This window comes from Oryctolagus cuniculus, chromosome 9 (genome assembly GCF_051225735.1).
Source record: "Oryctolagus cuniculus isolate XC-2025 breed Fujian yellow rabbit chromosome 9, ASM5122573v1, whole genome shotgun sequence".
NCBI lineage: Eukaryota > Metazoa > Chordata > Mammalia > Lagomorpha > Leporidae > Oryctolagus > Oryctolagus cuniculus.
The window spans coordinates 108140441-108212529 of record NC_142875.1 but is presented as its reverse complement, the minus strand read 5'-3'; the positions used below and the strand labels follow the sequence as shown (position 1 = coordinate 108212529).

At 38.3% G+C, this 72089-nt stretch overlaps 3 protein-coding genes across 3 annotated transcripts; all 3 read left to right on the top strand.

The window, feature by feature from the left end:
* The first annotated feature begins 10707 nt into the window (after positions 1-10707).
* Positions 10708-19519, top strand: LOC103345396 (killer cell lectin-like receptor subfamily G member 1). The gene is made up of 7 exons (XM_070048323.2): positions 10708-10845; positions 12046-12149; positions 13100-13174; positions 15613-15720; positions 16613-16764; positions 17461-17567; positions 18721-19519. Exons 2-7 carry the CDS (start codon positions 12062-12064, stop codon positions 18845-18847), a joined length of 657 nt encoding a protein of 218 aa, XP_069904424.1. The 5' UTR covers positions 10708-10845; positions 12046-12061; the 3' UTR covers positions 18848-19519.
* An 11650-nt stretch (positions 19520-31169) lies between these two features.
* Positions 31170-35075, top strand: LOC138843629 (killer cell lectin-like receptor subfamily G member 1). Its single transcript, XM_089304857.1, has 4 exons — positions 31170-31271; positions 32164-32315; positions 33018-33124; positions 34277-35075. The coding sequence occupies exons 1-4, from the start codon at positions 31190-31192 to the stop codon at positions 34401-34403; spliced, it is 468 nt and encodes a 155-aa protein (XP_089160983.1). The 5' UTR covers positions 31170-31189; the 3' UTR covers positions 34404-35075.
* Positions 35076-46722: 11647 nt separating this feature from the next.
* Positions 46723-71756, top strand: LOC138843628 (uncharacterized). Its single transcript, XM_070048322.2, has 8 exons — positions 46723-46824; positions 47717-47868; positions 48571-48677; positions 49831-49956; positions 61588-61699; positions 65263-65490; positions 67485-67591; positions 69972-71756. Exons 1-8 carry the CDS (start codon positions 46743-46745, stop codon positions 70099-70101), a joined length of 1044 nt encoding a protein of 347 aa, XP_069904423.2. The 5' UTR covers positions 46723-46742; the 3' UTR covers positions 70102-71756.
* Positions 71757-72089: the final 333 nt, after the last annotated feature.

Genomic DNA, 72089 nt, shown 5'->3' with positions numbered 1-72089 from the left:
TAGATAAATAAGTAGTTGAATAGAAGATAGAAATACTTTTAGAAAAGTAGGATTATACTAGATGCTTTAATTGTAAAAAGTATTAACTTTAATTTCAGTGGGATTTAGTAAAAAATGAAATATAGGATCTGAAACCAAATGAATATTTCAAATTGATGTTTGTTTTATATGACATTATTTCCTTGATTTTCTTTCTAGGGCTCAAATGACTTCATTTTTTTTTTTTTTTTTTTTTTTTTTTTATTTTTATTTTTTATTTTTGACAGGCAGAGTGGACAGTGAGAGAGAGAGAGAGAGAGAGAGAAAGGTCTTCCTTTGCCGTTGGTTCACCCTCCAATGGCCGCCGCTGCAGCCGGCGCACCGTGCTGATCCGATGGCAGGAGCCAGGATCCAGGTGCTTTTCCTGGTCTCCCATGGGGTGCAGGGCCCAAGCACCTGGGCCATCCTCCACTGCACTCCCTGGCCATAGCAGAGAGCTGGCCTGGAAGAGGGGCAACCGGGACAGAATCCGGCGCCCCGACCGGGACTAGAACCCGGTGTGCCGGCGCCGCAAGGTGGAGGATTAGCCTATTGAGCCACGGCGCCGGCTTCAAATGACTTCAAATGAAGTCATTAGAGCTTTATTATTTAAAATATAAAGGAGGCTCCACAAGTTCATAGGGAAAATGGAAAGAAAAAATACGCCTAGCACAGGTGTTTGTCCTAGCAGTTAAGATGCCTGCATCCCATAGTGGTCCAATACTCAGCTCCGGCTCCTGCATGCTGCTTCCTGCTAATGTGGACCCGGAAAGAAGCAGTGATGGCTCAAGTAATTAGATACCCGGCACCCACCAGGGAGACCTGGATTCAGTTCTTAGTTCCTGGCTGTGACCCTGACACAGCTCCAACCATTGCAGGCATTTGGGGAGCAAGCTAATGGGAGAGAGCTGTCTGTCTGTCATTCTGTCTGTTTCTTTGTTTCTCTCTGTGTGTATATGTGTGTGTGTTTGTGTTTCTCCCTGGCACTCAAATAAATTGAAATTTCAAAAAGACATACACATTTGAAATCACTGCTGTGTTTTAGTTTTAGTATGAAATGTTTCCCTGCATTAGCGATGTGATATTTTAATATTTTCATCCCTCCTCCCTAACTTTCAAATTTGTTAATTATTTCAATATTTTTCTTGTTATTATATCTATAAATTTCCTGTTGAGTTACATAATCACAATTTTATCCAGAAATGTTTTAAAAGAAATTAAGCAATTGAATTGAAAAAAAAAAAAAAACCTAAATCAGCTTCCATGGTCTTCTGTTTAGAAAATGAAGTCACATTAAATGTTGTTTTCACTCCAACAAGAAAAATCCAGATTATCTATAAAATCATAACTTTCAGTCACTAGAGCACTGAGGTCACAAAGCAAGCAAATCAACTGAATTCTGTTCCACTTTTGGCAGGACATGGGAGGAAGAGATACCGGCCATAAAAGTAAGATAAAAACAGATAATGTTAGCTAATTCTTTTGTTTTATGAGAGAGGGATGGAGAGACAGAGAACCTGTCTACTGATGTACTTGCCAAAAGCTTACAGTGGCAGGGACTGGGCTGGGCCAAAGCTGGGAGCTGGAACTCAATCCAGGTCTCTCATGTGGCAGCAACACCACTACATCTAAGCCCTCAGTGCTGCCTCACAGGGTGTGCATTCACAGGAACTGGAGTCAGCAGCGAGAGCTTTGGATGCAGGTGTCCTAACTGCTAGGCCACTCGCTGATCACTAACAGACTCTAAAGGCCAAGTGACTGCAAATCCTCGCTGCAAGGGGAGCCCACGCTCGTTCTCCAGGCCTTTTCAACAGGCCTCCGGTGGAGCTAATGAGAAAGACTGGGGCAGGGCAGAGCTCAAGGAGAGCCCTTCGTGACAGAGCTGTGAAAAACGTCACCATTTCCCAGATTCCTTTCTGACTTAGGAAGCCAAGGCTCTGCAATACTAAGGGGGTGGGGGTGGGGGGAGAAGGAGAGGGCCAAGAAACCTTGCTGTTCCCAGGGACCAGGTAAAGTTTGATGCCTGTGGGGTAGGAGTAGAGGCACCAATTGCCTTCTGACTTGGGAGGGGAGGATACCCCTCTGTCTTTCTTTAGGTCTTAGAGAAAATGAAGTGATGCTGACAGAGAGTTAGAAGAGTTCTCATCTTTGTAGATGAGAAAAGGGAAAGAAACCACCATTGCCCCCACCACAAGGCTTGCACCAAGTAGCAAACAGCAGCTCAGTCCTTGGGTATGGCAGGAAACTCCTGTCACTGGCCCTAGACAAATGTGCTGTTGTTGAAGGAAGAGTGGAAGAAAAGCCTGTGTCCCTGAGCTACAGGCAGTGAACTCTCTGGGGCAAGGCTCCCACACTGACACAAGACAGAGGTGTGCTGTGCCTGTGGAAGTCAAATTCTTTCCTGCCAGAGATCCCTACAGGTTCAAGGAGGGACGTGACTGCTGGGTGAGAGAAGCAAGGAATGCTGTGACAGCCACACTCCTCAGGCCGTGCTGGACTCTGAGGCTGGACTGAGAGACTGGGAATTCCTCTTGGCTCCCAACAATATCTCACTTCAGGCAATAAGACACAGGAAGCTATCATTGAGGGAAAGGGCAAGAGTTTAGAGAAATCTCTTTCAGGGTGCAGTGACCAGGGCTTGCTGAAGCAAAAGGGTGCATTAAATACTAAAAAAAAAAAAAAAAAAAAAAACCTCCTCAGCTCGCCAGACCTCACATGAAGTGCAAGGTAGCAGCTGCACATCACCAAAAGAATTTGAAGTCTGTGGTGTCCTGACCGCGACCACAGGAATGATGAAGCATAAACCAGATCATAGCCAACAGAAGGGGAGATGTGTTTATTTCTGGACTAACATGTAATGTTTGCTTACAGTAAAAATTATTAGATACAAACACAGATAAGGCAAGAAAATGTCCCTTGTCAAAACATAAAAAGTCTGGGGTAAAGTCAGGTGTATTCAAGATGCTGGAATTGTCAGCAAGAACCTTTTTTTGTATATCAAAAAAAGTGAGTGGAAAAAATTTGAAAGTGTGCATATAGGGCAGGTGGTGGTTGGCACAGGAGTGAAGATGGTGCTTGGGAGTCTGATCCCATACCAGAGTTTGTGAGCTAGATTTCTATGTTGGCTTCTGATTCCATGTCCTGCTGATGTCCACCCTGGAGGGCAAAAAGTAATGGCTCAGGTGCTTGGATCCCTGCCACTCACCAAGAGACCCAGACTGAGTTCCTGACTCCTGGTTTCTGCCTGGCCCAACCCCAGGTGTTGTGGGCATTTGGGGAGTGGCAAGTGGATGGGTGATCACTATCTTTCTTCCTTTTAAATAAATAAATATTAAAAATTTCATAAGCCATACAAATATGGTGGAATTTTCAGAAAGATGCAAATTGTATAAATAAAAATGATGAAACTATGATATCATAAATGAAAGAATTCCGTCTTGGGTTCGTCAGGAAAATGGATACAGAACAGAAAAGTAAGATGAAAAACAAATGACCTTGAACATAGACTAAGAGAAATCACTTCAACTAAACCACAAGTACACTTTTTGAATGTTTAACAATTTATTATTTTTTTCATAAATACAATTTTAGGAATATAGTAATTCTTCCCATTGTACCACCCCTCCCAACCCTCTTCCTCTTCTCCCTCTTATTCCCATTCTTAATTTTTACTAAGGTCTATTTGCAATTAACTTTATACACATATGATTAACTCTATACTAAGTAAAGATTTCCACAAATTGTATGAAAAAAAAAATGTTCCTCAACAGTTGAGACAAGGGCTGTTCAAAGTCATTGCATCTTGAAGTGTTAATTTCACTTCTATAGATTACCTTTTAGGTGCTCTATTAGTTATCACAGATCAGGGAAGACATATGATATTTGTCCTTTTGGGAGTGGCTTATTTCACTAAGTATGATGTTGTCAAATTTCATACATTTTTTTGTAATAGACATGATTTAATTTTTTTACTACTGTGTAGTATTCCATGGTGTACATATCCCATAATTTCTTTATCCAGTTTTCATCTGATGGGCACTTGGCTTGATTCCATATCTTAGCTATTGTGAATTGAGCTGCAGTAAGCAGTGGGGTATAGATAACTCTTTCATATGCTGATTTCTTTTCCCTTGGGTTGATTCCCAGGAGTGGGATGGCTGGGTCATGTGGTGGGTCTATATTTAGATTTCTGAGGTATCTCCATACTATCTTTCACAGTGGCTGTACCAGTTTACATTCTGACCAACAGTACATTAGGGTACTTTTTTCCCCACATCCTTGCCAGCATTTGTTGTTTGTTAGATTTCTGTTCAAAAGCCTTTCTAACAGAGGTAAAGTGAAACCTCATTGTGGTTTTGATCTGAATTTCCCTGATGGCTAGTGACCCTGGACTGTTGAAGACCTCTCGTACAAGCTGTACAAATATCTTGACAGATGTTCTCAGTTCTCCGAAGAGCAATAGTTAACCTATCCAGCTCTGTCACTAAATATTACTCTATTCCCGAGGCGGCCTGGAGCTCATTATATAGTCGATAGATATTAGTGCAAATTAATAACTTTCTTATTGTATTCCAATTCTTTTCTTTGTTTTACCCTATTCATTATATGTTTAGTTCTTTTTCTTTTTCATTGATCAGTGTAACCAGAAATTTTATTACTCTTGTGGAGGAATGAGTTTTGACCTCATATATACTATTTTATACTTACTTCCTGTTAATAAACTTCTGTTCATATCACTTGTCTCTCTTTCCTTTCTTAATCTGTAAAACATGTTTAACATAAAACTTTATTTTTTAATATAAATATATTTTTAAAATTTTATTTATTTGATTGGTAGTTACAAACAGAGAGATGGAGAGAGGATGAAAGGTTTTCCATCTGCTGGTTCACGCCACAAATGGCTGCAGTGGCCAGAGCTGGGCCAACCCGAAGCCAGGAGCCAGGAGCTTCATCCAGGTCTCCCATATAAGTTCAGGAGCTCAAGCACTTGGGCCATCTTCTAATACTTCCCCAGGCCATAGCAGAGAGCTGGATAGGAAGAGGAGCAGCTGGGGCACAAAGTGGTTCCTGGCTTCTTCCTGACCCAGCCCTGGATGTTGTGGCCATTAGGGAGTGAACAAGCAGATGGAGATCTCTCTGTGTGTTCCTCCCTCTCAGTGTGTAACTGTGTCTTTCAAATAAATAAATAAATCTTTTTAAAAAATGACCATTTCACCCATATACAGTAAATTTAAAAGTAATCACGAGTCATTAAAACTATAGTAGTACAACATTCTTAACCGTTGATTTAGCAAAGATATAAAACAAAGTTTAACAAAAGTATATTTACAATAATACTTAATACACGTAAAGAAAAGGATAGGGAGGGAGGAAGGTGTGGAGGGAAGAAGGAGGAGGGAATATCATTATATTGTTAGAATTTATCTTTTATTGCTTATGCTTTAACCTAAACCACTATCTTCTGGTGTTTCCCTTATGTTTTCCTCTAGTAGTTTGATAGTTTCAGGTCTTTGATTTTTGTATAGAGTGTAAGGTAGTGGTCTTGTTTCAAACTTCTGCATGTGGAAATCCAATTTTCTCATTGCCACTTACTGAAGATACTCTCTCCAGGGAATTTTTTTAGCTTATTTGTCAAAGATTAGTTGCTAATAGAAGCATGGATTTATTTTAGGTTTATATGCTGTTTCATTGATCTATATGTCTATTTTTATGCCAGTACCATGTTATTTTGGTTATAATAGCCTTATAGTATGTTTTGAAATCTGGTACTGTGATCTCTCTGGCTTTGTTTTTATCATTCAGGACTGCTTTCATTATTTGGGGCCCTTTTTGTTTCCATATGAATTTTCCAGTTCTGTGAAAGTTATCATTGGTATTATGACGGTAATTGCACTGAATCTGTAAATTGCTTTGGGTAGTATGGAAATTCAACAAGTATGAGACAGCAGCAGTCTCCTGATTACCAGCATCTATACTTCCGTTTCCTCATGTATAAAATGAAGATGATAACAATCTGAGACAGTTTCAGAGATGTTGCTGTGTCTAACTAATGTCATGTAAGTTACCCATTACCGTATGGCTGGGCATACTATTTTGGAGAGTACCATTAATTATCCCCATATTTTGACTTTTTCCAAGCCATACAGTTTTCTTTGTAGTTTGGAACATCAGGGTTATTCAACAGGACAACCACAACATGATCAGTTTCCTATTGGTTCCTGGATGAGTCACCCAACTAATTAACATTTACTGAGTATACACTTTGAGGCATTATGCAGAAGGAAGAACAGTCAGTAGACCTCTATGGAGGCCCAGACTCACCCAACAGAAACCTGGGCTTGAATGCGGAAAGGGAGACAGAAAATCAGGAATTACTTAGAGTTTCCACCTGAATTTTTTTTTTGAGGATTTTTCTAGAGCATATGATTTGATTTCTATTTTCGCTTTTCTACATTTCTTAAATATCTCCAAGTGCCACAATCAGAAATTTTTTCCTTAGCATTTGCATTGAATCTTTTGAATCTTGGTTGGTTCCGAACTGACTATACCAAACAGTACTTCCCAGATGTATACTTGTTTTTGAATACATTCTCTGTTCCTCCTTCCTTTTACTGCAGAGTGGCCTAGGAAGGGATCCTTAATAGTTCTCTCTCTGAGTTTTAAAATCAGAAGATTTTATCATTGTTAATTCTATTACTCCCCTCCTAAATATTAATATTCAGTAGTTCTAAATAAGGGAAACACCATGGATATTGCAAGTGGTTGTGAACAGAACAGATTGGTGATTTTAGAAAGTTACAGTTCTGGGGCCAGTGCTGTGGCTCAGTGGGTTAACACCCTGGCCTGAAGTGCTGGCATACCATATGGGTGCTGGTTCAAGTTTCGGCTGCTCCACTTCCAATTCAGCTCTCTTCTGTGGCCTTGGAAAGCAGTAGAAGACGGCCCAAGTCCTTGGGCCCCTGCACGCACTGGGAGACCTGGAAGAAGCTCCTGGCTCCTGGCTTCAGTTCGGCGCAGCTCTGGCCATTGCAGCCAGTTGGGGAGTGAACCATTGGATGGAAGACCTCTCTCTCTCTCTCTCTTGTCTGTCTCTCTCTCTGTCTCTCTCTCTGCCTCTCCTCTCTCTGTGTAACTCTTTCAAATAAATAAATAAATAAATAAATCTTTTTTAAAAAAGAAAGTTACAGTTCTTTCAAAAGAAATGGGAAAATTATACCCCGCTCCCTTCATCATGAAATAATCTTTAGGGCAGTAGTACTAACAGTTTCAAAATTAAGAGGCAAATATTTCTAATAGCTGATGATTTTTCTATAAACAAAATATTACACCTGAGTAGAATAGGTTATAATCTGCTCAAGGGCAATTATTCACTTCGTAGTTTCATTTTTAACATACTTTTTTGAGATAAAAATTCTCAAACAACAGCTCTTTAATACAGTTACAACACTTTTCTCTCTGTAATGACATATTCCATGTGGATCAGTGGTCTTCAGAGTTCCAGAAAATGAATGATGATGTTAGTATTATACTTATGTAAGAAGCAATTTTTAATTTGAGGAAATTTTAGATTTATAGAAAAGTGGCAATTTAGTACAGAGTTCTCATAGACACCTGAGCCAATTTATTTCCCTTCCTATTATCATCGTACGTTACATAAGTTGATAAATCTTATGTTTATCAAAATCAAGAGCCCCATGTTGGTCTGTGATCTTTAGTTCTGCTCTAGACTTGACTTAGGCCTCATTCATTTTCCATTGATACCCTTGGTTTCCAGGACCGCATCCAGGCTCCCACAGTGCCTTCCGCCTCCGTATCTCCTTCATTCTCTAGCTATGTCCCACTTACTTTTGAGTCAACCTACCAAATAATAATACAGTCAGTATATATTTAAAAAACCAATATTTTAGAAGGCTCTTTTTGAATTTTTACTTCCACAAAAATGGCATTAAAATGGGTTACTAGAAAATCACATAAGAGTTATTTTGACATTTCCCGTATGAAAAATAACTCAACCAACAATTATTTCATAACTGTCCACTTGAGATAGGAAATAGGATGGGAAAACAGTGTAAGAAATGGTAAGTATGAGAAAATATATATTTTTTAAGAATCTATTTATTTGAAAGGCAGTGTTATAGATAGAGAAGGAGAAGAGAGAGAGAATCTTCCATCAGCTGGCTCACTCCCCAAATGGCCGCATTGACAGTAGCTGGCTCAGGACAAAGACAAGGATCAGGAATTCCATCCACGTCTCCCAAATGGGTGGTAGGGGAAGGGGAAAAGTACTTCAGCCATTTTTGCTGTGTTCCCAGGAACATTAGCAGGGAGCTGGATTGGAAGTGGAGCAGCCAGCACATGGGATGCTTGCATTTCAGGTGATGGCTTTAACCTGCTGTGCCACATTACTGGCCTCAAAAACACCTTTTTTTTTTTTAAATTATGGCTCTAAAGGTACACTCTTGTGTTGCTTTAAAAGCAAAATGTAAATAGTGATCAGAGAAAACAAACCAAGGCCCAACTTTTGTCACCAAAAGCAAAATTATAATAGAAATGCTCCTAATTTGAGACTGAATATACCAATGTATTAGTTATTGAGGGAAAATTGATGTAGAAATATTCTAAGGATCAAAAATAAGGTAGATCAATTTTTGTCTTTTTTATTTCTTGTTCACACAAAAACATTTTTTCTTTCTTCACTAACCCATTTATCCCTATTCCTTACATTGTAATGTAACAAAGAATATTGAACTAAAAATTTCTCCATACCAAATATTTTACCAGTTTTAAACTAGAAAGCAAATAGGTGAAAACAGCAGTCTATAAGAAATGTGTAATATAAAAATTAAAAGCCAAGGACAGCACTGTGGTGTGGTATTGTTAAGACTCCCATATGAGTGCTGGTACTAATCCTGCCTGCTAATGGCCTGGGAAAGCAGTGGAAGATGGCACAAGTGCTTGGATCCCTACAACCACTTAGGAGACATGGAAGAAGCTCCTAGCTCTTGGCTTCAGATCGGACCAGTTCTGACCATAGTGGTCATTTAGGGGATGAACCAATAGATGGAAGACCTCTCTCTGTGTCTCTCCCTCTGTCTGTATCTCCGCCCCTCAAATAAATAGACAAATTTTTAAAAATATTAAAAGCCAATTTTGGTCAGCGCCACAGCTCAATAGGCTAATCCTCCGCCTGTGGCACTGGCACCCTGGGTTCTAGCCCCGGTCGGGGCATCGGATTCTGTCCCAGTTGCTCCTCTTCCAGTCCAGCTCTCTGCTGTGGCCTGGGAGGGCAGTGGAGGATGGCCCAAGTCCTTGGGCCCTGCACCCCATGGGAGACCAGGAGAAGCACCTGGCTCCTGGCTTTGGATCAGCACGGTGCTGATCAGCTGCTCAGTGCTGTAAAAGGAAGACCTTTCTCTCTGTCTCTCTCTGTCTCACTGTCCACTCTGCCTGTCAAAAAAAAGCCAATTTTCTTTTGGACCTTTGTTTAAAAAATTATTTCAAAATTTTGTGCACTCCTGACGTTACCATGAAATATACATAATTAAGCTGTTCTGCTGTTAATCTATGTTATCTCATTTTAAGTACTTTTATTTAGACTTCAGATTGTATATTGATTTCTAAATCTTATTATTGATTCATTCCATGAATGTTACTTGTTTTTTATTTTTTAATGTGATACACGTGAGGTGAAGTAGATGTAAAATAATACACACGAATGATACTTCAGTGGACCTTAAAGGGTACATAAATTTAAGGTAGAAAAGAGGTATAAGAAACGTTCTGAGAAGCACTAAAAATACATTGCTTATTTTTGGTGCAAAGGTGTGTGGGTGTTTTAAGGACAGATAAGAACTTTGGTGAGAATATCTTTATAATTAACCAATGGATGATAGCATAGAGTAGAGATAGACATTAGCCAAGAACTGATTCACATGGTTGATCTGAAAAAAAAAAAAATTGCTTTTGTAACTAACTAGCACCTACCTCTAGGGATAAGTTGAATTAGACAAATGATTTTTAAATTTTGACAGCTGTAGCTACCACTAGTGCACTAGAGGAGTCTTCCTTTAGAAGAGCCATGTTTGAACTCATTTGAAGCCGTTCTATCGCTGCTTCTGCCTTTTCCTTATTTAAGAGAGTCTATTTCTTCAGACAACTGGAGGAGAATACAAGAAGTGGAAAATTCTGTTTGCAAATTAATCAACTCAGGATTGTATATATTTATAGTTACCGTAAATCATCAAGTAGTCTGGATATTCATAGATTGATTTTTTTAAAAAAATAGGCCAATGTTTGTACATATTTTGGCATTCCTACATTTTTACTATATATCTAAGATGTTGCAGATTTTAATTTGTTCTACAAAATGAAAATTGTAGAAATCACTCTGGGTTGGATATGAGTATTTCTTTTTTATTTTTTATAGTTTTAAAAGTTTTATTATGAGCTATTTCCTAAATTCATGAGATTCTGAGATGCCTGTTGTTTTTGTTTGTTTGTTTGTTTGTTTGTTTTCCAAGCTTTACAGTAACTGCTAAGGTTCAACTTCGAATTGATTCATTAAATATTCATAAGATACTTCATTTTATTCTTGATGGCCTTTCTGACACATGGGTGGGAACAAGTGAGACACTGACACCACTGGAAACTTTCTGTGTGGGAATATCAGTGTCATGTGATCATCTGCACCTTCACACAAGGTCCCTGTGAGGGACGGTCTCACACATCAGGACCCGCCTGGTCTCACAGCAGAGGGGAAGCCAGCAGAGCCGGGACGTGCTCACCTGCTCCTGACCAAGCCTGTGCTCCAGCTGGGGTCATCCCAAGGTACAGTCACAGACAGCAGCTACTGTGGGTGTTTGAGTCCATCTCCATGTCGCCTCTCACCCTGCTGATGGCAGAGGAATAGAGTAGCACTTGGTCCGGGAGAGATATGTAGAAAGACCTGAGAGTTTTGAATTATTTCAAGAAAGAATTTAAACTATGATTCATGTTAATACCTAAAGTTACCTTTATTCTAGAGGAGAAGGCAGGAATGGGTCAGAACGAGAGTGTGTCAAAGGTAATTTAACAGGGAGAGACTCTGATTTTCCCTTAAATTTTCTGGTGTTTGGAGGAATATTTCTTTTAGATATTCTATTTTGTGCTTTTATTTCTCATCACAAGGGATGCCACCTAGCTGACTAGCAATTAATTATGCCACACTTCAATTCCCTTCTTCTGAAGTCACCTGTAATAGAAAAGTTGGAATGATGTTGGTGTGATTGTTTTTCTATCAAAAGAAACTTAGTTTAATATTCACCAATTTGCTTCCTTGTTATTTATGTAAACAGATATGCATAGAAAAATAATTAAACAAACAGTTGTTGGAAATACATGACCTTGCCTTAAGGTTTACCTTATAATTTGTTATTGTCTTAGAGAAAAAGTTATTGAACAATGAATAGTATATTTGTACATTTTGTCCTTATTTGATGACTGTTTAAATCAAATTTCCTCAAATTACAAAGCAATTAAATGGTGACCTATGAAGATAATTTAAGAACATTAAATTCAAATCTGCCTACAAAGAACAGTACACTGATTTTTTGTAGAGTGACCAAAAATACTTTTGTGGGGAAATTCCACTGTCCACTTAAATCATTGAATATCTCAAATTTCATCAGTAGTTCATTTTTTATTAGTCCTCTAAGAATATATCTAAATATTTTGAAGCTATTTGTGCTTTGCCTATGTGATTCATTGGACATTTTTGGTCATTTATTTAAATGAACACTTGACTGTGAACTAGCAGCTGAAAGATCTTTTTTCTCTGTCTCTCCCTTATTCTCTGTAACTCTATGCTTTTCAAATAAATAAAATAAATTTTTTAAAAATTATCTTTCTTGATATTTCCAGAGAGATGGTGATTTTAGTTCACTTCTACAGGCCAGAGTATGGATCACTCATTTAGCTTTCTCCATATCTCTAATTTTAACTGAATCAATATGTCCTGTGAAACCTCTCTGATTCTTGCTGTGTTTTTAGCTTGAAGCTCTCAGGAATGAGTGAGGGAGTGACATACTTAGAGTTGAAATTGCCTCACTCAAAGAAAGAGAAAGGCCAAAGACATCAAGCTCGCAAAAGGAAAGGTAAGGATTTTCTCTTTGTTTCCCTGATTTCTGAAAACATAATGTCAAGTAGGAGCAAAATAAAAATTTAAAAAACTAAAAATAAAATGATGATTATTTGATATAAAATGTCTAGTTCCTTATTGTATTTTATATATTGGGAAATCCATTTAAGTGAAATATTAAAGAAATTTCTGATTAAAGTAAACAGTGATTTTTTTTCAATCTTGAAAACATTTTTTAAAAAAAGAAAACAAGTGCCCAAATATAGCATTTAGGTAAATGTTGATAGTAAAATAACATTATAATTTATATAAGTTGTATACAATTATAACAAAGGCATAAAATATCTATAGGAAGGATAAATCTCATACTCAGAATATTAATTTTCCAGAGGGTGGGAGGGGAAAAAGCTGTGAAATTGAGATTTTAGCTGTAACTTCATGATGTCATATTGTCAATTCCAAATGGAATTTGGAAGCCAGTTTGACAAAATGTTAGCATTTATTAAATTTGAACAATAGACAATGCATGTTCCTTATCATATTTATTCTTTTCAGTGCTCTTGAAGCTTAAAAATAACATCAAGGAGAGATATGAACTTAAGCATATACAAATTATGCCTCAGATAAGAATGGCTGTCAAGACTGTGTTCATTAGATATAAGCCTTCTTGAACAGAAACTCTATTTCATTGAGTTGTGCCTAACCAATGCAATTCTTTTTTTTAATTTTTTTTAACTTTTATTTAATGAATATAACTTTCCAAAGTACAGCTTATGGATTACAATGGCTTCCCCCCAATAACGTCCCTCCCACCCGCAACCCTCCCCTTTCCCACTCCCTCTCCCCTTCCATTCACATCAAGATTCATTAGTGATTTTAATGCTGAACTCCAGCATCAACACTCATTCTGCTTGGGTTTATCTGGTTGCCATGCTCATTACATATTCTGCTTTTTCATTTGTACAGCAAACCCATGTATAGTGATCCTGGGAATAATATGTCTGTTTCTCCTGCCGGCAATCACGGGCTTAGGATATATGTGTGAGTATGAGGTTTCTATTTGCTATGGGGACAAGGAGGCAGAGGGAAAATGAGAGATAGTAATTGCTGCATCTTTGTAAACAGTGAAGTTCGGTAGACATGCTATGAATCATGAGAGTTTTGATGAAGATGAAGATTTTATTATTTTACTATCATTTAGTATTTATGCCGCACAAAATAATAAGTCACTGTGATTACATGGGAATTTCATTGATAGACACAGTGTGGTTGACATATATATTTCAAGCGTTCTTTGTGTGTGAAGTGGTCTGCACCTGAATAGTGAACTGGAAGAACCTTGATTTGATTATCGCATTTCTTGTGCTTACATCACAAAGGAGAATAAACCTCATGTATATTCTATACAAATAAAAAGTCAGTTTTAGCATATTTCATATCAGTTTTAAAATTTGTCCATTATATTTGCTTTCTAAAAAAAATCTTTTCTGGATTGTTGTTACTTGAATTATTCCTTCAACAAACAACTTTGGGCATCTTCTAAGGATTGGGAACTATGTGTGGCACCCAAGGCACAGAAATTTAAAAACAATCAATGGTCAATGAGCTCAGCTGAAATGGGGAATATTAATTTCTTTATTTAGTAATTTACGAAGTTTTCAAAATGAAACAGTTAGTGCTGTGTTAACAGAATGATGGGATCAGATTAGCATAACATCTTCAGGTCAAGAAAACCTCCATGTTGGAGAGAATTGCTCTGATAAAGGGCAGGGAGAAATTAGGAGGCGAAGGGTAGAGATGGTCATCCAAGTGGAGTGAACAACATGGGAAAAGGGCACGTATCTGTGTTTGGAGAATTACAGTTCCTGGGTATGTGGAAGAACTGGCTGAAAATGAATTTGGACAGGTATGCATCTTCAGGAAGGTCTTTAAACATTTTTTAAGAAAAAAAGTCAAAATTACTTTATTTTTATTTATATTAGTGAGAGAGAGAGCGAGAGAGAGAAGGAGTGAGAGAAAGAGAGTTGGACCATCTTCTGGTTCACTCCCCAAATGCCCACAATAGCCTGGGCTGGCACAATCTAAAGCCAGGAGCCAGGAGCTCATTCAGTTCTCCCTGTGGGTAGCAGGGACTCAGCGACTTGAACTGTCCCTTGCTTCCTCCCAGGTGGTTATTAGTGGAAAGCTGGATTTGGGAGCAGTCAGACACTCCAGGATGGACTATGGGCATCACAAGCAGCGTCTCAGCCATTTTAGGGAATGCTTGCCCCCATGAAGTTCTTTTATCACACCTGAAGAAATTTTAGATTTCCCTTAAAAGCAAGGGAAACTCCTTGATGATTTAAAGTGAGAAAACAATATAAGTTATTTCACATGAAGATTTAGTGGATTTCAGAAAAGATCATCTGAGTAGACTGAGTGATAGTAGGGGAGGAATATATGGGGAAATTGCTTCAGAAATTAAGGTTGGTGTCAATGGCTGTCCAAATTAGCATCATGAGAGAAATGATGAAAGGTGAGTGGCACACTTGAGAAATATTTAATATGTAGAACTGCATCACTATGGATTTTATTGAGTGGATGAACAGGAGGAGGGAACCAGCATTTAAAATTCATATCAAGCATACACAAGCTTAATGTCAAAGACAAGAAGAACTGGCTTCTCTTTTATGCATGTGTGTGTGTGTGTTAACAATGGTGAAGATTGAGGTGTTCACGGCTTGTTAGTGGAGATGCTCAGAAAGTATTGAATTAGTCTGTTTTTCCAGAGTGGGTCTATGGAACAGACATGGAGCATCGGTGCACACATGCTGGGTTTAATGTTTGGGGACCAAGAGAGATGCCTAGATTAGAGAAGTGAATCGTGGATTCATCAGTTGATATTACAGTTATTTGAAAATATGGTTGAGGAAGCAGAAACCAGATCATGAAAAAGCCTCTTAAAACGAGGGGGTGATATATGAACTCCTTTAAGGATAAATCGATATTTAAAATGGATTGAATGTGAGTGCAGTGGAAAACAACCCCTTTGATTAGAAAATTAGAAAGGAAGGCAAGCAATATAGCATGATGAAGGGTCAGCTAAAGATAGTCCATGCTTTCAAGTAGAATAGAAAATTCAAATCATAGAGCGGCCAAACATGCTCATTAAATTTGCCAAGAGAGAGGATTCAACATTATTTCCTGGAGTAGATTCAGTGTAGCAGTGCACATGGTCAAAGCCAATTTGCGATGGATAAACTTATTTCCAGGTTTTTTCTGTTTTATGAAATGTTCACTACTGCTTCATGTGCCTTAAACAGAACATATTGTAAGTTTCAAATTCTTGTAATTACCTATATTTGAATCATATATTTTTTATGGATCTATTACCACATACCAGCATCATTTACTTTGTTATCTAGAGTTAGAGGCTGCGTTCATAATAAAATGATCTATTGGAACCATTCATGATACTAAATTTGTATTGTGGATTGAAGTTTTTCAGAGGTGTTGTGATTGCACGATGCAGGATACGGGAAACACAAATGGAAACAACATGACCTCAGTGGAAGCTGAAGAGCCTTCGGTTTCACCACCTAGTACAGGTGTGTACTCAGTGTTTAAGGTAACAGCTGACAGAGTTCTTTTGTGTGGACTTACCCTGTCTCGCACTATTTCAATATATAATTTACAAAGTTTATATTGAACTTTAGCATGATTTTTTTAAGATTCATTCTTTTTTTGAAGGGTAGAGGTATATATAGAGAGAGACACACACACACAGAGGGGTAGTCCATCCATGTGTTCACTCCTGAATGGCTGCAGCGGTCAGGTCTTGGCCACAATGAAGCCAGGAGCCCGGGGCTTTATACAGTTCTCCCACATGGGTTCAAGGGGCCCAAACACTTGGGTCATCTTCGGCTTTATCAGGCGCATTGGCAGGGCACTGGATCAGAAACTGAGCAACTCGGACCTGAACTGGCTCCCATAGGAGATCTCAGCGTCACAGGTGTCAATATTATCGATTATGCCACCACACCCCCTGGCATGGGCATGAATTTTGCTCTCCTCAACTCATTAAATCCAATTTTCACATTATATCTAACACATGATTTTCACATATTGAACTGAGTATTTGAATAGTCTGAGCTTGCGCAAGGATATATTTTCCCCAGTATGGAAGCCCTGAAGTTAACACCATTGCTGTTCATTCACTTTGATGGATTCAGGAATCAGGGAGAACTACTTCCTAGCTCTGCAGCTTGTTCATACTTGAGAATTGCAGATTGCTCAGGGCAGGCTTCACAAAGGCCCCGTGTCTGTTAGAGACAGTTTTTGGCTGAGTATTTTCCCCAATAGAATTTCACACAACGGGATTTGGTATAGAAAATCCATTTATTCTAGGGTCACTCCATCTGAAGAAACCAGATGAAAACCTAAAAGTGCATGTCTCTAACTGGTCTTGGGTTGGGGGTGGCGGTGGCTTTTGTTTTCAAGAAAGACATTGTGGATCCTGTCAAAGACAATGGGTTTGCTGTGGAACAAATTGCTACTATTTTTCTAAAGAAGAGGCAACTTGGAATGAGAGTGCAAAGTCATGCCAGGACAAGAAATCTCATCTTGTTACCATCAATGACAAAGAGGAACAGGTACGTTCATTTAATCAAGTGTGAGAAGTCTGCATGCCCTGAGTAAGGGTGGCTGTTTAGACTTTGCTCCAGTCTTATTGGGCCCGCTTGGTGGGAGCGCTTGTATCTGCAGGGGAGAAGACACAGGCTTTAAAGAGACGTAAAAACATTATCTAAAGCAGCAGGTAGGGCCTTGCTGTGCATGCCATAGAATGCTCTTTAGTTATTATGGGCTATGTCTTTATGATTTATGGATAATCCAGCAAAAATACACAAATGAGTGAATTAGCGGGCATTTTACTTTAGTGACTCTTCAGAGTTCTAGAAATAATAAAAGATGATTTATCACCCTTCTCGTATATATCTATACTTTCAGTAGATGTGAGAAGATAAACCATCATAATCTTCCTTCTATAGAAGTTAACTAAAGTGGAAAAATGTTGGAAAGAGTGTCAGAGAGAGAGAGAGAGAGACAGACAGACCAAATGGCTTTGATCATTATGGGCCTTTCATGATATTTTTTGAGTCACAAAGCTGCGAAAGTTTGTTTTTTGGCTCTTTTACTTTTGCTGCTTTTCTGCACGGTAAATAATCTAGTGCCTGCTCTATTTATCATAGGTTTGTTTGACATTAGATATGACCAGTGTTTGGTACCAATGTTGTAGATAAAAATTATTGATATTTTGAGTAATGCTATTAATCCTAATTTGTACACAGAATTTCATTCAAACACAAACGAAATACAATTATTGGATTGGATTATACAGAAAAGGAGCTAAATATGATTGGATGTGGCAGGATGGCACAGTACCTGCTAAGGACCTGTAAGTTTTCATTTAATATTCTAACCATTCAGTTTTTTTTTATCAGCAATTGATGTATAGATTAAAAGCTAACAGCAGGAAAAGATTCTTGAAAACTTCCAAAATATCCTTCATTCTATTTGATTTCACATTTCAGATGACAATCAAATGCAAGCCTTGGGGACTTAAGTAATCATCCCTAAAGACATCACTTTTTTCCATAGTGTTTTTTGTAGGTTCCTTCCAAATAGTAAAATCATGTGTTTCTTTTATATGATATCTGTTGTGTTGGCAGGTGTGGTTGGAAGAGAGGGAGGAAAAGTTGTTTCTAAACCGAGCTCTTCCTCTTCACAAATGATTAACTGGTGTCTTCTAAAACTGAAGAGGCTTCTTTTCCAAACACATAAATTAATAATCTTAAATCTAACATGGAGATTAAGATTTTTCATGGCATTAAATTTGCACAAGTCCATGTAGTCGCTGGTACCCTCTTGGTAGTAAAATAGCATTGATCCATCAAAAATGATGAAATAAACTTACTACAGTGGCAGCAGATTAACTGATGGGTCCAAATGAGGCAGGGAAATTACACAGTGCACTGGAGGAGGAGCAATGCTGTGGAGCGTTGTGCAGTCCCTGTCGTGTGAGGAGCACTGTTTATTGAGGGAGGGTGGAGGCAGAGGAAGAGATTCCCTATTTTACGTGGGGTAGTCAGAGATGACCTCAATGAGACAGTGTCATTTGTAGAATGACTATGCAGGTGAATGGGTGAGATGAGGGGGTTCTCTGTTGGTGTTGCACCCTGGAAGGAAGGCCAATGGGTGTGACAGGTGGCAGTGCATTTAGTTTTCTTACAGAACTAACAAGAGGGTCTGTGATGCTGAGTAAAATGGGAAGAATAAGATCACATAGGAATCAATGAGCATCGCAAGAATTTTATTTCTTTGTGACTGCAGTGATAAACCTGTAGGTGGTTTTTTGACGGGGTATGACAAGAGCAAGCTTCCTATGTCAGAGTCACTCATTAGAAGCAGTTGTAATTCCACTTTATGAATTAATAGCAATACATCTCTCACAGGAGTTTTCTTTTCACTGAATAATCACACACATGTCTTAACATTGTGATAATGAAATTTTGCTTATAGAATTTTAAAGCAAAATATTCTCTGAACAGGGCTTTTCAAGCAGGTAAAGTGGCTGACAAATGTGGATGCCTCAAGTCAGGATATATTAATAGTGCTGCTTGTGAAAAACACTTTCGTTACATTTGTGAAAAGGATGCTCCCTTCCTCAGTGATTAGTACAACCATGATGGAAAACAATAAGCAGATCTTCAAAAATCTAAAAATGTATCTACCATATGACTCAGCTCTCCAACTTCTGAGAGTATATCTGAAGGAACGTCTATGAGAGATTCCTGCACTCCCTAGTTTATATGAACCCAATTCTTAATAGCAAAGATATGGACACAACCTTGATGTTCATCAGCTGATGAATGGATGAAGAAAGTGTGGTATACCTACGTGACGGAGTACTACTCAGCCATGAGGAAAAAATGAAATCCTGACATTTCCAACAAAATGCTTGGAAGTGGAGATCATTATGCTATGTGAAAGAAGCCAGTCACAGAAAAACAAAGATCACATATTTTCCCTCACATGTGGAAATCAATCCATGTATAGAAAGTATAAAAGCATGTGGTCGTTATATTATTTGGAATATAGATAGTTATGAATATTTTCTTTACTATATTATATCTTGTACATAGCAATATTCTCCTCTTTCCTCACTATATGATCATTGTCACAAATCCCATGTAATGTGATATTAATATTCCTGTTTTCAAGAAAAATAATATATATTTGTATGTATATAATAGCTACATATGGAAAGAGTGAATATGACAAAATGTTAAAAATTGTTAAATCTTAAATATTAAAATAAATAAATTTCAACATTTTAATTTTGACTGACACATATGAAGTAATTGTGTATGTTTCTTGGGAACAATATGATATTTAATATGTGTACACATTGTGTAATTATCCACCAAATATAATTGACATATCTACAGACTAAGAAATTTATTAGTTCTTGTGCTGGGAACTTTGAAAATCATCATTACTATCTTGGAATATTGAATTAATTGCTGTAGAACATTAGGAACTATTGCTCCTATGCAGTTGCACTTCTGTACAAATTAACAGTTTTCCCCCCATCACTGTCTCTTCTACACGCTTCCCAGGCTCTGGTAGCCCCCATTCTATTCTCTACTTTGAGATCAACATTTTAGCCTCCACTTAAAGTAAGAACATGTAGTACTTACCTTTGTAACTATTTCAGTAATAATAATGCATTCCAGTTTCATCCATGTTGCTGCAAATGACAGAATTTCATGCATTTTTAGGGATGAATAGCATTCCATTATGTATATACGCAACATTTTCATATGCATTCATCCATTAACTAATACTAAGATTGATTCCATATATTTTAAAAGACTTATTTATTTTGAATGTCACAGTTACAGAGATAGATGGAGAGACAGAGATCTTCCACTGTCTCATTCCCCGGATGGCATCTGTGGCCAACGCTGGTCCAGACCTAAGCCAGGAGCCAAGAGCTTCATCAGTGTCTCCCATATGGGTTTCAGGAGCTCAAACACTTGGGCCATCCTCTGCTGATTTTCCTAGGCCATTATTAGACAGCTGGATAACAAGTGCAGCAGCCAGGACTCAAGTGTGTGCGCACATAAGACACCAGCACCATAGGCTGCGGTTTAACCCGCTATGCCACCATGCTGGACTCTCTTATCTTGACAATTATGAACGTGTGAAATAAACATTCAACTGTATACCAATGTCAATTCCTGTGAGACCTATGCAGTAGGGGGATTGCTGAATCATATACTACTTCTACTTTCAATGGGAACTTTCTTTTGTTGGAGCCACCACTGAGTGGTAGTAGCATCCCTACTTGATGGATTCACAGTTCTGTGATAGAATTTCTAAGAAACTCATTTAATCCCCTCCCTCTTTAAATTAGTGTTCAGTTAAATATTTTTACTCTTAATGTGACCATATTAGTGTTTGGAGAATAACACAGCTTGAGAACTCTGAAGACTGGCTGGGTTTATAGCACAGTGCATAATGAATAACAAAATTCCATACAACATTCTCCAACGTGTTCAAGACCTGTCACAAACCCAAAGATACATTTGTCTGCCCAACACAAGAAAGACTGTATAGAATAAATCTCACCACCAAGGCTAGATAAATGGCGTATGTACAAAGCCATGACTGAACCAGGGCTATCGGCAGTCACCCTGGCTCTCTGCTACTAGCTTAGAAACACCAGTTAGCCAGCAACACCTGCATTGTACTAGAAGGGTAGGGTCAAGAGTTCATAGAGGAACTTTTTCTGTGGTTTAGACATGCAGAGATGATGAAAGCTTGAGTTGTAGCATGAAAATTACCCCCTGCAATGCCATATCCAACAGAAACTTACAGAGGGTTCGACTGCTCTAATGTGATAAGCATAGCAAAACTAAAGCTCACACCAGCTTGAGTCCTGACTGGTTTGACTCTGTCACCTGGACTAACTGCTCAAGGGGATATACATCCACGTTCAAATATAAATACTGGTTACCTCTGTGTCTCCAATGGTGACACAAGCTAGAGCAGTTTGCAAGTAAATGAGGTGCCTGAGGAGTAAGGAAAAAAACAGCAGCAATGCATGGTCAAGAAATAAAGTAGTCCGCAGGTCACACTCAGAAATAATGCTGCAATGTTTCAGATAGCAACCTTAGAGAGCTATAATTGATGTGATAAATGATGGCCACGTTAAACAACATGTCTGAAAATTGTAAAGTGCAAGAGAGAATTACATGGAAATGCTATAAAGAAAAGTATGATGTCAGAGATGAGAAGTTCCTTCAGTAGAGTCGATGCTGAAATAAAAATGCAGGAAACACAAAGATAGTTCAGAAATATTACCCAAATTGAAGAACAAAGAAATAGAGTGACAAAGGAGAAAGCATCCAAAATCAGTGGGACAGCATCATAATATTTAGATAAGCCTAAACTGGATCTCAGATTGAAAAGAATGATGAAATTTGCAGAAGGAATATTTGAAGGCTTATCAACTGAGAATATTCAAGGTGATATCTCCCTGTGGGTTTGATGTGCACTTTCCAGATGATTATTAATGAAAGCTTAAAATACAAGAGCAAATATTTTGATGTTATTTTCTTAAAGATTTCTTTGGAGACAAAAGTATAAACTGTGCCCAGCATTGATTACTTGTATATTATCAAATTAAAAACTTCTGCTCTTCTTTTAAAATGCTTGTTTTCTAAAGACACTATATAAAGAATGAAAACTGAAATAAAGTAGTTACAAAACATGTAAATTAGAGAGTACTCAGATGCAGAGCATATAAATAATTCTTACAAATCAATATTAAGAAAATGAACAGGAGGCCAGGGCTGTGGCATAATGGGGTAAGCTGCTACCTGCAAAGCTGGCATCACATATGGGTGCCAGTTCGAGTCCCAGCTACTCCACTTCCAATGCTGCTGGCTGCTAATACACCAGGGAAAGCAGTGGAAGATGACCCATGGTCTTGTGCCCTGCACTCATGTGGAAGACTGAGAAGAAGCTCCTGGCTCCTGGCTTTATCTTGGTGCAGCTCTTGCTGTTGTGGCTATTTAGGGGTGACCCAGCATGTGGAAAGCCTCTCAGTCCCTCCCTCTCTCTCTGTACATCTTCCTTTCAAATAAATCCTTTTTAAAAATAAAAAATAAAATGAATAATTCAATAAAATGATGAAATGATTTGAATATACACTTTAGCTTAGTAGTTACCTAGTAGACAAAATACACACAAAAAGATGCTAAATAGAATTTACTCATGAGGAAAATGCAAATTAAAATTACAACTAAATTTCTCTACACCCTTATTAAAGTGTTTTTACAAACTGACAATATCACAGTTATCACAATATTGGAAGGATAAAAAATGGTTCATTCATGTATGCTGATGGGAACATGAAATGATATATACTCTAGAAAACACTTTGGAAGTTTTCTACGGAGCAGGACACTCAGATTCAAAAGTTTTCACTAGCCAATGAGCAAGCAACTAGTAGGTATGTACAGTTCCCAAATTTAGACTGGGTTCAATATACTATGCTATTCTTCACCCATATGCCAATGTGTCTTTCCTCTAAGAGGTAAAGAATCAAACAGTAACCCATGCATACTTCATACAAAATAACGAGGTTAGTTGCTGTTGAATTAACACCCACCCAAAATGCACATGATAGTGACTGAAATTAATGGAATTCTCTACAAAAGTGTGTGAGTTGCAGAAAGAGGGTATCCAGGGCTCTGTTTCCTGACCTTCATCAGAGCCCTGACACTGTGCTGATCCATCTTGTCTTCATAAATGCTGTGATCAGGAAGTCTTGATTTGAAGGTGGCTGAATTCCCAAGTCTCTGACATCTCATTTTAGTAGACCAAAAATTTGACCTCATTTCAACCAGTGGCTAGAAAGCAGGTACAACCCATGAGCAAGAAAAGGTAATCTGACATGAGAGGGGAAGACTCCAGATCTTCCAAGGGTTTTGGTGTTTCCTAGGGAAAAACGACTGTGTTTTTTTCTTTGTGGTGTTCCCAGCATTGGGTAGCATGACACATAATTTTCTTCTCACAGATAGAGAGCATGAGTCTGGCACAGTCAGAAGCAGTCATCTGTGATGCTGTTAAGCTTCGACAGTTTCTATTCATTGACTCTTTCCAATTACTTAAAATAAAAAAAAAAACACAAATACGTTCTGTGAGATACTAATGCAGACATATTCAGCTATACTGGTCCAAAGTGAAGGAGGCGTATCTCTTTGTCTTTACGGAGACTATCCCACAGGGCCCTAAGCTTCCCTAGAGAGCTTCATGTGAGAAATACACTCATAGACTTCAACTTGAAAAACTCCTTCCCTTCTCTGTGAACTCATCTTCATCATTGAGCTTAGGTCCTCTGGAATGTGTGTGTGTGTGTATGTGTGTGTGTGTGTGTGTGTTTCTGCATGGATACATGCACATGTACTTCTATGTGCTTGTATATGTGTATAAATACATGTACGTATGTGTGCATTGTTTCCTGTGTGTTTTCCGGACTATGAGCCAGAATCCGTGATTACAGAGCTTGCTAGCTCTTCTCTCTCTCCCAGATGCTTACATTTTGAGAACGGGTACTGAGTTATGCTTACATGTCCACGAACTGCTGGTTCCTTTACAAGACAGCCCAATCCAAGAAAAATAAGAAATTTGACTCCAACTGAAGTTCTGTAATATATGAATCATCACCTATAATTAAGAATATTTTAGGGTCCTGAAATGAAGTACTAAACTTATTAAACTAATTTTTTGTTAATGTGAATATCAACTGCTATAAGGGTCAACTGAACCCAGATTTACTTCATTACAGAAAAATGAAACTTCAGTTCCTGACCCTTTAACACATGTAGCAGCCTAAGGAAATCCACAGTGAGTTAGCTTAGATATGTTTATTCCGACTTAGAACTGAAATGCCTTTGTTCCCTTTCAAAATTTATGATTGTGACTTGAGTATGAATTCTGACAGAAGTATGCTTTGTTTTGAGTTTCAGGTGTCATAGCTGTGATGCTTATAATAATACTGTTTTACATTTTTTAAAAAAGACTTATTTAATTATTTTTCATTTTCCAACTTTTAGTGTAAGTGCTAAAGTTCAACTTTGGATTGATTTATTAAATATTCATACAATTTTTCATTTTGGTTCTTGATGGCCTTTCTGACACATGGGTGGGGACAAGTGAGACACTGACACCACTGGAAACTTTCTATGTGGGAATATCAGTGTCATGTGATCGTCTGCACCTTCACACAAGGTCTCTGTGAGGGGCGGTCTCACACATCAGGACCCGCCTGGTCTCACAGCAGAGGTGAAGCCAGCAGAGCCGGGACGTGCTCGCCTGCTCCTGACCAAGCCTGTGCTCCAGCTGGGGACATCCCGAGGTACAGACACAGACAGCAGCTATTGTGGGTGTGTGAGTCCATCTCCATGTTGCCTTTCACCCTGTTGATGGCAGAGGAATAGAGTAGCACTTGGTCCGGGAGAGATGCGTAGAAAGATGTGAGAGTTTTGAATTGTTTCAAGAATGAATTTAAACTATGATCCATGTTGATACCTAAGTTACCTTTATTCTTGAGGAGAATGCAGAAATGGATCAGAACGAGAATATGCCTAAGGTGTTTAACAGGGAGACTATGATTTTTTCTTAAATTCTCAGGTGGTTTGATTATTATTTATTTCTTTATTTTCCTGGTATTATATTATGTTCTTTTGTTTCTCATTACAATGCATGTCACTTAACTGTCTAGGAATGAATTAAGCCTGGCTTGAATTCCCTTGTTCTCAAGTCACCTATAATAGAAAAATTTGAATGATTTATTAATTTTGTATTTTTCTATTAAAATAAATTTAGCTTAGTATTCAGCAATTTGCTTCCTTGTTATTTATGTAAACAGATATATCAAAAATAATTAAACAAAGAATCTTTGGAAATACATGACCCTGAATTGAGGTTTACTTATAATTTGTCATTGTGTTAGAGAAGAAGCTATTGAACAATGAATAGTATATTTGTACATTTTGTCCTTATTTGATGATTGTTTAAATCCAGTTTCCTCAAATTATGAAGTAATTAACTGGTGAAATATCAAGATATTTTAAGAACATAAGATTTAAATCCATCTACAAGAGCAGTATATGGGTTCTGTCTAACTGACCAAAAATATTGTTTTGAGAAAAATGCACTGTCCTCTTAGCTCAGATTTCCTCCGTAGTTCATATTGTATTATTCCTCTAAGAATATGCCTAAATATTTCGAAATTACTTGTGATTTGTCTATGAGATACATTTCACTTTTGTTCTTTTATTTAAAAAAAGAAGAAAAATTAATGAAAATTTAAGATTTTATTTACTTGAAAGTCAGAGTTACAGAGAGAGAGAGAGAGAGAGAGAGAGAGAGAGAGAAATCTTCCATCTGCTGGCTTGTTCCCCAAGTGGCTGCAATAGCCACAGCTGGGGCGATCCGCAGCCAGGATCCAGGAGCTTCTTCTGGGTCTCCCACACAGGTGCAGGGGCTCAAGGACTTGGGCCATCTTCTACTGCTTTCCCAGGCCAGAGCAGAGAACTGAATTGGAAGTGGAGCAGCTGGGACTTGAACTGGCGCCCATATGCATTGCTGGCACTGCAGGGGGTGGCTTTACCCACTACACCACAGTGCTGGCTGCTAAAACATTTTAATATATTAGAAATTAATGTACATTAATGTACATTAATTACATTCACCATCAGCTCCCTCCCACAGCCTGTTGTGTCTGCACTCCCGGGCCACAAATCATTCAGTACATGAACAAATGCCATTTATTCCACAATCTTTGCTGAACACTGAGTATGTGCAATATACCAAGCTAAGAAATGGAGAAGGGTTGAGGAAAACCTTCTTTTATGGAGACTATTTGAAAAGATTCATGTTGAAGAAAATAAAAGAAGTAATCGATGTCTATTTTAGAAAATGTTACAGGGGCCAGCGCTGTGTCACAGCAGGTTAAAGCCCCAGTCTGCAGCATTGGCATCCCATATGGGCACCAGTTCAAGTCCCGGCTGCACCACTTCCAATCCAGCTCTCTACTATGGCCTGAGCAAGCAGTAGAAGATGGCCCAAGTCCTTGTGCCCTTGAACCCACTTGGGAGACCTGGAGGAAGCTCCTGGTTCCTGGCTTTGGACTGGTTCAGCTCTGGCCATTGCATTCAATTGAGGAGTGAACCAGTGGATGGAAGACCTCTCTCTCTCTCTTTCTGGCTCTACCTCTCTCTGTAACTCTGTCTTTCAAATAAATAAAACAAATCTTAGAAAAAAGAGAAAATGTTACAGAAATAAAATATAAGAAAAAATATAAAATTCTTCCATAACTTATAATTTGGGTATGGCTATTTCTCATGCTAATTAATTTTTATGCTTCTTTTGACTTTCTTCTTTTTTTTGTTTCAACATAAGCAATATCCATATTGTACCAAACTTGTATTGCATAGTTTTATATTCTATATATTCCCCTTTAAGTAAGATTATTCCCCTATAGTAAATAGGATTAAAATGCTAATTTTATGAGATACATAGTACTTGTTTTTCATTCCAGGAGCACAACAATAATACAAATCTATTGAGGTAAAAAATGATTATTTTTTCTAGCTCTGTTAATAAAATGATCTTTCCCAATAGCTCCTGATTTAATAACTAAGGACAGTACTTAAGCAAGAAATGTTATGTGTTAGGCGATATTATTTACATAATAATTTAAAGGATCAGAAAACACATCCACAAATGTTTTAGTAGGGTGTGATATGTTCTTTGCTCTGAAAATCAATGCTAGTCATCACCACTTATATATATATATATATATATATATATATTTACCTTGATTTTGCTTCATTTTATGCTAGCTTATAATTCCAGACTCGACAGTTATTCTTCAGATAGTTTAATCTAACCCATCACAGGAGGAGATTAGAGAATTTACTTTTAAGCCATACCATTGATTTGTGGCATACAAAAAATTAGAACGCTGTCTTCTAGATTCATATCTTCATAACTCTGTCTTCCAAATTTATTTTATGAGAGGTTGAATATCAAAAGATTATGAGGTTTAGAATGTTCACCTTCCTTAAACATTCTGTCTTACAGCCACCTTAGATTTCAGGGAAGATTTCTCAGCACATTCTTAAATACCCAATCATGTCTTGCAAGAGAGAAAAATATTTCTTAATATCGCCAGTTAGAAAAGTACATTTCTGATTCAGAATCTTTTTTTCTCATCTTTTTCTGGGGCAGAGAAGCTGCTTCATACTTTTGTAGAAATATCATTTATATATACTATTATATATTATATATCATATAATTATATATTATTATATGTTATATGTTATATATTTTTCAAATGTAAGTGAAGAATTACATTTTTGGACTTGTATACATCTGGAATTGAGCCAAAGACTATTGTTGACTGAAATCCATGATTTCTTCATTTTTATTAACTCCAGGATCAGATTCATGAAGTTCAGTGACTATCAGGATGATGAGATGAGATAAAAGTGATGAGGGTGATACAAGACAACTTGGAAGCTTGTGTCCTTGCTAAAGGAGCTGTGTCTGATCGCTGTCATATTATCATGGTCCATTGAACCTAAGGCAGGCACTAAGTGATCAAATATAATCTCTCAAGAAAAGATATAAATCAGGATATTTGTCCATGAATTATGTCAACTTCTGCATTTTGACAACTAATTAAGTGATATTAACAGTCTAAAAGTTTAATATCATATGTCCACAAGCTGTCATGGTTCATTACATAACTCAGTAGGTCTCTTTTCTAAGACATCATGAAGAGGGATTCGAATCACTTTTTCCTGGACTGACATAATTGTGAACTGTGTTAAGCTGGTCCCTGCTACATCAGTTCCCATATCAGAGCGCTGCTTGGTGTCCAGGCTGCCCCACTTCTTATCCAGTTCCCTGCTAATGTGCCTGGGAAGGAGCAGAAGGTGACCTAGGTGCTTGGGCCCCTGCTACCTATGTGGGAGACACAGATGAAGTTCCTGGCTTTGACCTGGCCCAGCCCTGACTGTTGTGGCCATTTGGGAAATGAACCAGCAGTTGAAAGATCTTTTTCTCTGTCTCTCCCTCATCCTCTGTAACTCTCTTCTTTCAAATAAATAAAATGGATTTTTTAAGTGAATTAGATGACCTTATTCCAATAAAAAATTATTTACAAAAATAGGCAATGGGATAGGTTTGGTCTACCTGTGGTAGTTTGCAGATTTCTTATTTAGAAACTTAAATGATCACCTCATTACCATTTGTAGTTTCATTGACTTTTTTTTTTTTTTTTTTTTTGACAGGCAGAGTTGGACAGAGAGAGAGACAGAGAGAAAGGTCTTCCTTTTTCCGTTGGTTCACCCCACAATGGCTGCTGCGGCTGGCACGCTGTGGCCAGCGCACTGAGCTGATCCGAAGCCAGGAGCCAGGTGCTTCTCCTGGTCTCCCATGCGGTTGCAGGGCCCAAGGACCTGGGCCATCCTCCACTGCACTCCCGGGTCAGAGCAGAGAGCTGGACTGGAAGAGGAGCAACCAGGACAGAATCTGGTGCCCTGACAGGGACTAGAACCCGGGGTGCTGGTGCTGCAGGCGGAGGATTAGCCTATTGAGCCATGGCGCTGGCCAACTTTTAAAAATAGTACTCATAGTCTTCTATTTGTTTTGATTAATACTACTTTTATGTTGCTTGTAATAATTTTTATTGAGATTTTACCTGAGACTTATTAAGTAAATCACTATAACCATTAATTTAGTTATTATTAGTAGGATCTCTTTTAGTAGAAGGCGAAAGATTTACATGATCTGAAGAGAAATCAGGATCTTTTTTAAAAAATCACTTTTTTTCTGATGTGTCCAGAGAGATGGTGGTTTTCGTTCATTTCTACAGGCCACAGTATGCATCACTCACTTAGCTCTCTCCATCATTTATAAAACACACCTTCCATTTTAACTGAAACAACAATGTCTTGTGGAACTGCTCTGATTCTTGCTGTGTTTTTGGCCTGGAACTCTCAGAAATGAGTGAGGAGAGAGTGACATGCCTAGAGTTGCAATCGCCTCATGCAAAGAAAAAGAAAAGCAAAAGGCATCCAGCTCCCAAAAAGAGAGGTAAGGTTTTCTTCTCTTTGTTTTCCTGATTTCTGAAAACATGATGTCAAGTAGTAACAAAATAAGAAATTAAAAAATTAAAATAAGTACCTGGCTCCTGCCATCCGATCAGCGCGGTACGCCGGCCGCAGCGTGCTGGCCGCAGCTGCCATTAGAGGGTGAACCAACGGCAAAGGAAGACCTTTCTCTCTGTCTCTCTCTCTCTCACTGTCACTCTGCATGTCAAAAAAAAAAAAAAAGAAAAAGAAAAAAAAAAGTAAAATCATGAAATCATGAATAGTTTATGCTAAATATCTGGTTCCTTATTTCATTTTATATATTGGGAGATCTACTTAAGTGTGATACCACTGGAATTTATGAATAGGGTAAATAGTCAGTTTAGTTTAAACTCCAGCATAAATACTTCTCTGTTCTTATCTGTTTGCCATGCTCATTATATATCCTTCTTTTTGATTTTGTACAGCAATCCCTTGTACAGTAATCCTGGGAATAGTATGTCTTTTGCCCCTGCTGGTAATCACAGTCTTAAGATACATGAGTGAGTATGATGTGCCTATTTTCTACAAAATAATCAACTTTAAATGAGCTCAGTTGAAAGGGGAAGTTTTTTTTTTTAAAGATTCTATTTATTTATTTTAAAGTTAGAGTTACAGACAGTGAGAAGGAGAGACAGAGAGAAAGGTCTTCCGTCCACTGGTTCACTTCCCAAATGGCCGCAACAGCCGGAGCTGCACCGATCTGAAGCCAGGAGCCAGGAGCTTCCTCTGGTCTCCCACACAGGTGCAGGGGCCCAAGGACTTGGGCCATGTTCTACTGCTTTCCCAGGCCATAGCAGAGAGCTGGATGGGAAGAGGGACAGCCAGGACTAGAACCAGCACCTACATGGGATGCTGGTGCCACAGACAGAGGATTAACCTACTGTGCCATAGCGCCAGCCCCGAAGATTTTTTCAATTGATCAAGTTTTTAAAATGAAATATCGCTAGTGCTGTGGTAACAGAATGAAAAGATCAGATGAACATAACGTGGGTAGGTCAAGTACCTCTGTGTTGGAGAGAATTGCTGTGAAGTAAGAGGCAGGTAGAAATTGAGAGATGAAGGGTAAATACAGTCATGCAGGTGGAGTGAACATTACGGGGTGAACCAACGGTAAAGGAAGACCTTTCTCTCTGTCTCTCTCTCTCACTGTCCACTCTGCCTGTCAAAAAAAAAAAAAAGAAGAAGAAATAATATGGTCGAGGAAGCAGAAGCCAGATCATGAAAAAGCCTCTTAAAACTAGGGGGTGATATATGAACTCCTTTAAGGATAAATTGATATTTAAAATGGATTGAATGTAAGTGCATGTGGAAAACAACCCTTTTGATTAGAAAATTAGAAAGGAAGCCAAGCAATATAGCATGATGAAGGGTCAGCTAAAGAGAGTCCATGCTTTCAAGTAGAATAGAAAATTCAAATCATAGAGCGGCCAAACATGCTCATTAAATTTCCCAAGAGAGAGGATTCAACATTATTTCCTGGAGTAGATTCAGTGTAGCAGTGCACATGGTCAAAGCCAATTTGCGATGGATAAACTTATTTCCAGGTTTTTTCTGTTTTATGAAATGTTCACTACTGCTTCATGTGCCTTAAACAGAACATATTGTAAGTTTCAAATTCTTGTAATTACCTATATTTGAATCATATATTTTTTATGGATCTATTACCACATACCAGCATCATTTACTTTGTTATCTAGAGTTAGAGGCTGCATTCATAATAAAATGATCTATTGGAACCATTCATGATACTAAATTTGTATTGTGGATTGAAGTTTTTCAGAGGTGTTGTGATTGCACAATGCAGGATACGGGAAACACAAATGGAAACAACATGTCCTCAGTGGAAGCTGAAGAGCCTTCGGTTTCACCACCTGGTACAGGTGTGTACTCAGTGTTTAAGGTAACAGCTGACAGAGTTCTTTTGTGTGGACTTACCCTGTCTCGCACTATTTCAATATATAATTTACAAAGTTTATATTGAACTTTAGCATGATTTTTTTAAGATTCATTCATTTTTTTGAAGGGTAGAGGTATATATATAGAGACAACACACACAGAGGGATAGTCCATCCATGTGTTCACTCCTGAATGGCTGTACCGGTCAGGTCTTGGCCACAATGAAGCCAGGAGCCCGGGGCTTTATACAGTTCTCCCACATGGGTTCAAGGGGCCCAAACACTTGGGTCATCTTCGGCTTTATCAGGCGCATTGGCAGGGCACTGGATCAGAAACTGAGCAACTCGGACCTGAACTGGCTCCCATAGGAGATCTCAGCGTCACAGGTGTCAATATTATCGATTATGCCACCACACCCCCTGGCATGGGCATGAATTTTGCTCTCCTCAACTCATTAAATCCAATTTTCACATTATATCTAACACATGATTTTCACATATTGAACTGAGTATTTGAATAGTCTGAGCTTGCGCAAGGATATATTTTCCCCAGTATGGAAGCCCTGAAGTTAACACCATTGCTGTTCATTCACTTTGATGGATTCAGGAATCAGGGAGAACTACTTCCTAGCCCTGCAGCTTGTTCATACTTGAGAATTGCAGGTTGCTCAGTGCAGGCTTCACAAAGTCCCCGTGTCTGTCAGAGACAGTTTTTGGCTCAGAGTATTTTCCCCAATAGAATTTCACACAACGGGATTTGGTATAGAAAATCCATTTATTCTAGGGTCACTCCATCTGAAGAAACCAGATGAAAACCTAAAAGTGCATGTCTCTAACTGGTCTTGGGTTGGGGGTGGCGGTGGCTTTTGTTTTCAAGAAAGACATTGTGGATCCTGTCAAAGACAATGGGTTTGCTGTGGAACAAATTGCTACTATTTTTCAAAAGAAGAGACAACTTGGAATGAGAGTGCAAAGTCATGCCAGGACAAGAAATCTCATCTTGTTACCATCAATGACAAAGAGGAACAGGTACGTTCATTTAATCAAGTGTGAGAAGCCTGCATGGCCTGAGTAAGGGTGGCTGTTTAGACTTTGCTCCAGTCTTATTGGGCCCGCTTGGTGGGAGCGCTTGTATCTGCAGGGGAGAAGACACAGGCTTTAAAGAGACGTAAAAACATTATCTAAAGCAGCAGGTAGGGCCTTGCTGTGCATGCCATAGAATGCTCTTTAGTTGTTATGGGCTATGTCTTTATGATTTATGGATAATCCAGCAAAAATACACAAATGAGTGATTTAGTGGGCATTTTACTTTAGTGACTCTTCAGAGTTCTAGAAATAATAAAAGATGATTTATCACCCTTCTCGTATATATCTATACTTTCAGTAGATGTGAGAAGATAAACCATCATAATCTTCCTTCTACACAAGTTAACTAAAGTGGAAAAATGTTGGAAAGAGTGTCTGTCAGAGAGAGAGAGAGAGAGAGACAGACAGACCAAATGGCTTTGATCATTATGGGCCTTTCATGATATTTTTTGAGTCACAAAGCTGCGAAAGTTTGTTTTTTGGCTCTTTTACTTTTGCTGCTTTTCTGCACGGTAAATAATCTAGTGCCTGCTCTATTTATCATAGGTTTGTTTGACATTAGATATGACCAGTGTTTGGTACCAATGTTGTAGATAAAAATTATTGATATTTTGAGTAATGCTATTAATCCTAATTTGTACACAGAATTTCATTCAAACACAAACGAAATACAATTATTGGATTGGATTATACAGAAAAGGAGCTAAATATGATTGGATGTGGCAGGATGGCACAGTACCTGCTAAGGACCTGTAAGTTTTCATTTAATATTCTAACCATTCAGTTTTTTTTATCAGCAATTGATGTATAGATTAAAAGCTAACAGCAGGAAAAGATTCTTGAAAACTTCCAAAATATCCTTCATTCTATTTGATTTCACATTTCAGATGACAATCAAATGCAAGCCTTGGGGACTTAAGTAATCATCCCTAAAGACATCACTTTTTTCCATAGTGTTTTTTGTAGGTTCCTTCCAAATAGTAAAATCATGTGTTTCTTTTATATGATATCTGTTGTGTTGGCAGGTGTGGTTGGAAGAGAGGGAGGAAAAGTTGTTTCTAAACCGAGCTCTTCCTCTTCACAAATGTTTAACTGGTGTCTTCTAAAACTGAAGAGGCTTCTTTTCCAAACACATAAATTAATAATCTTAAATCTAACATGGAGATTAAGATTTTTCATAGCATTAAATTTGCACAAGTCCATGTAGTCGCTGGTACCCTCTTGGTAGTAAAATAGCATTGATCCATCAAAAATGATGAAATAAACTTACTACAGTGGCACCAGATTGACTGATGGGTCTAAATGAGGCAGGGAAATTACACAGTGCACTGGAGGAGGAGCAATGCTGTGGAGCGTTGTGCAGTCCCTGTCGTGTGAGGAGCACTGTTTATTGAGGGAGGGTGGAGGCAGAGGAAGAGATTCCCTATTTTACGTGGGGTAGTCAGAGATGACCTCAATGAGACAGTGTCATTTGTAGAATGACTATGCAGGTGAATGGGTGAGATGAGGGGGTTCTCTGTTGGTGTTGCACCCTGGAAGGAAGGCCAATGGGTGTGACAGGTGGCAGTGCATTTAGTTTTCTTACAGAACCAACAAGAGGGTCTGCGATGCTGAGTAAAATGGGAAGAATAAGATCACATAGGAATCAGTGAGCATCGCAAGAATTTTATTTCTTTGTCACTGCAGTGATAAACCTGTAGGTGGTTTTTTGACAGGGTATGACAAGAGCAAGCTTCCTATGTCAGAGTCACTCATTAGAAGCAGTTGTAATTACACTTTATGAATTAATAGCAATACATCTCTCACAGGAGTTTTCTTTTCACTGAATAATCACACACATGTCTTAACATTGTGATAATGAAATTTTGCTTATAGAATTTTAAAGCAAAATATTCTCTGAACAGGGCTTTTCAAGCAGGTAAAGTGGCTGACAAATGTGGATGCCTCAAGTCAGGATATATTAATAGTGCTGCTTGTGAAAAACACTTTCGTTACATTTGTGAAAAGGATGCTCCCTTCCTCAGTGATTAGTACAACCATGATGGAAAACAATAAGCAGATCTTCAAAAATCTAAAAATGTATCTACCATATGACTCAGCTCTCCAACTTCTGAGAGTATATCTGAAGGAAGGTCTATGAGAGATTCCTGCACTCCCTAGTTTGTATGAACCCAATTCTTAATAGCAAAGATATGGACACAACCTTGATGTTCATCAGCTGATGAATGGATGAAGAAAGTGTGGTATACCTACGTGATGGAATACTACTCAGCCATGAGGAAAAAATGAGATCCTGACATTTCCAACAAAATGCTTGGAAGTGGAGATCATTATGCTATGTGAAAGAAGCCAGTCACAGAAAAACAAAGATCACATATTTTCCCTCACATGTGGAAATCAATCCATGTATAGAAAGTATAAAAGCATGTGGTTGTTATATTATTTGGTATATAGATAGTTATGAATATTTTCTTTACTATATTATATCTTGTACATAGCAATATTCTCCTCTTTCCTCACTATATGATCATTGTCACAAATCCCATGTAATGTGATATTAATATTCCTGTTTTCAAGAAAAATAATATATATTTGTATGTATATAATAGCTACATATGGAAAGAGTGAATATGACAAAATGTTAAAAATTGTTAAATCTTAAATATTAAAATAAATAAATTTCAACATTTTAATTTTGACTGACACATATGAAGTAATTGTGTATGTTTCTTGGGAACAATATGATATTTAATATGTGTACACATTGTGTAATTATCCACCAAATATAATTGACATATCTACAGACTAAGAAATTTATTAGTTCTTGTGCTGGGAACTTTGAGAATCATCATTACTATCTTGGAATATTGAATTAATTGCTGTAGAACATTAGGAACTATTGCTCCTATGCAGTTGCACTTCTGTACAAATTAACAGTTTTCCCCCCATCACTGTCTCTTCTACACGCTTCCCAGGCTCTGGTAGCCCCCATTCTATTCTCTACTTTGAGATCAACATTTTAGCCTCCACTTAAAGTAAGAACATGTAGTACTGACCTTTGTAACTATTTCAGTAATAATAATGCATTCCAGTTTCATCCATGTTGCTGCAAATGACAGAATTTCATGCATTTTTAGGGATGAATAGCATTCCATTATGTATATATGCAACATTTTCATATGCATTCATCCATTAACTAATACTAAGATTGATTCCATATATTTTAAAAGACTTATTTATTTTGAATGTCACAGTTACAGAGATAGATGGAGAGACAGAGATCTTCCACTGTCTCATTCCCCGGATGGCATCTGCGGCCAATGCTGGTCCAGACCTAAGCCAGGAGCCAAGAGCTTCATCAGTGTCTCCCATATGGGTTTCAGGGGCCCAAACACTTGGGCCATCCTTGCTGCTTTTCCTAGGCCATTATTAGACAGCTGGATAACAAGTGCAGCAGCCAGGACTCAAGTGTGTGCGCACATAAGACACCAGCACCATAGGCTGCGGTTTAACCCGCTATGCCACCATGCTGGACTCTCTTATCTTGACAATTATGAACGTGTGAAATAAACATTCAACTGTATACCAATGTCAATTCCTGTGAGACCTATGCAGTAGGGGGATTGCTGAATCATATACTACTTCTACTTTCAATGGGAACTTTCTTTTGTTGGAGCCACCACTGAGTGGTAGTAGCATCCCTACTTGATGGATTCACAGTTCTGTGATAGAATTTCTAAGAAACTCATTTAATCCCCTCCCTCTTTAAATTAGTGTTCAGTTAAATATTTTTACTCTTAATGTGACCATATTAGTGTTTGGAGAATAACACAGCTTGAGAACTCTGAAGAATGGCTGCGTTTATAGCACCATACATAATGAATAACAAAATTCCATACAACATCCTCCAACGTGTTCAAGACCTGCCACAAACACAAAGATACATTTGTCTGCCCAACACAAGAAAGACTGTATAGAATAAATCTCACCACCAAGGCTAGATAAATGGCGTATGTACAAAGCCATGACTGAACCAGGGCTATCGGCAGTCACCCTGGCTCTCTGCTACTAGCTTAGAAACACCAGTTAGCCAGCAACACCTGCATTGTACTAGAAGGGTAGGGTCAAGAGTTCATAGAGGAACTTTTTCTGTGGTTTAGACATGCAGAGATGATGAAAGCTTGAGTTGTAGCATGAAAATTACCCCCTGCAATGCCATATCCAACAGAAACTTACAGAGGGTTCGACTGCTCTAATGTGATAGACATAGCAAAACTAAAGCTCACACCAGCTTGAGTCCTGACTGGTTTGACTCTGTCACCTGGACTAACTGCTCAAGGGGATATACATCCACGTTCAAATATAAATACTGGTTACCTCTGTGTCTCCAATGGTGACACAAGCTAGAGCAGTTTGCAAGTAAATGAGGTGCTTGAGGAGTAAGGAAAAAAACAGCAGCAATGCATGGTCAAGAAATGAAGTAGTCCACAGGTCACACTCAGAAATAATGCTGCAATGTTTCAGATAGCAACCTTAGAGAGCTATAATTGATGTGATAAATGATGGCCACGTTAAACAACATGTCTGAAAATTGTAAAGTGCAAGAAAGAATTACATGGAAATGCTATAAAGAAACGTATGATGTCAGAGATGAGAAGTTCCTTCAGTGGAGTCGATGCTGAAATAAAAATGCAGGAAACACAAAGATAGTTCAGAAATATTACCCAAATTGAAGAACAAAGAAATAGAGTGACAAAGGAGAAAGCATTCAAAATCAGTGGGACAGCATCATAATATTTAGATAAGCCTAAACTGGATCTCAGATTGAAAAGAATGATGAAATTTGCAGAAGGAATATTTGAAGGCTTATCAGCTGAGAATATTCAAGGTGATATCTCCCTGTGGGTTTGATGTGCACTTTCCAGATGATTATTAATGAAAGCTTAAAATACAAGAGCAAATATTTTGATGTTATTTTCTTAAAGATTTCTTTGGAGACAAAAGTATAAACTGTGCCCAGCATTGATTACTTGTATATTATCAAATTAAAAAATTCTGCTCTTCTTTTAAAATGCTTGTTTTCTAAAGACACTATAAAAAGAATGAAAACTGAAAGGAAGTAGTTACAAAACATGTAAATTAGAGAGTACTCAGATGCAGAGCATATAAATAATTCTTACAAATCAATATTAAGAAAATGAACAGGAGGCCAGGGCTGTGGCATAATGGGGTAAGCTGCTACCTGCAAAGCTGGCATCACATATGGGTGCCAGTTCGAGTCCCAGCTACTCCACTTCCAATGCTGCTGGCTGCTAATACACCAGGGAAAGCAGTGGAAGATGACCCATGGTCTTGTGCCCTGCACTCATGTGGAAGACTGAGAAGAAGCTCCTGGCTCCTGGCTTTATCTTGGTGCAGCTCTTGCTGTTGTGGCTATTTAGGGGTGACCCAGCATGTGGAAAGCCTCTCAGTCCCTCCCTCTCTCTCTGTACGTCTGCCTTTCAAATAAATCTTTTTTAAAAATAAAAAATAAAATGAATAATTCAATAAAATGATGAAATGATTTGAATATACACTTTAGCTTAGTAGTTACCTAGTAGACAAAATACACACAAAAAGATGCTAAATAGAATTTACTCATGAGGAAAATGCAAATTAAAATTACAACTAAATTTCTCTACACCCTTATTAAAGTGTTTTTACAAACTGACAATATCACAGTTATCACAATATTGGAAGGATAAAAAATGGTTCATTCATGTATGCTGATGGGAACATGAAATGATATATACTCTAGAAAACACTTTGGAAGTTTTCTACGGAGCAGGACACTCAGATTCAAAAGTTTTCACTAGCCAATGAGCAAGCAACTAGTAGGTATGTACAGTTCCCAAATTTAGACTGGGTTCAATATACTATGCTATTCTTCACCCATATGCCAATGTGTCTTTCCTCTAAGAGGTAAAGAATCAAACAGTAACCCATGCATACTTCATACAAAATAACGAGGTTAGTTGCTGTTGAATTAACACCCACCCAAAATGCACATGATAGTGACTGAAATTAATGGAATTCTCTACAAAAGTGTGTGAGTTGCAGAAAGAGGGTATCCAGGGCTCTGTTTCCTGACCTTCATCAGAGCCCTGACACTGTGCTGATCCATCTTGTCTTCATAAATGCTGTGATCAGGAAGTCTTGATTTGAAGGTGGCTGAATTCCCAAGTCTCTGACATCTCATTTTAGTAGACCAAAAATTTGACCTCATTTCAACCAGTGGCTAGAAAGCAGGTACAACCCATGAGCAAGAAAAGGTAATCTGACATGAGAGGGGAAGACTCCAGATCTTCCAAGGGTTTTGGTGTTTCCTAGGGAAAAACGACTGTGTTTTTTTCTTTGTGGTGTTCCCAGCATTGGGTAGCATGACACATAATTTTCTTCTCACAGATAGAGAGCATGAGTCTGGCACAGTCAGAAGCAGTCATCTGTGATGCTGTTAAGCTTCGACAGTTTCTATTCATTGACTCTTTCCAATTACTTAAAATAAAAAAAAAAACACAAATACGTTCTGTGAGATACTAATGCAGACATATTCAGCTATACTGGTCCAAAGTGAAGGAGGCGTATCTCTTTGTCTTTACGGAGACTATCCCACAGGGCCCTAAGCTTCCCTAGAGAGCTTCATGTGAGAAATACACTCATAGACTTCAACTTGAAAAACTCCTTCCCTTCTCTGTGAACTCATCTTCATCATTGAGCTTAGGTCCTCTGGAATGTGTGTGTGTGTGTATGTGTGTGTGTGTGTGTGTGTTTCTGCATGGATACATGCACATGTACTTCTATGTGCTTGTATATGTGTATAAATACATGTACGTATGTGTGCATTGTTTCCTGTGTGTTTTCCGGACTATGAGCCAGAATCCGTGATTACAGAGCTTGCTAGCTCTTCTCTCTCTCCCAGATGCTTACATTTTGAGAACGGGTACTGAGTTATGCTTACATGTCCACGAACTGCTGGTTCCTTTACAAGACAGCCCAATCCAAGAAAAATAAGAAATTTGACTCCAACTGAAGTTCTGTAATATATGAATCATCACCTATAATTAAGAATATTTTAGGGTCCTGAAATGAAGTACTAAACTTATTAAACTAATTTTTTGTTAATGTGAATATCAACTGCTATAAGGGTCAACTGAACCCAGATTTACTTCATTACAGAAAAATGAAACTTCAGTTCCTGACCCTTTAACACATGTAGCAGCCTAAGGAAATCCACAGTGAGTTAGCTTAGATATGTTTATTCCGACTTAGAACTGAAATGCCTTTGTTCCCTTTCAAAATTTATGATTGTGACTTGAGTATGAATTCTGACAGAAGTATGCTTTGTTTTGAGTTTCAGGTGTCATAGCTGTGATGCTTATAATAATACTGTTTTACATTTTTTAAAAAAGACTTATTTAATTATTTTTCATTTTCCAACTTTTAGTGTAAGTGCTAAAGTTCAACTTTGGATTGATTTATTAAATATTCATACAATTTTTCATTTTGGTTCTTGATGGCCTTTCTGACACATGGGTGGGGACAAGTGAGACACTGACACCACTGGAAACTTTCTATGTGGGAATATCAGTGTCATGTGATCGTCTGCACCTTCACACAAGGTCTCTGTGAGGGGCGGTCTCACACATCAGGACCCGCCTGGTCTCACAGCAGAGGTGAAGCCAGCAGAGCCGGGACGTGCTCGCCTGCTCCTGACCAAGCCTGTGCTCCAGCTGGGGACATCCCGAGGTACAGACACAGACAGCAGCTATTGTGGGTGTGTGAGTCCATCTCCATGTTGCCTTTCACCCTGTTGATGGCAGAGGAATAGAGTAGCACTTGGTCCGGGAGAGATGCGTAGAAAGATGTGAGAGTTTTGAATTGTTTCAAGAATGAATTTAAACTATGATCCATGTTGATACCTAAGTTACCTTTATTCTTGAGGAGAATGCAGAAATGGATCAGAACGAGAATATGCCTAAGGTGTTTAACAGGGAGACTATGATTTTTTCTTAAATTCTCAGGTGGTTTGATTATTATTTATTTCTTTATTTTCCTGGTATTATATTATGTTCTTTTGTTTCTCATTACAATGCATGTCACTTAACTGTCTAGGAATGAATTAAGCCTGGCTTGAATTCCCTTGTTCTCAAGTCACCTATAATAGAAAAATTTGAATGATTTATTAATTTTGTATTTTTCTATTAAAATAAATTTAGCTTAGTATTCAGCAATTTGCTTCCTTGTTATTTATGTAAACAGATATATCAAAAATAATTAAACAAAGAATCTTTGGAAATACATGACCCTGAATTGAGGTTTACTTATAATTTGTCATTGTGTTAGAGAAGAAGCTATTGAACAATGAATAGTATATTTGTACATTTTGTCCTTATTTGATGATTGTTTAAATCCAGTTTCCTCAAATTATGAAGTAATTAACTGGTGAAATATCAAGATATTTTAAGAACATAAGATTTAAATCCATCTACAAGAGCAGTATATGGGTTCTGTCTAACTGACCAAAAATATTGTTTTGAGAAAAATGCACTGTCCTCTTAGCTCAGATTTCCTCCGTAGTTCATATTGTATTATTCCTCTAAGAATATGCCTAAATATTTCGAAATTACTTGTGATTTGTCTATGAGATACATTTCACTTTTGTTCTTTTATTTAAAAAAAGAAGAAAAATTAATGAAAATTTAAGATTTTATTTACTTGAAAGTCAGAGTTACAGAGAGAGAGAGAGAGAGAGAGAGAGAGAGAGAGAAATCTTCCATCTGCTGGCTTGTTCCCCAAGTGGCTGCAATAGCCACAGCTGGGGCGATCCGCAGCCAGGATCCAGGAGCTTCTTCTGGGTCTCCCACACAGGTGCAGGGGCTCAAGGACTTGGGCCATCTTCTACTGCTTTCCCAGGCCAGAGCAGAGAACTGAATTGGAAGTGGAGCAGCTGGGACTTGAACTGGCGCCCATATGCATTGCTGGCACTGCAGGGGGTGGCTTTACCCACTACACCACAGTGCTGGCTGCTAAAACATTTTAATATATTAGAAATTAATGTACATTAATGTACATTAATTACATTCACCATCAGCTCCCTCCCACAGCCTGTTGTGTCTGCACTCCCGGGCCACAAATCATTCAGTACATGAACAAATGCCATTTATTCCACAATCTTTGCTGAACACTGAGTATGTGCAATATACCAAGCTAAGAAATGGAGAAGGGTTGAGGAAAACCTTCTTTTATGGAGACTATTTGAAAAGATTCATGTTGAAGAAAATAAAAGAAGTAATCGATGTCTATTTTAGAAAATGTTACAGGGGCCAGCGCTGTGTCACAGCAGGTTAAAGCCCCAGTCTGCAGCATTGGCATCCCATATGGGCACCAGTTCAAGTCCCGGCTGCACCACTTCCAATCCAGCTCTCTACTATGGCCTGAGCAAGCAGTAGAAGATGGCCCAAGTCCTTGTGCCCTTGAACCCACTTGGGAGACCTGGAGGAAGCTCCTGGTTCCTGGCTTTGGACTGGTTCAGCTCTGGCCATTGCATTCAATTGAGGAGTGAACCAGTGGATGGAAGACCTCTCTCTCTCTCTTTCTGGCTCTACCTCTCTCTGTAACTCTGTCTTTCAAATAAATAAAACAAATCTTAGAAAAAAGAGAAAATGTTACAGAAATAAAATATAAGAAAAAATATAAAATTCTTCCATAACTTATAATTTGGGTATGGCTATTTCTCATGCTAATTAATTTTTATGCTTCTTTTGACTTTCTTCTTTTTTTTGTTTCAACATAAGCAATATCCATATTGTACCAAACTTGTATTGCATAGTTTTATATTCTATATATTCCCCTTTAAGTAAGATTATTCCCCTATAGTAAATAGGATTAAAATGCTAATTTTATGAGATACATAGTACTTGTTTTTCATTCCAGGAGCACAACAATAATACAAATCTATTGAGGTAAAAAATGATTATTTTTTCTAGCTCTGTTAATAAAATGATCTTTCCCAATAGCTCCTGATTTAATAACTAAGGACAGTACTTAAGCAAGAAATGTTATGTGTTAGGCGATATTATTTACATAATAATTTAAAGGATCAGAAAACACATCCACAAATGTTTTAGTAGGGTGTGATATGTTCTTTGCTCTGAAAATCAATGCTAGTCATCACCACTTATATATATATATATATATATATATATTTACCTTGATTTTGCTTCATTTTATGCTAGCTTATAATTCCAGACTCGACAGTTATTCTTCAGATAGTTTAATCTAACCCATCACAGGAGGAGATTAGAGAATTTACTTTTAAGCCATACCATTGATTTGTGGCATACAAAAAATTAGAACGCTGTCTTCTAGATTCATATCTTCATAACTCTGTCTTCCAAATTTATTTTATGAGAGGTTGAATATCAAAAGATTATGAGGTTTAGAATGTTCACCTTCCTTAAACATTCTGTCTTACAGCCACCTTAGATTTCAGGGAAGATTTCTCAGCACATTCTTAAATACCCAATCATGTCTTGCAAGAGAGAAAAATATTTCTTAATATCGCCAGTTAGAAAAGTACATTTCTGATTCAGAATCTTTTTTTCTCATCTTTTTCTGGGGCAGAGAAGCTGCTTCATACTTTTGTAGAAATATCATTTATATATACTATTATATATTATATATCATATAATTATATATTATTATATGTTATATGTTATATATTTTTCAAATGTAAGTGAAGAATTACATTTTTGGACTTGTATACATCTGGAATTGAGCCAAAGACTATTGTTGACTGAAATCCATGATTTCTTCATTTTTATTAACTCCAGGATCAGATTCATGAAGTTCAGTGACTATCAGGATGATGAGATGAGATAAAAGTGATGAGGGTGATACAAGACAACTTGGAAGCTTGTGTCCTTGCTAAAGGAGCTGTGTCTGATCGCTGTCATATTATCATGGTCCATTGAACCTAAGGCAGGCACTAAGTGATCAAATATAATCTCTCAAGAAAAGATATAAATCAGGATATTTGTCCATGAATTATGTCAACTTCTGCATTTTGACAACTAATTAAGTGATATTAACAGTCTAAAAGTTTAATATCATATGTCCACAAGCTGTCATGGTTCATTACATAACTCAGTAGGTCTCTTTTCTAAGACATCATGAAGAGGGATTCGAATCACTTTTTCCTGGACTGACATAATTGTGAACTGTGTTAAGCTGGTCCCTGCTACATCAGTTCCCATATCAGAGCGCTGCTTGGTGTCCAGGCTGCCCCACTTCTTATCCAGTTCCCTGCTAATGTGCCTGGGAAGGAGCAGAAGGTGACCTAGGTGCTTGGGCCCCTGCTACCTATGTGGGAGACACAGATGAAGTTCCTGGCTTTGACCTGGCCCAGCCCTGACTGTTGTGGCCATTTGGGAAATGAACCAGCAGTTGAAAGATCTTTTTCTCTGTCTCTCCCTCATCCTCTGTAACTCTCTTCTTTCAAATAAATAAAATGGATTTTTTAAGTGAATTAGATGACCTTATTCCAATAAAAAATTATTTACAAAAATAGGCAATGGGATAGGTTTGGTCTACCTGTGGTAGTTTGCAGATTTCTTATTTAGAAACTTAAATGATCACCTCATTACCATTTGTAGTTTCATTGACTTTTTTTTTTTTTTTTTTTGACAGGCAGAGTTGGACAGAGAGAGAGACAGAGAGAAAGGTCTTCCTTTTTCCGTTGGTTCACCCCACAATGGCTGCTGCGGCTGGCACGCTGTGGCCAGCGCACTGAGCTGATCCGAAGCCAGGAGCCAGGTGCTTCTCCTGGTCTCCCATGCGGTTGCAGGGCCCAAGGACCTGGGCCATCCTCCACTGCACTCCCGGGTCAGAGCAGAGAGCTGGACTGGAAGAGGAGCAACCAGGACAGAATCTGGTGCCCTGACAGGGACTAGAACCCGGGGTGCTGGTGCTGCAGGCGGAGGATTAGCCTATTGAGCCATGGCGCTGGCCAACTTTTAAAAATAGTACTCATAGTCTTCTATTTGTTTTGATTAATACTACTTTTATGTTGCTTGTAATAATTTTTATTGAGATTTTACCTGAGACTTATTAAGTAAATCACTATAACCATTAATTTAGTTATTATTAGTAGGATCTCTTTTAGTAGAAGGCGAAAGATTTACATGATCTGAAGAGAAATCAGGATCTTTTTTAAAAAATCACTTTTTTTCTGATGTGTCCAGAGAGATGGTGGTTTTCGTTCATTTCTACAGGCCACAGTATGCATCACTCACTTAGCTCTCTCCATCATTTATAAAACACACCTTCCATTTTAACTGAAACAACAATGTCTTGTGGAACTGCTCTGATTCTTGCTGTGTTTTTGGCCTGGAACTCTCAGAAATGAGTGAGGAGAGAGTGACATGCCTAGAGTTGCAATCGCCTCATGCAAAGAAAAAGAAAAGCAAAAGGCATCCAGCTCCCAAAAAGAGAGGTAAGGTTTTCTTCTCTTTGTTTTCCTGATTTCTGAAAACATGATGTCAAGTAGTAACAAAATAAGAAATTAAAAAATTAAAATAAGTACCTGGCTCCTGCCATCCGATCAGCGCGGTACGCCGGCCGCAGCGTGCTGGCCGCAGCTGCCATTAGAGGGTGAACCAACGGCAAAGGAAGACCTTTCTCTCTGTCTCTCTCTCTCTCACTGTCACTCTGCATGTCAAAAAAAAAAAAAAAAAGAAAAAGAAAAAAAAAAGTAAAATCATGAAATCATGAATAGTTTATGCTAAATATCTGGTTCCTTATTTCATTTTATATATTGGGAGATCTACTTAAGTGTGATACCACTGGAATTTATGAATAGGGTAAATAGTCAGTTTAGTTTAAACTCCAGCATAAATACTTCTCTGTTCTTATCTGTTTGCCATGCTCATTATATATCCTTCTTTTTGATTTTGTACAGCAATCCCTTGTACAGTAATCCTGGGAATAGTATGTCTTTTGCCCCTGCTGGTAATCACAGTCTTAAGATACATGAGTGAGTATGATGTGCCTATTTTCTACAAAATAATCAACTTTAAATGAGCTCAGTTGAAAGGGGAAGTTTTTTTTTTTAAAGATTCTATTTATTTATTTTAAAGTTAGAGTTACAGACAGTGAGAAGGAGAGACAGAGAGAAAGGTCTTCCGTCCACTGGTTCACTTCCCAAATGGCCGCAACAGCCGGAGCTGCACCGATCTGAAGCCAGGAGCCAGGAGCTTCCTCTGGTCTCCCACACAGGTGCAGGGGCCCAAGGACTTGGGCCATGTTCTACTGCTTTCCCAGGCCATAGCAGAGAGCTGGATGGGAAGAGGGACAGCCAGGACTAGAACCAGCACCTACATGGGATGCTGGTGCCACAGACAGAGGATTAACCTACTGTGCCATAGCGCCAGCCCCGAAGATTTTTTCAATTGATCAAGTTTTTAAAATGAAATATCGCTAGTGCTGTGGTAACAGAATGAAAAGATCAGATGAACATAACGTGGGTAGGTCAAGTACCTCTGTGTTGGAGAGAATTGCTGTGAAGTAAGAGGCAGGTAGAAATTGAGAGATGAAGGGTAAATACAGTCATGCAGGTGGAGTGAACATTACGGGGTGAACCAACGGTAAAGGAAGACCTTTCTCTCTGTCTCTCTCTCTCACTGTCCACTCTGCCTGTCAAAAAAAAAAAAAAGAAGAAGAAATAATATGGTCGAGGAAGCAGAAGCCAGATCATGAAAAAGCCTCTTAAAACTAGGGGGTGATATATGAACTCCTTTAAGGATAAATTGATATTTAAAATGGATTGAATGTAAGTGCATGTGGAAAACAACCCTTTTGATTAGAAAATTAGAAAGGAAGCCAAGCAATATAGCATGATGAAGGGTCAGCTAAAGAGAGTCCATGCTTTCAAGTAGAATAGAAAATTCAAATCATAGAGCGGCCAAACATGCTCATTAAATTTCCCAAGAGAGAGGATTCAACATTATTTCCTGGAGTAGATTCAGTGTAGCAGTGCACATGGTCAAAGCCAATTTGCGATGGATAAACTTATTTCCAGGTTTTTTCTGTTTTATGAAATGTTCACTACTGCTTCATGTGCCTTAAACAGAACATATTGTAAGTTTCAAATTCTTGTAATTACCTATATTTGAATCATATATTTTTTATGGATCTATTACCACATACCAGCATCATTTACTTTGTTATCTAGAGTTAGAGGCTGCATTCATAATAAAATGATCTATTGGAACCATTCATGATACTAAATTTGTATTGTGGATTGAAGTTTTTCAGAGGTGTTGTGATTGCACAATGCAGGATACGGGAAACACAAATGGAAACAACATGTCCTCAGTGGAAGCTGAAGAGCCTTCGGTTTCACCACCTGGTACAGGTGTGTACTCAGTGTTTAAGGTAACAGCTGACAGAGTTCTTTTGTGTGGACTTACCCTGTCTCGCACTATTTCAATATATAATTTACAAAGTTTATATTGAACTTTAGCATGATTTTTTTAAGATTCATTCATTTTTTTGAAGGGTAGAGGTATATATATAGAGACAACACACACAGAGGGATAGTCCATCCATGTGTTCACTCCTGAATGGCTGTACCGGTCAGGTCTTGGCCACAATGAAGCCAGGAGCCCGGGGCTTTATACAGTTCTCCCACATGGGTTCAAGGGGCCCAAACACTTGGGTCATCTTCGGCTTTATCAGGCGCATTGGCAGGGCACTGGATCAGAAACTGAGCAACTCGGACCTGAACTGGCTCCCATAGGAGATCTCAGCGTCACAGGTGTCAATATTATCGATTATGCCACCACACCCCCTGGCATGGGCATGAATTTTGCTCTCCTCAACTCATTAAATCCAATTTTCACATTATATCTAACACATGATTTTCACATATTGAACTGAGTATTTGAATAGTCTGAGCTTGCGCAAGGATATATTTTCCCCAGTATGGAAGCCCTGAAGTTAACACCATTGCTGTTCATTCACTTTGATGGATTCAGGAATCAGGGAGAACTACTTCCTAGCCCTGCAGCTTGTTCATACTTGAGAATTGCAGGTTGCTCAGTGCAGGCTTCACAAAGTCCCCGTGTCTGTCAGAGACAGTTTTTGGCTCAGAGTATTTTCCCCAATAGAATTTCACACAACGGGATTTGGTATAGAAAATCCATTTATTCTAGGGTCACTCCATCTGAAGAAACCAGATGAAAACCTAAAAGTGCATGTCTCTAACTGGTCTTGGGTTGGGGGTGGCGGTGGCTTTTGTTTTCAAGAAAGACATTGTGGATCCTGTCAAAGACAATGGGTTTGCTGTGGAACAAATTGCTACTATTTTTCAAAAGAAGAGACAACTTGGAATGAGAGTGCAAAGTCATGCCAGGACAAGAAATCTCATCTTGTTACCATCAATGACAAAGAGGAACAGGTACGTTCATTTAATCAAGTGTGAGAAGCCTGCATGGCCTGAGTAAGGGTGGCTGTTTAGACTTTGCTCCAGTCTTATTGGGCCCGCTTGGTGGGAGCGCTTGTATCTGCAGGGGAGAAGACACAGGCTTTAAAGAGACGTAAAAACATTATCTAAAGCAGCAGGTAGGGCCTTGCTGTGCATGCCATAGAATGCTCTTTAGTTGTTATGGGCTATGTCTTTATGATTTATGGATAATCCAGCAAAAATACACAAATGAGTGATTTAGTGGGCATTTTACTTTAGTGACTCTTCAGAGTTCTAGAAATAATAAAAGATGATTTATCACCCTTCTCGTATATATCTATACTTTCAGTAGATGTGAGAAGATAAACCATCATAATCTTCCTTCTACACAAGTTAACTAAAGTGGAAAAATGTTGGAAAGAGTGTCTGTCAGAGAGAGAGAGAGAGAGAGACAGACAGACCAAATGGCTTTGATCATTATGGGCCTTTCATGATATTTTTTGAGTCACAAAGCTGCGAAAGTTTGTTTTTTGGCTCTTTTACTTTTGCTGCTTTTCTGCACGGTAAATAATCTAGTGCCTGCTCTATTTATCATAGGTTTGTTTGACATTAGATATGACCAGTGTTTGGTACCAATGTTGTAGATAAAAATTATTGATATTTTGAGTAATGCTATTAATCCTAATTTGTACACAGAATTTCATTCAAACACAAACGAAATACAATTATTGGATTGGATTATACAGAAAAGGAGCTAAATATGATTGGATGTGGCAGGATGGCACAGTACCTGCTAAGGACCTGTAAGTTTTCATTTAATATTCTAACCATTCAGTTTTTTTTATCAGCAATTGATGTATAGATTAAAAGCTAACAGCAGGAAAAGATTCTTGAAAACTTCCAAAATATCCTTCATTCTATTTGATTTCACATTTCAGATGACAATCAAATGCAAGCCTTGGGGACTTAAGTAATCATCCCTAAAGACATCACTTTTTTCCATAGTGTTTTTTGTAGGTTCCTTCCAAATAGTAAAATCATGTGTTTCTTTTATATGATATCTGTTGTGTTGGCAGGTGTGGTTGGAAGAGAGGGAGGAAAAGTTGTTTCTAAACCGAGCTCTTCCTCTTCACAAATGTTTAACTGGTGTCTTCTAAAACTGAAGAGGCTTCTTTTCCAAACACATAAATTAATAATCTTAAATCTAACATGGAGATTAAGATTTTTCATAGCATTAAATTTGCACAAGTCCATGTAGTCGCTGGTACCCTCTTGGTAGTAAAATAGCATTGATCCATCAAAAATGATGAAATAAACTTACTACAGTGGCACCAGATTGACTGATGGGTCTAAATGAGGCAGGGAAATTACACAGTGCACTGGAGGAGGAGCAATGCTGTGGAGCGTTGTGCAGTCCCTGTCGTGTGAGGAGCACTGTTTATTGAGGGAGGGTGGAGGCAGAGGAAGAGATTCCCTATTTTACGTGGGGTAGTCAGAGATGACCTCAATGAGACAGTGTCATTTGTAGAATGACTATGCAGGTGAATGGGTGAGATGAGGGGGTTCTCTGTTGGTGTTGCACCCTGGAAGGAAGGCCAATGGGTGTGACAGGTGGCAGTGCATTTAGTTTTCTTACAGAACCAACAAGAGGGTCTGCGATGCTGAGTAAAATGGGAAGAATAAGATCACATAGGAATCAGTGAGCATCGCAAGAATTTTATTTCTTTGTCACTGCAGTGATAAACCTGTAGGTGGTTTTTTGACAGGGTATGACAAGAGCAAGCTTCCTATGTCAGAGTCACTCATTAGAAGCAGTTGTAATTACACTTTATGAATTAATAGCAATACATCTCTCACAGGAGTTTTCTTTTCACTGAATAATCACACACATGTCTTAACATTGTGATAATGAAATTTTGCTTATAGAATTTTAAAGCAAAAATATTCTCTGAACAGGGCTTTTCAAGCAGGTAAAGTGGCTGACAAATGTGGATGCCTCAAGTCAGGATATATTAATAGTGCTGCTTGTGAAAAACACTTTCGTTACATTTGTGAAAAGGATGCTCCCTTCCTCAGTGATTAGTACAACCATGATGGAAAACAATAAGCAGATCTTCAAAAATCTAAAAATGTATCTACCATATGACTCAGCTCTCCAACTTCTGAGAGTATATCTGAAGGAAGGTCTATGAGAGATTCCTGCACTCCCTAGTTTGTATGAACCCAATTCTTAATAGCAAAGATATGGAAACAACCTTGATGTTCATCAGCTGATGAATGGATGAAGAAAGTGTGGTATACCTACGTGATGGAATACTACTCAGCCATGAGGAAAAAATGAGATCCTGACATTTCCAACAAAATGCTTGGAAGTGGAGATCATTATGCTATGTGAAAGAAGCCAGTCACAGAAAAACAAAGATCACATATTTTCCCTCACATGTGGAAATCAATCCATGTATAGAAAGTATAAAAGCATGTGGTTGTTATATTATTTGGTATATAGATAGTTATGAATATTTTCTTTACTATATTATATCTTGTACATAGCAATATTCTCCTCTTTCCTCACTATATGATCATTGTCACAAATCCCATGTAATGTGATATTAATATTCCTGTTTTCAAGAAAAATAATATATATTTGTATGTATATAATAGCTACATATGGAAAGAGTGAATATGACAAAATGTTAAAAATTGTTAAATCTTAAATATTAAAATAAATAAATTTCAACATTTTAATTTTGACTGACACATATGAAGTAATTGTGTATGTTTCTTGGGAACAATATGATATTTAATATGTGTACACATTGTGTAATTATCCACCAAATATAATTGACATATCTACAGACTAAGAAATTTATTAGTTCTTGTGCTGGGAACTTTGAGAATCATCATTACTATCTTGGAATATTGAATTAATTGCTGTAGAACATTAGGAACTATTGCTCCTATGCAGTTGCACTTCTGTACAAATTAACAGTTTTCCCCCCATCACTGTCTCTTCTACACGCTTCCCAGGCTCTGGTAGCCCCCATTCTATTCTCTACTTTGAGATCAACATTTTAGCCTCCACTTAAAGTAAGAACATGTAGTACTGACCTTTGTAACTATTTCAGTAATAATAATGCATTCCAGTTTCATCCATGTTGCTGCAAATGACAGAATTTCATGCATTTTTAGGGATGAATAGCATTCCATTATGTATATATGCAACATTTTCATATGCATTCATCCATTAACTAATACTAAGATTGATTCCATATATTTTAAAAGACTTATTTATTTTGAATGTCACAGTTACAGAGATAGATGGAGAGACAGAGATCTTCCACTGTCTCATTCCCCGGATGGCATCTGCGGCCAATGCTGGTCCAGACCTAAGCCAGGAGCCAAGAGCTTCATCAGTGTCTCCCATATGGGTTTCAGGGGCCCAAACACTTGGGCCATCCTTGCTGCTTTTCCTAGGCCATTATTAGACAGCTGGATAACAAGTGCAGCAGCCAGGACTCAAGTGTGTGCGCACATAAGACACCAGCACCATAGGCTGCGGTTTAACCCGCTATGCCACCATGCTGGACTCTCTTATCTTGACAATTATGAACGTGTGAAATAAACATTCAACTGTATACCAATGTCAATTCCTGTGAGACCTATGCAGTAGGGGGATTGCTGAATCATATACTACTTCTACTTTCAATGGGAACTTTCTTTTGTTGGAGCCACCACTGAGTGGTAGTAGCATCCCTACTTGATGGATTCACAGTTCTGTGATAGAATTTCTAAGAAACTCATTTAATCCCCTCCCTCTTTAAATTAGTGTTCAGTTAAATATTTTTACTCTTAATGTGACCATATTAGTGTTTGGAGAATAACACAGCTTGAGAACTCTGAAGAATGGCTGCGTTTATAGCACCATACATAATGAATAACAAAATTCCATACAACATCCTCCAACGTGTTCAAGACCTGCCACAAACACAAAGATACGTTTGTCTGCCCAACACAAGAAAGACTGTATAGAATAAATCTCACCACCAAGGCTAGATAAATGGCGTATGTACAAAGCCATGAGTGAACCAGGGCTATCGGCAGTCACCCTGGCTCTCTGCTACTAGCTTAGAAACACCAGTTAGCCAGCAACACCTGCATTGTACTAGAAGGGTAGGGTCAAGAGTTCATAGAGGAACTTTTTATGTGGTTTAGACATGCAGAGATGATGAAAGCTTGAGTTGTAGCATGAAAATTACCCCCTGCAATGCCATATCCAACAGAAACTTACAGAGGGTTCGACTGCTCTAATGTGATAAGCATAGCAAAACTAAAGCTCGCACCAGCTTGAGTCCTGACTGATTTGACTCTGTCACCTGGACTAACTGCTCAAGGGGATATACATCCACGTTCAAATATAAATACTGGTTACCTCTGTGTCTCCAATGGTGACACAAGCTAGAGCAGTTTGCAAGTAAATGAGGTGCTTGAGGAGTAAGGAAAAAAACAGCAGCAATGCATGGTCAAGAAATAAAGTAGTCCACAGGTCACACTCAGAAATAATGCTGCAATGTTTCAGATAGCAACCTTAGAGAGCTATAATTGATGTGATAAATGATGGCCACGTTAAACAACATGTCTGAAAATTGTAAAGTGCAAGAGAGAATTACATGGAAATGCTATAAAGAAAAGTATGATATCAGAGATGAGAAGTTCCTTCAGTGGAGTCGATGCTGAAATAAAAATGCAGGAAACACAAAGATAGTTCAGAAATATTACCCAAATTGAAGAACAAAGAAATAGAGTGACAAAGGAGAAAGCATCCAAAATCAGTGGGACAGCATCATAATATTTAGATAAGCCTAAACTGGATCTCAGATTGAAAAGAATGATGAAATTTGCAGAAGGAATATTTGAAGGCTTATCAGCTGAGAATATTCAAGGTGATATCTCTCTGTGGGTTTGATGTGCACTTTCCAGATGATTATTAATGAAAGCTTAAAATACAAGAGCAAATATTTTGATGTTATTTTCTTAAAGATTTCTTTGAAGACAAAAGTATAAACTGTTCCTAGCGTTGATTACTTGTATATTATCAAATTAAAAACTTCTGCTGTTCTTTTAAAATTTTTATTTTGTAAAGACACTATAAAAAATGAAAACTGAAATAAAGTAGTTACAAAACATGTAAATTAGAGAGTACTCAGATCCAGAGCATAAAAATAATTCTTACAAATCAATATTAAGAAAATGAACAGGAGGCCAGTGCTGTGGCATAATGGGGTAAGCTGCTACCTGCCAAGCTGGCATCACATATGGGTGCCGGTTTGAATCCCAGCTGCTCCACTTCCAACGCTGCTGGCTGCTAATACACCAGGGAAAGCAGTGGAAGATGACCCAAAGTCTTGGGCCCCTGTACTCATGTGGGAGACTTGGAAGAAGCTCCTGGCTCCTGGATTTAACTTGGTGCAGCTCTTGCTTTTGTGTCTATTTAGGGGTAACCCAGCAGATGGAAAGACTCTCTCTCTCTCTCTCCCTCCCTCTCTGTAAATCCGCCTTTCAAATAAATAAAATAAATCTTTTTTTAAGATAGAATGGATATTTAATAAAATGATGAAATGATTTGAATATATACTTTAGCTTAGTAGTTATGTGGTTGACAAGGACACATAAAAAGATGCTTAATAGAATTTACTCTTTAGGGAAATACAAATTAAAATCACAAGTAAATTTCACTACACCCTTATTAAAGTGGTTTTATAAACTAACAATATCATCACCATATTGGAAGGATAAAAAAAATGGTCCATTCATGTATGCTGATGGGAACATGAAATGACATATACTCTAGAAAACACTTTGGAAGTTTTCTACTGAACAGAAACGCAGATTCAAAAGTTTTCACAGGCCAGTGAACAAGCAACTAGTAGGTATGGTACAGTTCCCAAATTTAGATTGGGATCAAGATTCTATGCTATTTTCCACCCAGATGCCAAGGTGTCTTTCTCTAAGAGGTAAAGAATCAAATAGTAACCCATGCATACTTCATACAAAATAATGAAGCTAGTTGCTGTTGAATTAACTCCCACCCAAAATGCACATAATAGTGACAAATTTATGGAATTCTCTACAAAAGTGTGTGAGTTCCAGAAAGAGGGTATCCAGGGCTCTGTTTCCTGACCCTCATCAGAGCCCTGACACTGTTCTGATCCATCTTGTTTTCATAAATGCTATGATCAGTCCTGATTTGAAGGTGGCAGAATTCCTAAGTCTCTGACATCTCAATTTAGTAGACCAAAAAAAAATTTTTTTGGACAGATAGAGTTATATACAGTTAGAAAGAAAGAGAGAAAGGTCTTCCTTCCATTGGCTCACTCCTCAAATGACTGCTACAGATGGCGCTGCAGCAATCCAAAGCCAAGAGCCAGGTGCTTCCTTCTGGTCTCCCATGCGGGTGCAGGGGCCCAAGCACTTGGGCCATCCTCCACTCTATTCCTGGGCCACAGCAGAAAGCTGGACTGGAAGAGGAACAACCGGGACTAGAACCTGGTGCCCATATGGGATGCTGGTGCCGCAGGTGGATATTAACCAAATGAGCCATGGCGCCGGCCCTAGACCAAAAATTTGTCCTTATTTCAACCAGTGACTAGAAAGCCGGTACAACCCATGAACAAGCAAAGGTAATCTGACGTGAGAGGGGAAGACTCCAGAACTTCCAAGGGTTTTGGTGTTTCCTAGGGAAAAATGACTGTATTTTTTTCTTTGTGTTGTTCCCAGCATTGGGTAGCACGACACATAATTTTCTTCTCACAGATAGAGAGCATGAGTCTGGCACACCAAGAAGCAGTCATCCTTGATGCTGTTAAATTTCTATAGTTTCTATTCATTGACTCTTTCCAATTACTTAAAATAAAATAAACACAAATGCATGCAGTGAGATATTAATGCAGACATAATCAGCTATACTGGTCCAAAGTGAAGGAGGCGTATCTTTTTGTCTTTACAGAGACTATCCCACAGGGCCCTAAGCTTCCCTAGAGAGAATCATGTGAAAAATACACACATAGACTTCACGTTGAAAAACTCCTTCCCTTCTCTGTGTACTTATCTTCATCATTGAGCTTAGCTCCTCTGGAATTTGTGTGTGTGTGCATTGACACATGCCATGTACTTCTATGTGCTTGTATATGTGTATAAATACGTACACATATGCATGCATTTTTTTCTTTTTTTTAAACTTTTATTTAGTAAATATAAATTTCCAAAGTACAGTTTATGGATTACAATGACTTTTTCCCCCCCATAACTTCCATCCAACCCGCACCCCTCCCATCTCCCGCTCCCTCTCCCATTACATTCACATCAAGATTCATTTTCAATTATCTTTATATACAGAAGATCAATTTAGTGTATATTAAGTAAAGATTTCATCAGTTTGCATCCACACAGAACATAAAGTGTAAAATACTCTTTCAGTACTAGTTATAGCATTAATTTACATTGAACAACACATTAAGGACAGAGATCCTACATGAGGAGTAAGTACACAGTGACTCCTGTTGTTGACTTAACAATTTGACACTCTTGTTTATGGCGTCAGTAATCTCCCTAGGCTCTAGTCATGAGTTGCCAAGTTTGCCGACTTCGATCTTATTTAGACAAGGTCATAGTCAAAGTGGAAGTTCTCTCCTCCCTTCAGAGAAAGGTACCTCCTTCTTTGATGGCCCTGTTCTTTCCACTGGGATCTCACTCGCAGAGATCTTTCATTTAGGTTTTTTTTGTTTTTTTTGTTTTTTTTTTTTTTTTTTTTTTTTTTGCCAGGGTGTCTTGGCTTTCCATGCCTAAAATACTCTCATGGACTCTTCAGCCAGATCTGAATGCCTTGAATGCCTTAAGGGCTGATTCTGAGGCAAGAGTGCTGTTTAGGACATCTTCCTTTCTACGAGTCTGCAGTGTATCGCACTTCCAATGTTGGTTCTTGTATGTTTTCAAGACTACAAGCCAGAATCTGTGATTACAGACCTTGTTAGCTCTTTGCTCTCCCAGAGGCTCACATTTTGAGAAGGGGTGGCGAGTTATCCTCACATGCCCACAAACTTTACAAGACAACCCAATCCAAGAAAAATAAGAAATTTGACTCCAAATGAAGTTCTGTAATATATGAATCATCACCTATAAATAAGAATATTTTAGGTTCCTGAAATGAGGTACTAAACTTATTAATCTAATTTTGTTGTTAATGTGAATATCAACTGCTAAAAGGGTCAACTGAACCCAGATTTACTTTATTATAGAATAATGAAACTTCAGTTCCTGACCCTTTAACAAATGTAGCAGCCTAAGGAAACCCACAGTGACAGTTAGCTTAGATATGTTTATTCCGACTTAGAACTGAAATGTCTTTGATCCCTTTCAAAATTTATGAATGTGGCTGGTGCCGTGGCTCAATAGGCTAATCCTCCGCCTTGCAGCGCCGGCATACTGGGTTCTAGTCCCGGTCGGGGTGCTGGATTCTGTCCCAGTTGCTCCTCTTCCAGTCCAGCTCTCTGCTATGGCCCGGGAGTGCAGTGGAGGATGGCCCAAGTGCTTGGGCCCTGCACCCCATGGGAGACCAGGAGAAGCACCTGGCTCCTGCCTTCGGATCAGCACGGTATGCCGGCTGCGGCGGCCATTGGAGGGTGAACCAACGGCAAAAGGAAGACCTTTCTCTCTGTCTCTCTCTCTCACTGTCCACTCTGCCTGTCAAAAAAAAAAAAAAAAAAAAAAAAAGAGGAGCAAAATTTATGATTGTGACTTGAGTATGAATTCTGACAAAAGTATGCTCTGTATTTTGAGTTTCAGGTGTCATAGCTGTGATGTTTATAATAACACTGTTTTATATTGTTTTTTTTTAAAAAAAGACTTATTTATTTATTTGAAAGGATTAAAATGATTTTTACAATGTATGCCAATGCTTATGCATATTTTGACACATCTCTATTTTTACTGTTGCAAGTTTACATCTGTTCTAAAAAACAGAAAGTTGTTGAAATCATTCTAGGAAGGCCATAGGCATTTCTCTTTTTATTTTTTATAATTAAAACAATTTTTATTATGAGCTATTTCCTAAATTCATGAGATTCTAAGATGGCTGGTTTTTCTTTGTTTTATTTTTCATTTTCCAAATTTTAGTGTAAGTGCTAAAGTTCAACTTTGGATTGATTTATTAAATATTCATACAATTTTTCATTTTGGTTCTTGATGGCCTTTCTGACACATGGGTGGGGACAAGTGAAACACTGACACCACTGGAAACTTTCTGTGTGGGAATATCAGTGTCATGTGATCATCTGCACCTTCACACAAGGTCCCTGTGAGGGACGGTCTCACACATCAGGACCCGCCTGGTCTCACAGCAGAGGGGAAGCCAGCAGAGCCGGGACGTGCTCGCCTGCTCCTGACCAAGCCTGTGCTCCAGCTGGGTCATCCCAAGGTACAGACACAGACAGCAGCTACTGTGGGTGTGTGGGTCCATCTCCATGTCGCCTCTCACCCTGCTGATGGCAGAGGAATAGAGTAGCACTTGGTCCGGGAGAGATGCGTAGAACGATGTGAGAGTTTTGAATTGTTTCAAGAATGAATTTAAACTATGATCCATGTTGATACCTAAGTTACCTTTATTCTTGAGGAGAATGCAGGAATGGATTAGAATGAGAATGTGCTTAAGGTGTTTAACAGGGAGACTATGATTTTTTCTTAAATTCTCAGGTGTTTTGATTACTATTTCTTTATTTTCCTGGTATTATATTATGTTCTTTTGTTTCTCATTACAATGCATGTCACTTAACTATCTAGGAATGAATTAAGCCTGGCTTGAATTCCCTTGTTCTCAAGTCACCTATAATAGAAAAATTTGAATGATTTATTAATTTTTGTATTTTTCTATTAAAAAATTTAGCTTAGTATTCACCAATTTGCTCCCTTTTTATTTATGTAAACAGATGTATCAAAAATAATTAAACAAAGAATCTTCGGAAATACATGACCTTGAATTGAGTTTTACCTTATAATTTGTCATTGTGTTAGAGAAGAATTTATTGAACAATGAATAGTATATTTGTACACTTTGTCCTTATTTGATGATTGTTTAAATCCAGTTTCCTCAAATTATGAAGCAATTAACTGGTGAAATATCAAGATATTTTAAGAACATAAGATTTAAATCCGTCTAAAAGAACAGTATATGGATTCTGCTTACTGACCAAAAATATTGTTGAGAAAAATGCACTGTCCTCTTAAATCTCTGAGTAGCTCAGATTTCCTCCATAGTTCATTTTATATTATTCCTCTAGGAATACCCCTAAATATTTCGAAATTACTTGTGCTTTGTCCATGAGATATATTTAACAATTTCTGTTCATTTGTTTAAAACATTTCGTTTTAATTTTTCTTCTTTTTTAAGATTTTATTTACTTGAAAGTCAGAGTTACAGAGAGAGAGAGAGAGAGAGAGAGAGAGAAGTCTTCCATCCGCTGGTTCGCTCCCCAAGTAGCTGCAATAGCCACAGCTGGGCCGATCCGCAGCCAGGATCCAGGAATTTCCTCCAGGTCTCCCACACAGGTGCAGGGGCCCAAGGACTTGGGCCATCTTCTGCTGCTTTCCCAGGCCAGAGCAGAGAGCTGAATTGGAAGTGGAGCAGCTGGGACTTGAACTGGTGCCCATGTGGAATGCCGGCACTGCAGGAGGCGGCTTTTCCCACTACACCACAGTGCTGGCTGCTAAAACATTTTAATATATTAGAAATTAATGTACATTCACAAGATAGTATTCAGTACATGAACATATGCCATTTATTCCACAATCTTTGCTGAACACTGAGTATGTGCAATACACCAAGCTAAGAAATGGAGAAGGGTTGAGGAGAAACAGCCCTTCTTTTAGGGAGACTATTTGAAAAGACTCAAGTTGAAGAAAATAAAAGAAGTAATCAATGTCTATTTTAGAAAATGTTACAGGGGCCAGTGCTGTGGCACAGCGGGTTAAAGCCCCAGTCTGCAGCATTGGCATCCCATATGGGCACCAGTTCAAGTCCCGGCTGCTCCACTTCCAATCCAGCTCTCTACTGTGGCCTGAGCAAGCAGTAGAAGATGGCCCAAGTCCTTGTGCCCTTGCACCCGCTTGGGAGACCTGGAGGAAGGTCCTGGCTCCTGGCTTTGGATTGGCTCAGCTCTGGCCGTTGCATTCATTTGAGGAGTGAACTAGTGGATTGAAGACCTCTCTCTCGCTCTCTCTGGCTCTACCTCTCTCTGTAATTCTGTCTTTCAAATAAATAAATCTTAGAAAAAAGAAAGAGAAAATGTTACAGAAATAAAATATAAGAAAAAATATAAAATTCTTCTATAATTTATAATTTGGGTATGGCTATTTCTCATACCAATTACTTTTTATGATTCTTTTGACTTTCTTCTTTTTTTGTTTCAACATAAACAATATCCATATTGTACCAAACTTGTATTGCATAGTTTTATATTCTGTATATTCCCCTTTAAGCAAGATTATTTCCCCATAGTAAATAGGATTAAAATGCTAATTTTATGAGATACATAGTACTTGTTTTTCATTCCAGGAGCACAACAATAATACAAATCGAGTGAGGTGAAAAATGATTATTTTTTCTAGCTCTGTTAATGAAATGATCTTTCCCAATAGCTCCTGATTTAATAACTAAGGACAGTACTTAAGTAAGAAATGTTATGTGTTAGGCAATATTATTTACATAATAATTTAAAGGATCAGAAAACATATCCACAAATGTTTTAGTAGGGTGTGATATGTTCTTTGCTCTGAAAATCAATGCTAGTCATCACCACTTATATATATATATCTTGATTTTGCTTCATTTTATGCTATCTTATAATTCCAGACTTGAAAGTTATTCTTCAGATAGTTTAGTCTAACCCATCACGGGAGGAGATTAGAGAATTTACTTTCTTAAGCCATACCATTGATTTGTGGCATACAAAAAATTAGAACGCTGTCTTTTAGATTCATATCTTCATAACTCTGTCTTACAGATTTATTTGATGAGAGTTTGATATCAAAAGTTTATGAGGTTTAGAATGTTCACCTTCCTTAAACAGTCTGTCTTACAGCCACCTTAGATTTCAGGGAAGATTTCTCAGCACATTCTTAAATACACAATCATGTCTTGCAAGAGAGAAAAATATTTCTTATGATTAGAAAAAGTTATATTTCTGTTAGAAAAAGGTATATTTCTGATTCAGAATCTTTTTTTCTTATTTTTTCTTATCCTTTTCTGGGGCAGAGAAGTTGCTTCATACCTTTGTAGAAATATTATTTATATATTATATATTATATATTATATATCATGTATTATATAATTATATAATATTATTATATATTTTTCAAATGTAAGTGAAGAATTACATTTTTGGACTTGTATACATCTGGAATTGAGCCAAAGACTATTGTTGACTGAAATCCATGATTTCTTCATTTTTATTAACTCCAGGATCAGATTCATGAATTTCAGTGACTATCAGGATGATGAGATGAGATAAAAGTGATGAGGGTGATACAAGACAACTTGGAAGCTTGTGTCCTTGCTAAATGAGCTGTGTCTGTTCACTGTCATATTATCATGGTCCGTTGAACCTAAGGCAGGCATTAAGTGATCAAATATAATCTCTCAAGAAAAGATATAAATCTGGATATTTGTCCATGAATTATGTCAACTTCTGCATTTTGACAACTAATTAAGTGACATTAACAGTCTAAAAGTTTAATTTCATATGTCCACAAGCTGTCATGGTTCATTACATAACTGAATAGGTCTCTTTTCTAAGACGTCACGAAAAGGGATTCAAATCACTTTTTTCCTGGACTGGCATAATTGTGCACTGTGTTAAGCTGGTCCCTGCTACATCAGTTCCCATATCAGAGCACTGCTTGGTGTCCAGGCTGCCCCACTTCTTATCCAGTTCCCTGCTAATGTGCCTGGGAAGGAGCAGAAGGTGACCTAGGTGCTTGGGCCCCTGCTACCTATGTGGGAGACACAGATGGAGTTCCTGGCTTTGACCTGGCCCAGCCCTGACTGTTGTGGCCATTTGGGAAGTGAACCAGCTGTTGAAAGATCTTTTTCTCTCTCTCCCCCTCATTCTCTGTAACTCTCTTCTTTCAAATAAATAAAATGGATTTTTTAAAGTGAATTAGATGGCCTTATTCCAATAAAAAATTATTTACAAAAATAGGCAATGGGATAGGTTTGGTCTACCTGTGGTAGTTTGCAGATTTCTTATTTAGAAACTAATATGATCACCTCATTACCATTTGCAGTTTCACTGACTTTTAAAAATAGTATTCATAGTCTTCTATTTGTTTTAATTAATACTACTTTCATGTGGCTTGTAATAATTTTTATTGGTATTTTACCTGAGACTTATTAAATAAATCACTATAACCAATAACTTAGTTATTATTAGTAGGATCTTTTTTAGCAGAAGGCGAAAGATTTATACGATCTGAAGAGAAATCAGGATTTTTTTTTTAAATCACTTTTTCTGGTGTTTCCAGTGAGATGGTGGTTTTCCTTCATTTCTACAGGCCACAGTATGCATCACTCACTTAGCTCTCTCCATCATTTATAAAACACACCTTCCATTTTAACTGAAACAACAATGTCTTATGGAACTGCTCTGATTCTTGCTGTGTTTTTAGCCTGGAACTCTCAGAAATGAGTGAGGAGAGAGTGACATGCCTAGAGTTGCAATCGCCTCATGCAAAGAAAAAGAAAAGCAAAAGGCATCCAGCTCCCAAAAAGAGAGGTAAGGTTTTCTTCTCTTTGTTTTCCTGATTTCTGAAAACATGATGTCAAGTAGTAACAAAACAAGAATTTAAAAAATGAAAAGTAAAATCATGAATAGTTTATGCTAAATATCTGGTTTCTTATTTCATTTTATATACTGGGAGATCTACTTAAGTGTGATATCACTGGAATTTATGAATAGGGTAAATAGTCAGTTTAGTTTAAACTCCAGCATAAATACTTCTCTGTTCTTATCTGTTTGCCATGCTCATTATATATCCTTCTTTTTGATTTTGTACAGAAATCCCTTGTACAGTAATCCTGGGACTAATATGTCTTTTGCTCCTGCTGGTAATCACAGTCTTAAGATACATGAGTGAGTATGAGGTGTCTATTTTCTACAATACAATCAACTTTAAATGAGCTAGTTGAAAGCAGAAGAGTTTTTTTCTTTTTTTTTAAAGATTTTATTTATTTATTTGAAAGTTAGAGTTACAGACAGTGCGAAAGTGTCCACTGGTTCACTCCCCAAATGGCCGCAACGGCTGGAGCTGTGCCGATCCAAAGCTAGGAGCCAGGAGCTTCTTCCGGGTCTCCCATGAGGGTGCAGGGGCCCAGAGACTTGGGCCATGTTCTACTGCCTTCCCAGAGAGCTGGATGGGAAGAGGAACAGCTAGGACTAGAACCCTCCCCACATGGGATGCTGGTGCCGCAGACAGAGGATTAACCTACTGCGCCACAGCGCCGGCCCCGAAGATTTTCTCAATTGATCAATTTTTAAAATGAAATATCACTACTGCTGTGATAACAGAATGAAGAGATTAGATGAGTATAACGTGTGCAGGTCAAGGATACCTCCGTGTTGGAGAGAATTGCTGTGAAGTAAAAGGCAGGGAGAAATTGAAAGGTGAAGGGTAAAGAACAGTCATCCAGGCTGGCGCCGCGGCTCACTAGGCTAATCCTCCACCTCGCGGCGCCGGCACACCAGGTTCTAGTCCCGGTCAGGGCACCGGATTCTGTCCTGGTTGCCCCTCTTCCAGTCCAGCTCTCTGCTGTGGCCAGGGAGTGCAGTGGAGGATGGCCCAAGTGCTTGGGTCCTGCACCCCATGGGAGACCAGGAGAAGCACCTGGCTCCTGCATTTGGATCAGCGCGGTGCACTGGCTGCAGTGCGCCAGCCGCGGCGGCAATTGAAGGGTGAACCAACGGCAAAGGAAGACCTTTCTGTCTGTCTCTCTCTCTCACTGTCCACTCTGCCTGTCATAAAATTAAAAAAAAAAAAAAAGAACAGTCATCCAGGTGGAGTGAACAACATGGGAAAAAGGAGACATATATGTGTTAGGAGAATTACAAATAGCTCTAGTTAAGTGGATGAAATGGCTGAAAATGAGTGTGGAAAGGTATACAACCTAACGAAGGTGTTTAAGCTTGTTTAAAGAATATTTTTATGTATTTAAATGGAGAGAGAAAGAGAGATCTATTCACTTATTCACTTCCCAAATGGCCAAAACATCCAGAGTTGGGCCAGCCTGAAGCCAGGAACTTCATCCAAATCTCCCATGTGGGTGGTAAGGGCTCAAGCACTTGGGTCACGTTCTGCTGCTTTCCCAGGCAGGTTTGCAGGGAGGTGGCTGGGGAGTGGAGCAGCCAGGACTCAAAGTGGTGCCTATAAGGGAAGGTGGCCTCAGAGACAGGCTTAACCCGCTAAGCCACTACACTGACCTAAAGTTAATGGATTTTGAAAAACACAATCTGAGTAGACTGAATAGTAGTGAGTGGGAAATATGTGAGGAAATTGTTTCAGAAAGTATGGTTGCTGACAACTGCTGTCCAAATTACCAACATGAGAAATAATGAAAGTTGGGAGACATACTTGAGAAATATTTAATATATAGATTTGCGTGAATATCTGATATTACACACTCTGGTGAGAATTCTATTTAATTTCGAAGAACAAACATGAAGAACAATATGATTTGTTTATTTTTGCATTAGTAATAGTGAATATGGAGGTAGTTCTGGCTTATTAGCAGAGATGCTCAGAAATATTGGATGGGAGGTTCGGCTCCATGGCTCACTTGGTTAATCCTCCGCCTGCAGCGCCGGCATCCCATATGGACTCCAGGTTCTGGTCCCGGTTGCTCCTCTTACAGTCCGACTCCCTGCTGTGGCCCGGGAGAGTAGTGGAGGATGGCCCAAGTGTTTGGGTGTCTGCACCCGCATGGGAGACCAGAAGGAGGCACCCGGCTCCTGTCAATGGATCAGCACAACGCGCCGGCCATAGCAACCATTTGGGGAGTGAACCAATGGAAGGAGGACCTTTCTCTCTGTCTCTCTCTCTTTCACTGTCTATAACTCTACCTGTCAAATAAATTTTAAAAAAATTAAAAAAAGAAGTATTGGATGGGTCTGTTATTCCAGATGAGCTTTTAGTAATAGACATGGATCATCAGCATATATGTTGGTGAGATTAAATGTCTGGGGAACAAGAGAGTTGCCTAGATTAGACATATGTGGTACGGATTCATCAGTTGATATCATAGGCTTTTGAAAACATGGTGGAGGAAGCAGAACTGGGCCAGAAACACAATCCGCTCATGTGGGTGTCAGTGACCCATTCACACTGAGCCATCACCACTGCCTCCCAGCATCTCCATGAACAGGAAGCTGGAATCAGGAACTGGAACGAGGATGCAAACCTAGGTGCCTGATATGGAAAACAGGCATTCTAAAAAAATAGAACAATATGCTTTTTATTTTACATTTTTATTCTCAACTTAATGGAAGAAACTGCTGTTTCTCTCATAGACTTTTAACTTTCCTTTTGCACATTAGAAATAGCTATATGAACTCATATGCCGTGCATATTTTATGCATTCATTATACATACAGGCAAATCCCTTATGTCAAAGTGTAAATGCTACATGGAGTCACATGCTGAGAAATCATTATTTAAAGATGGCATAAAATCTAGTTCGTTTTCAGTTTCCTTTGTTTTCTATTTTATGAAATGTTCATGACTTTTTATGTGTCTTAGAAATAATAGATTTCAAGTTACATATAATTGAAGTTTTATATAAAAATCTATTTTATGGCCTGACACAAAAATATTTTAACGTTACATTTTCTATGATTACAATCCCAAGTAATCATCATCATATTCTTTCATATCTAGAATTACAGGATATGATCATAATTAAGTGATATTTTAAGTCATTTATGTTGTTAATTTTGTAATGTGGATTGAAGTTTTTCAGAAGTGTCCTAAATGCACAACACAGGATATGGAAAACACAAAAGAAAAAAATACTTCCTCAGTACAGCTGGAAGACCATTCAGTGGTGCCATCAGGTAGAGGTTTGTACTCAATGTTTAAGTTAATAGCCAATAGATTATTTTTCATAGACTTACTGCCTTCTGCCCATTTCAATATATAAACTTTAAAAAGTTTATATTGGATCTGATGAGGAGTTTTAATTTTACTCTCCTCATTAAATCCACTTTTAAAATTATAGTTGACTAAACATTTGAATTTCAAAAGATGTTTGGGTACAGAAAAACACTTATTTTATGCTAATTCCTTCTGAAGAAAAAACTTAAATACCTAAAATCTTATTTTCTAAATGGCCTGGTGTCTTGGGATGGGGGTGACTTTTGTTTTGAAGAACAAGCCTGCAGCTTCTTGCAAGGAAGACACTTTTGTTGTGGAAGAAACTGCTACTATTTTTCTAAAAAAGAAGAAACATGGGAGGAGAGCAGGAATTTATGCCGGAACATGGATTCTAGCCTTGTGAAGATTGATGACATCCAGGAACTGGTATGTTCACTTAGTTAACCTTTATGAGAAGCTTGCAAAGACTGAGTTAGGCTACCTGTGTTGGCTTTCCTTGAGTCTTATTTGACTGCAGGGTGGAAACACTTGTATTTGTAGAGGGGAAGACATGCTTTAAGGACCTAAATAATTTCACTTTCTAAAGCAGCAGAGGTGGCCTGTTGTGTGTGCCATGGAATTATATTGAGTCCTTACTACTTATGTTTTCATGATTTGTGAATGATTAAAAAAAAACCTAAATGAGTGAATTAGTTGGCACTTAATTTTAGTGATTCTTCAGAGCCCTAGAATAATAAAGTATATTTTAAACCTTCTTCTACAATATCTCTATGTATTTCATAGGTATCAAAAGAGAAACCATTAAAATTTTCTTTTTTATAGAACTCAACTAAAGTGGAAAAATGATGGAGTGTGTATCTGGGACAGAGAACAGGAAAGAAAAGTGAAACGGAGAGAGTAAATTGCATTTAGAAATAAAATCAATATTTTGCTTAACTTTTGAGTACCCAAGGAAACAATTACAATGAATAAAATATACTGAAATAATTACAAAAATATATACTACTGTTAGGTTTACAGTGTGTCAGATCTTTGTATGCATTATTTCAGTACATAAAAACTTCCACATAGGTAATGTCATTCCCATATTTTAGACAAGGAAGAAACTCAAGGAGTTTAGTTTGTTTGCCTTTGCTCACATAATAAGTTAATTGCATAATATGCTTTAAAATTTGTGGCTAGAGTTCTGATTTCCATAGCTGTATGATATTCGTGGTATCACATGGAGAGACGTTACTTAGTCATTCTCTAGGTGATGGGAATTTGGGTTGTTTCCACTGCTGTTGTGATGAGCAGCTCTTCATTAACCATCCTTAGACACATCAGCTGTGCACGTCTTTCATGTGTCTCCTCTGCAGTTCATCACAAACCTGTATGAGTGCAATTATTGGGTGTTTCCAGTTTTACAAAATAATTTCATAATATTTTTCAATTTGCTTTTTCTGCTAGTATGAAGATATTCTATTGTTTCCTACCATCCTAAAATCTTGTGTTTGCTCTCTGTAAAGCATTTCCTTGTAGCTTTGTTTGCCTTTACTTGATCTCTACTGAACTTGATATCCTTTATTGTTCGTGTATGTTTTCTATGAAACATCTATTCTTGATTTTTCTTCATTTTTTTTCTTTTGGATGATTTTGTTTTCTAATTGATTTATATGAACTAATGTTTTGTTCTTGGAACTACATTACTATATGCATGTCTAGATTTGAAACCTCCCTTCCCATGTTCTTTTTTTTTTTTTTTTTTTTTTTTTTTGACAGGCAGAGTGGACAGTGAGACAGAGAGACAGAGAGAAAGGTCTTCCTTTGCCGTTGGTTCACCCTCCAATGGCCGCCGCGGCCGGCGCGCTGCGGCCGGCCCAACGTGCTGATCCGATGGCAGGAGCCAGGAGCCAGGTGCTTTTCCTGGTCTCCCATGGGGTGCAGTGCCCAAGCACCTGGGCCATCCTCCACTGCACTCCCTGGCCACAGCAGAGGGCTGGCCTGGAAGAGGGGCAACCGGGACAGAATCCGGTGCCCCGACCGGGACTAGAACCCGGTGTGCCGGCGCCGCTAGGCGGAGGATTAGCCTAGTGAGCTGTGGCGCCGGCCCCCTTCCCATGTTCTTGAAGGTGTGTTTTGATGAAGAGAAGTTCTAAATTGAATGAATCCACACTTACATATCTATTTTTTAGTATTATGCTTGGAGATTTTTGTGTCTTTCTAAAGAAGTTCACCATGGTCCTTTCTTGCTATCTTTCAAGCCACAAAGATGCAGGGGATTCAGACTTTTAGGTCTTTCACTTCCATGGCTTCTCTGCACAGTAGATGAACTAAGATTGTCTTAAGTGAATGTGATTAGTATTTTGTACAAGTCCTTTGTAGATAAAAAGCTATTATTGATGTAATGAGTAATACTAACAATTCTAATTTGTGCACAGAATTTCATTCAATCACACATCAAATACACTTACTGGATTGGATTATACCAAAAAGAAGATAAAAATGAGTGGAAGTGGCAGGACAACACCAAACTTGCTCAACAACTGTAAGTTTGCATTTCACATTCTATGAGGTGGGAAATCACTTAGTGTACTAGAGGATCCTCAGTGCCATGGAGCACTATTCAGTCCCTGCTGGGTCAGGGAGTACAGTTCGTGTGGGGAGCAGTGGAAGGAAGAGATTTTATGTTTTTAATGGGGGAGACACAGGTGATCTAATGTGATAATGGTGTTGGTATAATGATTTAAAGGAGGTGAATGAAAAACCTAAAGGAGCTCACTGATGGGGTAACATCCTGGGAAGAAGACCTACTGGTATAGAGATTGGGAAGTGTATTTGGTTTGCTGGAGGAAACAGCAGGAGGATCTGTGATGCTGGAGGAATCTGAGTACAGAATGAGAAGTAGATCAGAGAGATAACATGGGAATGAGAGATCACAGCAAGACTTTGATTTATTTATTTATTTATTTATTTTTTGACACTTTGAGTTATAGACAGTGAGAGAGAGAGACAGAGAAAGGTCTTCCTTCCGTTGGTTCACAGCCCAAATGGCCGCTACGGCCGGTGCTGCGCTGATCTGAAGCCAGGAGCCAGATGCTTCCCTGATCTCCCATGAGGGTGCAGGGCCCAAGCACTTGGGCCATCCTCCACTGCCTTCCTTGGCCACAGAAGAGAGCTTGACTGGAAGAGGAGCAGCCTGGACTAGAACCCGGTGCCCATATGGGATGCCGGCACCGCAGGTTGAGGATTAACCAATTGAGCTATGGCACTGGCCCCAAGATTTTGACTTCTTAATGAGTGATTCTCTTTTGGAGGGTTTTGAGCTGAGGGATGACAAGGACAACCTTCCTATTTTAAAGAGTCCCCTGGACACTGTGTGGTCCTTAGGTGGTGAATGGGAGATACAGATTGCAACAAAGGGAGTCACACTGAAAGTCAGTTGAGATGGTGGTGGTTTGGTCAGGACAGGTAGGGAGGGTGCTGGGAAAATGGGCCCAGATGCCAGACCTACTGTAAAAATGTGTGAGAGGAAGAGATCAGAGATGGCTGCCAGGTTTTAGTCCAGCAATGATGACAGTAGAGCTGTCATTAACTGTTACGAGGAGCATCAGGCATTCAGTTTTAGTGACAAGTTTGATACATCCATTATACATTTTGATATATGTGGGCATGTCACATAAACATGTTGTGCATGATTGTAAACTTCATGTAAAAAATCTGTCCTGGGGATGTTTATTTAATGTGTGTCAATGTATGCAGGGGTGTGGACACTATGAGATGATATTCTGAGTGCTTTTTTATGCTTTATTTTATTTGAAAGTCAGAGTTGGAGAGAGATCCTCCATCTCCTGGTTGACTCCCCAAAAAGCCACAATAGCCAGGGATGTGCCAGGAGCTTCATCCAGGTGTCCCATGTGGGCGGCTGTGTCCCAGGACTTGGGCTGTCTTCTGTTAGTTTCCCAGCACATTGACAGGAGCTGAATTGGAGGTGGAGCAGGCATGAATTGAACAAGAGCTCATATGGGATGTTGGCATCTCAAACAGCAGCTTAATTCACTGTGCCACAAGGCCAGCACCTGTTGTGGGGGGTTTGATTGCTGAGATATCCAGACCCTGATCCCCGGGACACCCAAACATTTAGCTGTTGTGGTGATGAGGATGATTACAAAAGGGTCCTAAGAAAAGTAGTGAGATTGAAAGGAGGAAACCAGGAAAGAGCAGTGGGATACCTAAAAAAGGCACAACTAAAGCAATGTGCCAAAGTTAAATGGTTGCTGACTTCTGTCAATAATAATTTTGTGACTTGAAATTATTATTATCAGACTCATATATCTGCTGGGAAATTCAAATTATATACTTTTTCTATATATCTTAGCATAGTCCCATAACTTGTTGAATATTCTCATTGTCCAACATCACAAAATATCAACACTCTGTTTGGTGGAGCAGACATGAGCTCAGTGGGAGTAAGGTCACCTTGTGTGTGAAATGCCAACCAGCTCCTCCTAGTGCTGAAGGTGAGGACGGGGTTGTGGCCTCCTGCTATCTGCACATCAATCTGAGTCACAGGACACTGGAGCTGTCATTGTATCTAATTATAATGTGTCACTAATAACCTTACCTTATTTAGTAACTCCGGTGAGTTGCTGAAGTCTCAGAACTTCCAGAGTGAGCCCATCTAAAGCCTACCCACTGTGTTCTGTGTACCTAGTCCTCATCTGCAGTCATTCACCAGCATGAACGGTCCCTTAGCTTTAGAAATACTTACACCTTCTGATTTGCCAGCTGTACATCTGTCAGAGGGATTTTGTGTTCACTTAATAATCACACACACACACACATACACACACACACATTTTTAAATTGTGACAACGAAATATTGCCCAAAGAATGATATTCTAAAATAAATATATTCTCTGACATAGGACTTTCCGTCAATCAAATAAAGTGGGTGAAAAATGTGGATGCCTGAAGCCACAATACATTAATAATGCTGATTGTTCAAGATCTTTTCCTTACATATGTGAGAAGAATAAGCCCTTCTTCAATAATTAGTACAACCTTTATGGAAAGCAGTATGGAGATTCCTCAAAGACTGAAAATATATCTACAACATGACTCAGCCATCCCTCCTCTAGGAATATGTCCTGCAGTAACAAAGTCCACAAGGAAAGCGATTCCTGCACTCCCATGTTTATAGCATTCCAGCGCTTAACAGATATATGGAACAAGCATAGATGTCATTAACTGATTACTGTGTGAAGAAAATGTAATATTTATGTGTGTGTATATGTATATGAAAAAATATTACTGAGACATGAAAAAGAATGAAATTCTGACATTTGTAACAAAATGAATGCAACTGGAGATCATTATGTTACGTGTAATAAGGCAGACACAGGAAGATTAATATCACATTTTCTCATATGTGGACATTAATATATAAAGTATAAAAGCTATGTGAATATTATTTTTACTGTATACATTCATATAAGTATTTACTCCACTGTATTGTGTCATATACATAACAATACCCCTCTTTTCTTTTCATTGTGATCACTGACATGAATCCCACATTATGTGATATTAATATTCTATTTTCAAGCAAAAACAGTGCCTATATATATGCATATAATATCACCAAATGAAGTAAAATGGGAAAATGTTAAAAATTGTTAAATCTTAAAATAAATTTCTAAATAAATTTAAATGAAAATATATTTTATTTTGACTGACACATGGAGAGTAATTATATAGGGTTATTGGGAGTAGTATGATATTTAATACACATTTGCAATATTAATGATCCACTATGGGCAACTAGCATGTCTATCAACTCAGACATTTATTACTTCTTTGTGTTGAGTATATTCAGAGTCATCTTTACTAACTAAATTGAAATATTCATAATTGCTATAGGACATTAGAAGTTATTTCTCATAACCAGTTGCACCTCTGTACCAATCAACATCTTCTAACCATCACTCTGCTACATGCTTCTCACGCTCTGGTAACCACTCTTCTAGTCTCTGCTTTAAGATCAATGCTTTAGCTTCCATATAAAAGTGAGGACATTTAGGGGGCCGGCACTGTGGCTCTGTGTGTTAACGCCCTGGCCTGAAGTGCTGGCATCCCATATGGGTGCCGATTCTAGTTCCGGCTGCTCCTCTTCCAATCCAGCTCTCTGCTATGGACTGGGAAAGCAGTGGAAGATGGCCCAAGTCCTTGGGCCCCTGCACCCATGTGAAGACCTGGAAGCAGCTCCTGGCTTCTGATTTTGGACTGGTGCAGCTCTGGCCATTGTGGCCAACTGGGGTGTGAACCATCGGATGGAAGACCTCTCTCTCTCTTTGTCTCTCTCTCTCTCTCTGTAACTCTGATTTTCAAATGAATAAATATACCTTAAAAAAAAGTGAGAACATTTAGAACTCGTCTTTCTGTATGTTACTTACTTCACTAAAAATAATGTATTCCAATTCTATCCATGCTGCTGCAAATGACAGATTTTAATTCTATTTTATGGCTGAATAATATTGCATTATGTCCATATACAAAGTTTTTTAAAATTAATAAATACTTAGGTTGATCCCATATCTTGATTTTTGTGAACAGTCTGAAATGAACATGCAAGTGCAGAAGATTCTTCAATACACAAAAGTCAATTCATTTGGTTACAAATGGAATAGTGGGATTGCTGGATCAAATAATAATTCTGTTTTCAATGAGAATTAGTTTTTGGTGATATAACCAATCAGCGGTGGAAATATCCCTACTTGATGGATTTATAATTCTCACTTTGGGATTTCTAAGAAACTCTATTTGGATCCCTGCCCCTCGCCCCACTTTTTGGTATCTCAGTTAAATATTCTTTTTCTTAATAGTTCCATATTAGTGTTTGATGGAGAATAAAGCTTCTGAGCTCTGAAGATCAGCATGGTTTACTTCACAATGCAGGTTGATAACACTCTCCAATACTACTTGCTACAGCTTGTGGGAGACCTGCCATACACAAGGATAGAGCCATCTGTCTGACACAAGAAAGA

Bases quoted from the DNA above. Each gene is read 5' to 3' on its own strand.
- LOC103345396 (XM_070048323.2), top strand. From the start codon at position 12,062: ATGAGTGAGGGAGTGACATACTTAGAGTTGAAATTGCCTCACTCAAAG. The intron at 12,150-13,099 runs GTAAGGATTTTC...TCATTTGTACAG, and splicing joins TCAAGCTCGCAAAAGGAAAG to CAAACCCATGTATAGTGATC. The intron at 17,568-18,720 runs GTAAGTTTTCAT...TTCTCTGAACAG, and splicing joins ACAGTACCTGCTAAGGACCT to GGCTTTTCAAGCAGGTAAAG.
- LOC138843629 (XM_089304857.1), top strand. From the start codon at position 31,190: ATGCAGGATACGGGAAACACAAATGGAAACAACATGTCCTCAGTGGAA. The intron at 31,272-32,163 runs GTGTGTACTCAG...TTTGTTTTCAAG, and splicing joins GGTTTCACCACCTGGTACAG to AAAGACATTGTGGATCCTGT. The intron at 33,125-34,276 runs GTAAGTTTTCAT...TTCTCTGAACAG, and splicing joins ACAGTACCTGCTAAGGACCT to GGCTTTTCAAGCAGGTAAAG.
- LOC138843628 (XM_070048322.2), top strand. From the start codon at position 46,743: ATGCAGGATACGGGAAACACAAATGGAAACAACATGTCCTCAGTGGAA. The intron at 48,678-49,830 runs GTAAGTTTTCAT...TTCTCTGAACAG, and splicing joins ACAGTACCTGCTAAGGACCT to GGCTTTTCAAGCAGGTAAAG. The intron at 65,491-67,484 runs GTATGTTCACTT...ATTTGTGCACAG, and splicing joins TTGATGACATCCAGGAACTG to AATTTCATTCAATCACACAT.